Source organism: Oryza brachyantha, chromosome 10, assembly GCF_000231095.2.
Source record: "Oryza brachyantha chromosome 10, ObraRS2, whole genome shotgun sequence".
Taxonomy (NCBI): Eukaryota; Viridiplantae; Streptophyta; class Magnoliopsida; order Poales; family Poaceae; genus Oryza; species Oryza brachyantha.
In genome coordinates, this window is record NC_023172.2 from 2,569,519 (window position 1) to 2,641,607 (window position 72,089).

Sequence of the window (72,089 nt, forward strand, 5' to 3'; positions counted from 1 at the left end):
CCAATAGGCTGAACAATCGGCCGTTGAATGCTTGGATCGGCTACAAATCCGATGCAAATAAACTTGAATAATAATTAAAATAATCAATGAATCATGTGTTACGATCAGCAAAACCAACTAACATATAAATCTCATAAGCCGATTGGTTTAGAAATAATGCAATCGACTACGCTATTGATATAAACACAATGAACATGCATACCAGCAAGGAATCATCGGCTATAACCAACTGACAACCGACTAAGATCTATTAAATATCTAGCCTAGCTTACTAGGAATAATCATAGATGATCGGACCAAACAGAGACAGTTCAAGATTATGTGTAGCAATGTCAAGGTGAATACTAAATAGATCTAGATCGTTGTCAAATCGATGAGCCGATGATACATAACTGTTCAGCTAGGAACTCCGGTAAAACGTTGAGCTACATACATAAAAATGAATCGAGACAGTATCAAATTGAATATGTCAAATAACAAATATGAAATCGGCATATATCATACAAAGTGGTTGACTAGATCAACCTTAGGCTAAAACCGATACAACAACTTGCACGCATACAACCAAACCAGAAGATCGGACCAAACCTTGACATTCTAATCTAGCCGATACGATTACCATAGCTGGCGAAACGTAAGACATACCCCTCCGCCAGAGATCCAGACGATGCAGCTCCGCGTCAGGTGCCAAGTTCCACCGATGTTGAAACCTTGGTGAAGAGGGTGACGATGCGTCGAGAATAATTAATCTATATTATGTGGACGTAGATGTAGATGATTTACAATGACCCTGAGTGTACATATTTATACCCATGGTTGAATAGGAGTCCATGTCGAACACGACACACACTTTCTAATAGACAAAAGAAATAGCAAACTCTATCTCTAATTCCTATTGAATACGGCACATGTTTTCTAATAGATAATAAGTCCCGATCAGACTATAACTCTCTTAGGGATAATGGAAAAATCTTAAGCTAACTCTAATTAATAGATAAAATTATGCCACCATGCCTTGGTTTTCATGACTCCTTCTTGAATTCGAACTCTTCCGGATAAAATTTTTATCTGCTAACTGCGTCTTTCCTTAACCAAATTCACTAAGAAATTTTACCAAATTTTGGTGTTAACAATTAGGCACCCAAAGGCTGCGAATGCATGTTTAGCATGTTTGTCGTGTCAAAATCATCTAACTGAACATGCAGTTCAAATTTCAAAGTTTAATATAAAGTCAAGAACCTGTTCTTTCATTTACTTTTTTTTTCTTTTTTAGCCATAGGACTTGACTTCGTGGGCCTCGGGCTTGGCCTGGGCCAGCCTAGCCACCCCAGCTTCACCCATGCACTGTTCCCACTGTCCCACATCCCTTTTCTAGGCGGCCGCCCCTCCACCCCCTGATCTCCATGTGAATCCCAAATTCCGATGGAATCTATCTCTAATTTATACTTTTATCTTTATTTCTTTCTTTGTTTAGGGATTTGGATTTCTAGATCGGTTAGGATTTACCTCTAATTTTTCTCCTACAAATGGAGAGGCCATCCCCTATATTTTTCCCTCCTGACAAATCTGCAGCCTCCTCACCTTCCTCGCGTGCATGCCTTGCTGCCGAGCCCTAGCCTAGTGACGTCCCTGAACGATCCGCCCAGCCCAGCCCCCAAATCCCTGCGCCACCGTCACCGCTTGCCACTTGCTGCCGCTGCACGTTCCTCCACGCTGTTGCTGCTGGGTCGTTGCTTTGCTGCTGCTATCGGCTAGCTACTGTTAGCTGCGTAGATTGCTGCTGCCGTAGTCGTTGTTTCCCGTAGCTACGTGTCGGAATTATCGCGAAAACGACATGGGATTGTTCATGTGTGAACTCGCTCTCATGGCATACACTACACCATGTTTTACTTTCAGCAACAATCAATCTGTCGTTGAAGGGTATCTTCAACAACACATAGTCTGTCGTAAAAGACCTTTCCCCACAGACAGTGTGTGTCGGTGAAGATCCTGTAGGTAAAGAGCATTGCCGACAGACATTACAAGTCCCGACAAACAGTGTGAGGATGATATTTTTGGTTTACCGACAGACACGTTTTCCCCCACAGACATACTTCTACCGATATAGACACATGCAGTGTCTGGTTAAAAGCACTTTTGCCTAAAAGCCAGTAAACCACACAAGATTCAGATTTTGGGAAATTAAGTAGTAGACCACACCAGATTGCAGGCATTCATTTAGCACATACATATGGAGAGAACATTGTGGTTAACATTAAAGGTCACAACAGAAATGTGCATATTTTAGTCATCCCAAATTCGCATAGTTCTCCAAAACATCACAAGTTGACAAGTGACCAGACTCAAGCAATTTTCAGTACCAAAATACAAGTTTAAGGGTTTCTCAAACTAGACTGCCCTAGATTTTTCTAGTTACTGTGAACACAAACATCAATTTGCATAAGGCATCACCCGACCAAAGGTTGCTTTCGCAGCCTGCGCTTGGATAATCAGACTAAACACCTGTGAAGAAAAAAAATCCTCATAAGGAATTGCTTGAGATTTCACAATTATAACATAAAGAATGGCTCATCAGCAATGTGTTTTTAGTTGTTGAAATAACAGAAAATTTGCTTGACTGAAAGTATGGTCATATCAAGTTTCAGTTGAGGGCAAAATTTGAATTTTGGGACCGAGTGAAGAACTAAAGAGGTAATTTATTATAGAAATTTCTAACAAGAAATATAGTTACTACTGAACTAATACTAGACAGTAGTCATTAGAAGCCAATACCTGCACTTTTGGAGATATTACTACTACTCTTGGTAACCTTCAGCTGACAAAATTTAAATGACATTATCAGATGGTTAGAAATGAAGAGTAAGTCATGACAAATGAAATAGAAGTACCGGTTCCAGTTTATTACTCTATTGCTTGGCCATGCAATGGATGTATACTGAGCATCGGCCATAATTTCCATGCTATCATATGGACGAGGAAGCAAGGCATCCCTTTTCAACACAACATTCACCACGACTTCATAGAATTGTACACCAAGGGGTTGTCCTCCCACTAAGTGGTTTGGATCAATTGATACGATTGTCGCTTTAGCCACAGGTATTTCGGTTCTCAAGGCAGCATATAAGATAACATCTCTACCGACCTAAAGCACGCATACAATGCAATTCAGTATGGCAGCAAGCAAAATTAAAATGATTTAACTAAAAACTGGATTAATAAAGATGAGCAAAATTACTAGATTTTCTTCTGCAACATTGGGGGGCTCTTGTCTTCTTGTCACTATGGTCTTTGAAAACACCATTAGATTAATAACTTTCTACGGATAATAGAGTCATTTTCGCCCGATAGTGTATCTAAGTGCCTTATGGTGGGTCAACAAGTCCTTCTTGACTTCTTGGACTCTACAACCAAATGACTTAGAATAGTATATGGTATTGTTCTCAATAAATATAACACATATTTCTGAATGATTTGTAATTGAGGAAAGAAAGCAAAGTTGGCAACACACTTTACCTCGGCAAGTCGAGAATTCAATGCATGCTGGAAACTTGTTTCTATATTCTGCACACCTTGAGACATAACCATCTGCTCCATTGCATTAAAACGCTGCTGCATGTCATCCATACGTTGATTTAAACGTACAAGTTCTTGCTTAGTTTGACGGTGAGCTTCCATTTCGAGCTGAAGTCTTGTTGGAATTCTAGTGCATGGTCCTGGTGTGCCTAGATCCTGAGGAGTCGGTCCCTTTCCTAACACACGGACACGACCTCTTGGTTCCTTCATTCCACACACGCGTGCATACAAGTCTCCCTCTTGGATAGTTTTCTCCTTCAACTCTGGATAAGTCTCTGCAATATCTTTGAGCAATTCCTATAATATTACAAAACATATTAGCAAATATTAGAGAACATGTGAATTCTATTTTAGAAAATGAAAAAAAAAAACAATTTCTATCTAAGAAAATGGAAACATACAAATGTCTCCACAGCTTCTGGAATAACTTCTCCATTTTTACGTTTGTGCGTCTCAACCCAGACTTCATCGCTTCTAGCAGGATGCCCTAGCTTTAGACCCTAGCAAAAGATAAGTTATAATTAAAATGGCATATAAATCTGACACTTTAATGGACTTAACATGATATACTTGTGTTACCAAGTCATGGCCAACACGAGCATGGCTTTTGCTGTCAGCTGTATGTAAGATACGTAGTTTTCCTCGGTTTTCCTTGCCTCTTATGGAGCGAGCCTATTTAGTTATCATGAAAAAAATTATTTTCCATGTATAGGTAGCTACTTTAATGTAAACAAAGTAAATATCATAAATATATATCATACCATAGCTTCAGGAGATTTCCAATGGTCAATAAGCCACTCCCATTGAATCTCATTAACTCTAGAGTCACGTCTATCCATAAGTTCTTCATCAGTTAGAGTTGCATCAAAATATTTCTTCTTCAAATCAGCCTTATAATCCTTCCAAATCATATGTGCTTTCTCCAGAACATAATGCATACCAGCCTCATCGATATCATAATGTGTCTATTTAAATATGAAAACCAACAGATCAGTGTCATATATAACAAGGAACAACAAAAGGATAAGAATAAATCTACCTGTATGTCATTCCATACTTGTAGCTTCTCCTTGATGTTAACATCTCTCCAATCACCATACAACAGATATTTTCTTCCTCACATATGTCCCAAGTGTACTAGCAAATTCAGCAGAATCTAGTCCAACAGGCTGACCAAATTCATTGAGAGTTATTCTAATTTTATCTTGACCCTTCCTTGAAATTATATTCAGATTTTGAGTGATACCCCTCCCATCTTTCTTTTTTTTTATTTGTGAAAGCTCGTGTGCTTGTTCTACATGTGTGAAGAAATAGGATATATAAAACAATTGCAAATACTTAGGACATGTCATAAACACATAGTTGAGCACATTTAGTCATCTTCATTGGCATTCATGGCATCTTGTTTTGATTGGTATTCATCTTCATTGCCAACTTCTTCATCATTTTCCTCTCTGTTCTTTCTTGTCTTGGACCGCAAGTTATGATTTCCACATGGAACAGTGTTTGTGCCATCAGTTACCTAAGAAAAGTATTTTTGTCAAATAAAAGGTATGCGCTGCATGCCGGAAAAAATACAACCTAAAGTTGAAGACAAACATAACCTTGACAAGTTTCTTGGTTTGCTGCTGAACATGCTTACTGCTGCGCATGGGCGGGAGATTTAGAGCTTCCAATTTCTTATTGTTTTCTTGTATTAAACCATTTCGAAGTATCTCATACTCAGTAAGGATGCTTTTCTTGCTCTGTCCTTCTATCCTTTCATTGATCCTCCTTTCTTTACTCCTTTCTCTTGCGTTTTCCATTTTTTTTCCTACAACATGACAAAAAGTAGTTTATCAATTGTTTTTTCAGGATACTACACTACAGCATGTATAACAACAAAATACAAAAATGATCGAAATCCTTCCAAAGAGGAGAATCTGCTGGATGCCTAAGCAAACCATCTTTTGTGCGGCCTTCATCATGCCATCTTGTTAGAGCTGCGGTTCTAGAGCACACAAACAACCTTTGGAGCCTTCTCTTGATTGGAAAATAGCGAAGAACTTTATTAGGAACCTTGTGTATGCGTTTGCCACTTAGGCTTTTGTTTTCTGACCTCCATCTTGAAGTTTTACACTTTGGACAATAATTAGCATTAGCATTGTCCTTCCAATAAAGGATGCAATCATTTTTACAAGCATGAATATTGACATATCCAAGTCCTAGGCATTTGACAGTTTTCTTGGCTTCATTGTAGTTTTTTGGTAGTGCCGACCCTTCAGGAAAAGCTTCATTAAGAAGATTTAGTAATAGGTCAAAACTCTTGTCAGACCATCCCCCCAGCAATTTGACGTGCAGTAGTTTAACTATGAAACGTAGCTTTGAGAACTTATCACATCCTGGGTATAGGTCTTGCCCATAATCATTCGATAGCATTTTAACAACATCCAAATCTTCTTTTGTTTGCCCTAAATTACCCTCATCCTCAAATTCCCCGCCATCATCTAACCCACAAGCCAAGTCTTGAAGCAAATCAGAGATGTCATCATCTTCACTTGATTGCACATCCCTGTCCTCATCATACTCAGCATAATTCACAAAAGAACTATCTTCTCCATGAAACATCCTTGTCCTATACCCTTCTAGAAATCCTTGACATATCAAATGCTCACGAACTTCGCTTTTATCTCTCCAAAATGAACATGCACATTTCCTACAAGGGCATTGTATTCTGTTTCCTACTGATAAGTTACTAAATGCATGTTGTAGGAATTTGTTCAGCCCTTCAAAATATTCTTTGCCATGCCTACGTGCAATACATCCATAAGGGCAGGTTAGATAAATGGGTATGGACTATATAGACCTAAAATTGTTCAAAGTGTTCGATGTACCTAGGCATATCCATCCATTGTTTATCCATGTTTCACTTTTAGCTCGGATATTTTTCACTGACTAGAGAAACCCAAATATGCATGCTGTAAGTGTTTACTCAATTGCAAATATTAGAAATTCACATCCAAGCATTACAGCAAACATAAGTCCTAGTGACAACAATGAAAGCCATGATAATATAATGAGAACCACACAAACTGCGCAACCTTTTAACATCGATGATTCCTTTCAATCACAACATGCAGCTTATGTAAAGAATTGCGACTTCTGTTGCAAAAATTCTGAACCAGAAATGCAGATAATATTTGAAAATAAAACATTATATATATCAAACAGCTTAGGTAAAGAACTGTAACTTCTCGTATATATTTGAAGGCATCACATTACGAACCTGGAGTCTAGCTGATGTCAGCTATCAGGTTATTATGTCAAAGATGACATCAACCTTCTGCAAAGGTGATCCATCTTGCCTGAATCTTGTTTATCCATTTGATAATTGATGACACACACATGCATAACCTCTGTAAATAAGAAAAAGATATACAGAAGAGTGAATAATTTTTTCTTGATATATGCGCATGCGTGTATGTAACATGTGCGTGATGTGGGTACAGTGACAGGGCTACTAACGATTTGTTGCTCCAGTTATAGTAGCTGAGGGAATAGAAATGACATGACCAAAATTGCTAAAGTAGCCAACAGGGTGAGCAAACACACAAGGTGAGCAGAGTACTACATATGCTAGCTCCATGGATCAGCTAGCTACCAGCAATGGCAGTTATCCATTATTGTGGACAGTAATCTTATTGGCCCTAGCAAATAAAACCATCGGCCATCCAGTTCTATTGGATTGGAGACTGTACAATTTTTTTAGGCAATATGTCATGCATGCATACAAACAAACTCTTTTTTCTTGCAATCATGCTAAGTAATAAAATCTACTGGGCAAAGGGAGACTGCAGATTTGTACCATCACTATACAGACATAAACATTGCAGACCAACTGAGCCAAATCGATCTCTCCAACATAAAAATTCTTGGTACTGCATTGATTTTATTGCTAGCTATAGCTAAACATAAATCAAACAAAGTCATTTGATTACTTTCTTAATTCCTTTGTTGTTATATTGAGATCAGACACTTGTATTGACTTTTTCTATACAAACTATGAGCCTTTAATTTTATTTTCCCAACACCCTGCAGCAATCTCAACCAATCACTCACAGTCCAGACACCACCAAACCACCACCGAAGTAGACAAAAACAAATCCAAAAATGAAACAGAAACACACAAGAAGAGTATACCAAAAAGGATTGATACCAATAGGCTGCAGCGGAGGTTCCCTGGAGCTTCCTGATAGTTCCAATAGATGGCTGCAGGGGAGGTGCAAAGCGCAGGCAGTGGGAGCAACTACGCTTGAGGAGGGGCGAGCTCACCGCGTAGTGTGGAGCAGCGTACGATGGGAGCGATGGCAGCGATAGCACGGGGGGGAGTGGATGGAGACCGGCAGCGCGGTGGAGAGCAACGGCGCGGTGGGGAGCGGGTGGAGACCGGCGGCGCGGTGGGGAGAGGAATGCACGGTGGAGAGCAGTGGTCGTCTAGTGGGGACTAGAGGCACGTCGGAGAGAGGATGGAGTCCGGCAGCGCAGTGCTAGAGAGAAACGGTGGAAGAGGAGGTGTGGGGGCAGTGGAGAGTGTAAGGTGGAAGGGGAAATTTCTACCCTAGGGTTAATCCGCCCAGCACACGCGCGGTAAATTTTTGCTCAGACCAGCACACGCGCGGCAATTTTTCGGTGGTGTGTGTGCCTCGCGCGCGGGGCTAGCTAACAACTGCCCACAGACACCAAACTGACGACACACAATCTGATGCTAGTTATAGAACTACCGACAGAGAGTATGTCTGTTGTATGTAATTAGCATTACCGACAGTTAGTTTGTGTGCTTTACTAGAACTACCGACAAACAATCAGAGGCTAAACTACTTACGACAGACTGTCTGATGCTAATGTAAATTCTTTTCCGACAGTCATCTGACGGAAATTTGAGGTCATGGTGTAGTGATATTTTTGTGGTTTTGAGTATACGTCAAAGTACATATCAGTTTCTCTATTTGCGAGAGAACTGCCTCATAGGGTGTGTGTGAAGTCCCAGGTATACTTGGTTATCGGACCAACAAGTGGATAGAAGCTTATAGTGGCACGCACGAACATGATTGCTAGGCGGCTGACTACCATATGTTGGTTGAGCTCCAAAGTCCATTATCATGGGTTCTTGTGGGACTTTGCCTGTCGCTACCATCTATGCAATGGCTCGACCATGCTATGGACAGTATTTCTAGACATGACTGATGAGAACGATACCATTATCATTCACGTCAAGAGACTATGGAAAGCCTACGATGAGTTGCATGAGGATGCCTGAAAAGCTCAAGAAGCCTTGAATGATAGTAAGTTGGTGAAGATAATCGCCCTTGAGCACACTATCCGTAAGCTGCAGAAGGAGAATGTGGAGTACAAAGGAGTGCCTTCTCCCTTCGGTGCCATGACCAAAGTGACCGCTCGAAGAGGTTCTCGTCTGCAGTCCACTCATGCCCAGTTGGAGCGCCAAGATGAAGAGTTTTTGTCACGAGCTTCATAGATCATTGTGTTAGCAGTGCCTAGTTCAGCTAAAGGAGCAAGACCATCGCAACTAGCCCGTGAAGACCTAGGATCCGATGAAGAGACGGAAGATATGATGGGTGTGGTTTGGTAGCCACTACATAGAGCAAGTTGTACGAGCCTGAAGATGAGCAAGCGCTGGATATCGACTCAGAAGACCAAATAAGTTTTTTGCTACGCTAGAGCCTGTGGAGTTTAGCCCTAGTTTTTATCGTCTTCTTTGTTTTTTTGCTTGATAGTTTGTGTGTTTAGGTTGCTTGTGTTTGTTTGGGGTTTAATGGTGGATCATGCCAAGTGGGTTTCTGCCATGGCTACTTATTTTAGGAGCCGTGTGGTTTTTGGTTTGTTAACTTAAAACAATAGTTCAGTTGAATAATTAAATATAATAATCCAGCCCTGTCGGTGGAGTTCCCTTTCTCTCCTTTTCGTTTCGTTTTTTTTTAGACGAGCCAAGTACGTCTGAAAAAAATTTACTTTGCTTGCTCGATGTCAATTGCAGGGTCAAATCAACTGGTATGCCTCAAAGACGGATATTTAGGATCTGCACTATAGATAAGTAGACCTCCTGGTACTAAAGCGTGTGAACGGTAGATTTTGCATCAACATTTGGTAAAAGGTTCAATTAAAACTAGGCTCAAGGTTTAAAATGGTAAGTGATGCCAGGTGATCATGTTGGCTACAAGGTAGCATACGGTGGATGAATATCGTGTTGGGATGTCATTGTAATGGGTTAACAAGTTAGATGTGAGAGTACTTAGAAAAAAGGAAGAAATTTAGAAAATGGTTGATGAAGAAATGAAGACAAAACGGTAGATGGAGTACAGTGGAGATTATTGCATCGTGCAGTAGACATACATGGCCTTGTGGGCTTTGTGAAGCTAAGGGCACGTACAAAGGCGAAAAGGCGATTAGTAGCTGAGTCTCCATTACCATATGAGTAAATAGGATGACATGGACGAAAAAGAAGAGTGCAAAGAGGAAAGTGGTGTTCTTTTTTACACATATCACTATAAAATATGTTCTGTTGCTAACGTGGATGAGTAAAAAATCCAAAATAGGCTCCTCCTTTGAACATCCTCTGAAATACAGGCCCAAGTAAGCAAGCGGCTCGGTTGGAGGTTGGTCTGGGGCGGTCCATGCGGTCCATGGAAAACAAGCACGCGTCTCTGTAACAGCCAGGGTGACTTGTCTGGCTTGCACTAAGGGGAATTTTTTTTATTTTTTCAACTTTTTAATAAATAACTTTGTTAATAAACCTCGGGTGAAAAAAATTTCACCGTCTGAACCTTTTGGCCACGCAAATATTAGTGACGTGGTAAGACAATGCTGTCACGTAGCCTGGTTGGCGTGGTAGTCTTGCCACGCCAGTGTCAGTGAAGTGGCAAGATAATGCTGTCACGCCATACGCCACAAAATCTACATAATAGCGTTGTTTTGTCACGTCAATATTGGTGGTATGGCCAAGAGGTTTATAGGAGGAAATATTTTCCCTGTGGTTTAGTAATAAGATTATTTATTAAAATGTTTAAAAAATAAAAAAATCCACTAAGGGAGTCTGTGGTGCACAGGTTTATTGTGACGCTGACTTCTGTTATCGACAAACACAGAAAATTTAATCGGCTAAATGTAATTTATTTTGTAAATTGATGGTACGATTCCTATTACCACTGGAAGTCTAGTTCGAGGAGTTAATGCTCTGGGGGTATAACTTTTGTAAAAGCCAAAATTATGGTTTTAGATAATATTATATATATATATGCACTTTATAACACTCACTTAATATAATATGCTTGATACGCTTTTAGTGCATCTTTAGTATTTTTCCATGTGCTAGAACGAAATCAGTTATCTCTAACGGGTTTAAAATATTATCTCTATCGGGTATGGCCCCCGTTGCTGAGCAAAAGTCAGTGATATGAGAAAATATCTCAATCGGTGGGTGAGGAGGTACAGATGGTAGCTGGACCAGCTAATCTCGTACCCGATGAGTATAGCCATGGGTAAAAAATCTCATCGGTGGATACATACGGGTCGGGTACCCGCAAATATTTACTTAAAATTAGTTGGTATATGTGTGTTGGTATTGTGGAAATATGTGCTAGATTTAAATATTTCTTGCAGCTGGGATCATTTGTCTCTGCCCGACTTGTACCGAGGACCTGGTGGGCACAGATGTGGATAAAAAATATACCCGCAGGTATCCTCGCAGGCGGGTAAATGTTAGACTCGCGGGAACGCATGCGGCAGGGAAACCCTTACCTGCCCGGGTGCAATCTCTACGAGGAGGTGCATCTTCTGTATTCACACACATGTCGCATGCATGCGCCACTCAAGCCCAGTCATTGAGCGAGCATGCATGTGTGTTATCTAGTTTTATCCCATGTCATTGCTCAAATAGTTTTTTTTTAGAGACATTGCTCAAATAGTTAGGACACTACTATTAAGAAGATCTGCATTTTGTGGAACAAACATGTTGGTAGTAAAGTTCATATGCATAAGTTCTATGAAGAGAACTTTTAACATTTTCTTATTAATTATTTCTCCTATTGGCTAAGGCTCAAAATACCATTCCAACATTGGTTGCTGGACTACAATTAATTTATCCTCTAGTCAGCCGAGCCAACAGGAGATACGGAGCTGTAATATATGATAAGTTATTTTTAATAATATAAAGGCAACGTCTAAAAAAATATGATAAAAAATTCAAAATCAACTTTAAATTTTACTTTTTAAATTTAAACTTTAGCTTTTAAACATAAATTTAAGTCAAAAGAAGGTGACAGCGTCCTACTATTACACCATTGATCACTTTTGAACATGGGCCTGTGCTAGACTCCAGGCCAGAAAAAAGAGAGCACAATTAAATCGGCCCATCAAACTGATAGCCTCCATGCCTCGAATCGGAAACGGAGTCGAACCAGAGATGGGATTCTGATCGGAGTCGGACTCCTGTCTCCTCTCGCCTCACATCGTCACTATAAATCTATAGCCCTGAACGCCGGACCAATTAACGAAACCAACAAGCTAAGCAAGCAAAAGGCAAAGCATCATCAGCATTCAGGATCAGAACAAAAATGCGCGCCATGGCGTCGTCGTCCAATCTCCGGAAGCAGCTGGAGACCGCCGAGAAATGCTTCGCCGACGGCAACATCAAGGGCGGCAAGATGCACGCCGACATGGCCGCCTTCCTTTTTGCCTCCGCGCCGGAGGCCCAGTGCGTGCAGGCTGCCTTGATGGTCCACACCGCCGCCGCATCCAAGGACAAGCTCGGAAACACCGACCACTTTGCCGTCCTCGGCTTCACCGGTAAGCCCGAGGCCACCACCACCGACGCCGTCAGGAACCAGCACAAGGAGCTCTGCGCCAAGCTTGCCCACTCGAAGGACACCAGCGCCGTTGTGGCGGCCGCATACAAACTCGTCGACGAGGCCCTGTCGGCGCTCACGGACATCAAGAAGACCGGGGTGATGGCGCCCCCTCCTGCATCGGTGTCGTACCAGCAGCACGTGGCGCGGCGGAAAGCGGCGCAGAAGCAGCAGGACGAAGAGTTCCGAGCACGAGCAGCAAGATATCAGGAGGAAGAGGACGACGTCTACTACGGCAACGGTGACCGTGAGAAAGCCGGACGTGGCGGCAGGCACCGTCGACGCTAAGCAAGCAGCTACCTAGAGGCTAGAGCAATCAATTTTTTCAGTCCAGTAATCAATTAGTCTTAACTCTGTTTTAGTATTGTAGTAATTAATTTTCACTTGTGGAATTTTTGTAGAAAACAATGTATTATTATATTGGAGCAACGTAAAAAAGCAAGCTACTATACAGTAGTATCTTTCGAGACAGGACAAACCTACCTGTATTGTTCAGAACAATATTTAGTATTTATTTCTATCAAGAATTTCTAAAATATAACTATTTTAGTATTTTTAGTATTTAAATCTTATACCAAATTATAAGTATTTTCGACACTATTTTATATAGTACTTGTCGTATCCATCACCTATTATTCTAGATTATTCTTATCTTACCCTCACCTATCATTCCATTCTCATCTACTACGGGCATTATAGTCTTTACTACTCAATCTTACTTATGTTAAAAAACATATAAACTCTTACATTCTAGGACAAATATATTCCTAATGATCTCCTTATCTCTTATGTTAGAGTAAATGTTTAATGTGATTTCGGCTCCGATTTTATACTTTCTACGACAAATAAACCAATTTAATTGCATATGTTTGTTTTTTCAAAAAAAATACAAAAACAGAATCGTAGCACTACCACGATTCTATTTTTCTGTTAATTGTATTTCTACTTGCAATTTTGGAAAATTAAAGATAAATTACGTCCACTTTAAGCATTCCATTTTTGTTCTGCGCTAGGTTGCTGCGTCACTAGATACAATATTTCTAGTCATAAACTTTATGCATATGTATTAATATACTTTAAACACAAGTAAAATATTTCTCTTCATAAATTTTTGATATAAATAAAGTATGTATATAGAGAAAATTTTTCTCATCAACTTTGTACAACAATCAAAATAATCTACCCTAAAATCACAATAATAATGATTTATTTGAAGAATTTATTTACTTGACAAAATTTTGATGTTAAAATTTACAATCCATTGTTTGTATACCGTGAGTCATGTCCAAGTATGGTGACGCAATTTGGTCACTGACGGATCCCGTACACATGGACGGACGACCGCAGCGTTATACGCTTTTATATATAACTAGCGAAATACTTCGTAACGGGTCAAGGGAAAGAGAGATAAATTTTACCCTTTTTTGTAGACTCTACCATGCATTGTGTTTTAATTGGCATCACTAATTATTAGTGCAATTGGAACCTTTTATATATTCTACATCAATTCATCAAATTTGCCCCTTTTGCGATATTAAAGTAATCAGGAATTTCTACTCCAGCAACATCATCAATGTAGGTGCAAAGATAAAGGCAGATATAATCTTTATAATCAATATATCAAAAGAATTTTTTATTACCCCTTTACTTTTTATCAGCTCATGCAACAAAATTTCTAATAAAGAATGTCCGTGCGGCGTGCATTCCCCGAAGGGGTCGGGTGGCTAAATATCCTGTGCTGCAAACCACTTAGAAATCCCCACATCTTAGGAGATCCGACCAAAGTAAATATAACAAAGGTTGTCACGACATCACAAATTTTGCGTCAGCATAATTGAGAGCAACCATGAACTATACTAATAAGCAAACCTCAACCACTCCGATCGATTCGTCATGAACAACCAAATCCTCCAATCGATCAATTACCACCGGACAATCAAGCTCAATCCAGCCAAGAACATTAATAACTCTCCTCCCAAATTGAGTCGAATCAAATAGCTAGCCTGCATGAGTGCAAGCTCCTGGCTCCACCTGACCACCACCACAACGGCGCCAGATCTCCCGAATGGAAACTGATAAATGAAGATTAATGGCTACTGAATTTAATCACTTCCAGCCATGGCACCTCTTTTTTGTTGCTCCCTGCTAGCTGCCAGGAACACCATTATCACTGATGTCCTTTTGTCGTCCGCATTATAGAAAGTAAACCCATTGATCGATCACGTATGATTTCCACAAGTTAATAAGGTATTAGATGTTATGCGGGCCAGGTTTCTTAGCTATTCATTTTACGCATCATTACTAACGATACGCAAATTCAACCAATCAATAAATTAGAGCCTATGTTCATGGTTAGGGATAATTCCTTGCATACCCCTGAAACTTTAGCTAATCCCTTCAATGGCCCTGAATTTTGCTTACTCCTTTATATACCCCAAAATTTGATTTTGATACATTCCATACCCTCTCCCACCAGTTGACCGTTAGTTGACCATCTAGTTTTTATAAAATTGACCATTTTATCCTGTTAATAAATATAGAAATTTATGAATCACATTATTAAAAATGTAAACATTTATCGCATGAGACTATTAATAGTTGTAAGTTTTGTTGTGCGATACAATATTTATGACAATTTATTTTTAGATAATACAATAAAATATGTATTTATTTTATTTTATAAAAGTGATGAATATGAACCGGTTTCATACAAAGATAGGACTACCAATATGCTCACGATACTTTTTAAGAGTGCTCCCAATAAACAAAATCAATTGTCCTATTAAATTTCAAATAAAAATTAATTCATTATATTTTTTACTTTTAAAATTTATGTCAAAATTTTCCACACTAATTATTTAGTCTCATTAGTTGCATAAAATACACATACTATGTACTCAAACAAAATTTTCAACCATTCTATCAAGCTTATATTCAAACCCAAATCATCAAGGGCATTAAGGACATTTATCGTAAACTTAACGTTGAAATGACAGAAAATATAACGGCAGTGACATGTGTGAGACCAAATTGAAATTTTAGAAGTATACAAAGGATCGGATAAATGTCAAGGTTATAGAAGGGATTAGGTGAGTTTTTGGGTGCAGACAGGGAATTTACCCATTGCTTTAAGATCAATGTTTCGGACCCTCCATGATATTGTGTTCATAGGATGTTCAAGTGAGTAAGGGGCTTGCCTCATAGACACTAGGTCGGTAGTGTACAGCTAATTTTTCCATGGTTATTCTTTTGGCCCTAGAGCCTTCCCTTGTGTTGAGATTCTGGGACATCGATTGGCTTGAGATCCATATAATTAATACAAAACTCAACAGTCTCCTCGATTGCCATCCCCTCAGCAATGTTGCCTTCTTGACCGGAGCTGTTAGGAACGTAACCCAGTAGAACCCCCACAAGCCTCTCAAATGGATACATTTGGTGCATATACACAGGGTCTAGGATCGTCATATGTGTGATAAGTACAACAATTAGCGCCGCGTTCGTTTGAGGTGAGAGGAATGGTTAGTTATCCGTCATGAAGAACATTGTAATAGATTAATACATGATTAATTAGTTACTAATTATTAAAAATATAAAATAAATTAATATAATTTTTTAAAACAAATTTTCTATAGAAATATTTTGCAAAAGATATACCGTTTACCGGTTTGAAAAACGTGCACACAAAAAACGAGGGGCTAAGATAACTTAGCTCCCCCAGCCGAACACGGCCTAGATCCACTACAATGTCAAAAAATGAATGAGGAAAACACATCTCTAAGGTGTGCATAGAGTAACGACAACATTAGGGTTAGTGATCCGGTGCGGAGAACGTAGTAATAGATTAATACATGATTAATTAGTTATTAATTATTAAAAATATAAAATAGGTTAATATGATTTTTTAATACAAATTTTATATAGAATTTTTTTTGCAAAAGATATACCGTTTAGCAGTCTGGGAAGCGTGCGTGTGGAAAATGAGGGGTTAAGATAACTTAGCTCCCCCGGCCAAACGCGGCCTAGACCCACTATGATGTCAAAAAATGAACGAGGAAAACACATCTCTAAGCTAGCATAGAGTAATGACAACATTATCAGAAAGTTTGTCCAACTTCATAGTATTGTTAACTTTCTAGGATATAGCGTTGAGCAAGGCACGTAATCTTGTTATCGGTCTGTGGAATTTTTTTTGAAAGAATGTATCTTATCACAATGGAATTAGTTGTATTATCATCACGATATAGTCATAGGACCTACATCCATGTTCTTTTTTTTCTCTTTTATGTTGACCTTACCTCTAAAATAGGAGTAACCAATGAGGATTTTGACTATGTGCAGGCATCACAAAAACTTGTTTTCTCGGTCTTGGTTGTATTGGAGCATTCACAAAATCTAAGTTGAATGTATTTTTTTCATGTTAGGCACGTTGAATAACATGCCAACAAGGCTTTCAAAAACATTTTTTTTGACGTGCATGACATCGATCGCGTGACGAATATCAACGTACTCCAAGCATGGCACGTCCCAAAATATGGCTTTCTTCTGTAAAATTGGCCCATCAAGGATTGCTGTCATGTGAGATGTGTATTGCTTAAGATAAATTTTAAAAGCGTACGTAAATTCATATCTTAAGAAAGGAATATGAAAATATGAAAAATACGAGATTTTTCTCATAAAAGTAATACAAAATGTTGACAATATATCGGTCCATGTACATGGTATCCATTGTCGAGTAATAGTAAAGCTAAGTTATAAGGTATCGAATATGGTCGTCAACAAGAACAACGATGAGTCCTCTGCCGATTTGTGAGGACATGACAGTTAAAACCTTTGAACATTTGAATGACATGGTCCATATTGCTCAAATCGAATGTACTATTGAACATGGAGGTGGAAGCGGATCAAAGTTTTAACAAGAAATATATGCATGTCAAGATATGTGGATTCAACTATTAGCTGCATGCGAAGATATGTGAGTCAAGAAGATGTTAGATGTGGATGCACAGTTGCAATGCATGCATGCAAACCTGCCAACAAAAGCCATAATATTACCTATAAATATCTTCTATTTCTCTCCACTAGGGTTCACCAACTATTCACTAGTTTTTACTCCTCTCAAATTAGAAATTTATTAGTAGCATGTCTATCAACGCCAATGTTATGGCATCTCCTTCAACTGCATTGACCATTACTGTGACGGTGACAACGGGGTGCCACCTACTTAAAATTAATGGGTACTCAAACACAAGGCTGCTCAGCAATGGTTATTGCCTCATGTCCTCTAATTTCTTGGTGGCTGGCCATACCTGGCGCATTCTCTTCTACCCAAGAAAGAAGTTTAGGATGGATGGTGACACCATCTCAGTTGTTCTCCAGCTCATCGGTATTTAAAAAAAGTCAATGTTGAGCTACAGTTCAGCCTGATACACCAGGGCAACACCGGTGAGACTCTACCCCCGTTCAACTACCCCAAGATAAGGTACACATTCAAAAGAAAAAGAAATACAGATAAGTGTGGCTTTAGTTGGTTCATTAGTAAAGATGAGTCAAAGAAGTCGCATTACAAGTACATCAACCAAGACGATGACTTTATTCTTATTCGGTGTGACATCAAGGTGTTAAAAAAGATCGAAGTCCAAAGCCATACCCTAGATAAGCTAGGGCCTGTCACTGCAAGAACAACATATGCAAGCATCTTGATGACCTTTTGCTTGTGATGTCCACTGAGCCATGTGTCACTAGAAAAGCGGCATTTACTAGGCTTATCTCTTGTTTCCTAGGCTAAGACAAGTTTCTTTTCGTCAATTTCCTTTAGCACTTAATTAGTCCTTACCCTTTTTAAATAAATTCATTCCTAGCAGATAGTATTTTATTTTTTGGATACATAAGAAATATATTTAATGTGTTTTCATTTTGTTAATGAAATAAACTTGTCCACAAAAAGAGAGAAACTCAGAGAAAACATGAGTTCTTTACCGTTTATATATGAACTGACTATTTCTCATCAATCCATTCAGTGTGTTTCAATATGTCAAGCCAATCCATTCAACATGGGAACATTGAGGAGAATGCATGTCTGCCTATGACATCCTATTTATGGATCAAGACAAGAAGATTAATTGCTATGCAAAATGTCTACACATACCTTTCGCCATTATTCTTTTTATTTGCTCTATGACTAATCCTCTCTTTCTATATAGTTCGTCCACAAAGCTTGATTTCTAGGAGGCCACATCATCATTAAATCACAGGCGTCTGATCAAACCCGGTGAGCTCTAGATTTTTGTCACGTGTCCATAGATTTCATCTATTTAGTGCAAAAGCCCCCAACCCCTAGCCCAAAAACAGCCCACCATGCTATCTTGAACAACTCATATCCAGTGAGATTTCTGATGTACTACACGAACCAATAGCAATGTTCCATGTGAATTTTAATTGAGGATATCTAGATGCATATTAAAAGCTTATTGGAAAGATGTTTTCTGTGCATGGGTCCTTGCAGTCAAGTGTGAGCCTTGGGGGGTTTTCAGAAAATAATTGCATCATTTACACATGTATACATGGATGGCTGCTCCTTATGAATATAGTCATGTTTTAGACTTCAAGATAATTAGTACTACCTCCGTTTCATAATATAAGATGTTTGATTTTTTTGGTTGCAATGTTTGATCATTCGTATTATTCAAAAATTTAGTACAAATATAAAATGATAAGTCATGCTTAAAGTTCTTTTGATAATAAAGTAAGCGTGCTTAAATTCCTTTTGATAATAAAGTAAGTCACAAGCAAAATAAATGATATTTCCATAATTTTTTGAATAAGACAAATGGTCAAACATTGCAATAAAAAAGTCAAACATCTTACATTATAAAACGGAGGGAGTAGAATTTTTTGAATCAGAACATATGGCATTTATATGAAAACCAGTGCAGCGCATAATAGTTCGTACTGCTCCATAAAGTAAGGCTTAGGAAAATAATATTGAATAGAGATAAACAGAACTTGAAAATAAGAGTACTTCCGTGAAGTATGCACAGTTATCTACTAGATTTGAAGAAAAAATATATGAAAAACTACAATAAAAAATTGAGAAGTGTTCTACAAACCATTTTGAGAATAGATGTCTACCTGTTAAATCATAATAGAAAATATGCCAATATAAACAACTGTAGAAGGAAATGTCTAGCTTTTTTAAGAGGGAAACCAGATGAATAGAAGGCAATAAGGCAATCGCATTTTGGCCAACCGAAAATAAAATGCAGATAAGTGAGACAATACTCCTAAACTTACAACCAAGCATGCAATATATTTATGCCATAAAAATACTACAAAAGTAATATGGATAAACCTATACTTGAAAAGAATAATTATTCAAGTTATCAATAACCTGAGTTGTCATTTCATACATCTCAATAGGATCCTCGAGAATAACTTTATCCCCAAATATTACAATCTGCAAGACAGTTAAAATAATGGTGAATAACAATTGAACTGATCGGAAACATTTGCAGATGAAAAAAATTAATTAATAAAATGACATTCAAATAATTACGAATTAGATTAAGTATGCCTGAGATAAAAATAGCGAAATTTGCCTGGAATAAATATTAGTACTATTTTTCGTTTTATTTGCCACTTCTGTATGTCTAAATTGGTTCACTTTGCAAGTTTGTATGTTTATGTGTTTAGCTATAAATATCATGCTGAAATTAGCAGAATGGAAGTTTTGATTTAGATATTACCTAGCAATTTTAATTTAGATATGGAATCATATGGAAGTTTTGATTTAGATATTGCCTAACAGTATGGAAGTTTTGATCTTAAAAAGAAAAAAAGAGTGTACGATAGAATTTTGAGGGAAAAAACTTCACATAGGGACTCCTATCTGTTTCCTCTGTTTTAGTGATAACAGTAGTGGTAGTCTTATACTCTCTTCTCTGCCTAGCAATTTAATGTACTAGGACCTGGGGCGCGCTTCGCGCCACCCTCCCTCCGTTCATTTAGAGCTATGCAGTTAACACAGATTAATTTATTGTTGCATGGTAGAGTGCCTCAAGCAAAGTAAATAGGATCATACGAACTTAGTAATAGATGAAAGGAAGGAATTGCATGTTGCAGCGAACGTACCGCGTAAAGGTTAATACAACAGGGGCAATTATGTGGTTCTACATGTTCATGGAGAAAATACCGTAAACAAACGAAGCATAGCACGGGTGAGAGCACAACACCACCTTGTGTAGGCGGTGACAGGAGCGTGCACAACTGAGAACCTGAGGACATCGATATAGCAGGACCCGCAAGAAGGCAGAGAACGAAACGAAACAAAACCAAAACCTCTGAATGGCAGAAAGAAGTACGCACAAGATCCATCGACCACATACATTCATTGACCATAGGAACCCATCGGTCACAAGCAGAAAGGATATGTGGGGCTGACCTTGGCTGAGAAATGAGCGGCGAAATTTGACGTGCGGGCGTGGCCGAGGGCAGAAACATCGCACATGTCACTGCAAGATGAAGGAAAGAAGTAAGAGCAGGAGAGCGCGATGAAGGCTGTTGAGCAGCAAAGCAAGAACACACCAGCAAAAGGAGGAAATGGGATTAGCCTAGAGAAGAGGCAGAAAAAACGGAGGGGAAAAACCATTGGTCGCAATTATGGCTTCCTGGCAACGCACGCCGTCTCGAGCAGGTGTGCAGGGCGTTGTCTATCTTCGATTTTCTAACTGGTACAGTCATGGGACCTACACATACAGCAGGGGAGAAGGAGAAATACATGTACATGGTCCCGGTGCACCGCAAAAATATATGCAACAAGAGATGAATGCAACACGTGTATAGGAATGAGCCCTTAGTCCACCACCTAGCAAGCTAATAGGGCCCACACAGCTCAAAGCCAAAAAATCAGGAGGCAAAAGGGTTGCCTCTCTCCTGATCTCGCGTGCCCGCCCACACAACAGGCCGCCCATCCAGCTGAAAGCCAAAAAATCAGGAGGCAAAAGGGCTGCCTCTCTCCTGATCTCGCGTGCCCGCCCACACAACAGGCCGCCTATCCAGCTGAAAGCCAAAAAATCAGGAGGCAAAAGGGCTGCCTCTCTCCTGATCTCGCGTGCCCGCCCACACAACAGGCCGCCCATCTAGCTGAAAACCAAAAAATCAGGAGGCAAAAGGGCTGCTTCTCTCCTGATCTCGCGTGCCCGCTCACACAACAGGCCGCCCATCGAGCTGAAAGCCAAAAAATCAGGAGGCAAAAGGGCTTCCTCTCTCCTGATCTCGCGTGCCCGCCCACACAACAGGCCGCCTATCCAGCTGAAAGCCAAAAAATCAGGAGGCAAAAGGGCTGCCTCTCTCCTGATCTCGCGTGCCCGCCCACACAACAGGCCGCCCATCCAGCTGAAAGCCAAAAAATCAGGAGGCAAAAGGGCTACCTCTCTCCTGATCTCGCGTGCCCACCTGCAGCAAGAATGTCAAGGACCATAGGGCGAGGCCCACAGGGCAGAAGCAGGTGCAAAAAAAAGAAGACGTGGATGGCGGCAGAAACGAACACACCAGTATAAAATCGCATGGATCGCTCCGGAGGAGCAGATCGCCCCTCCCTTAAATCTCTCCTGATCCCTGTTTTGACAAATGATAATAATTAGTCTCTACTATTTCATGATTTAACCTAACATTTGTTAAGGTTGTATATGATTCCTTACCAAATATTGTTTGATGTGATCACTGCTTTCTACTATTTGATGTGATCAATAAAATAATACAGCTTATATGTTTGCATGTTACTCTGAAATTATGTCTTTGGATTGTCTTTTATACGTCCTTCATTTGGTATGATATGTATTTGTTCATTGTGCTTGCAATCCATTACAAATTTAAATTCTTAGTTGATGTTATGGTTCTCATTAAAAATGTAAAACTGCACACATACCAACCGTTCAAACTAATGTTTAGTTTTTGGACGTTTCTAATATGCCCACAACAACGTGCAGGGTATGATCTAGTATTCACTGATCATTCATGGCCTTCGTTGACTATTAAAAACGAATTACAAGGAAAAACAAAAAGGTAAACGCTGAATTATTTACTAGAGCGTCCTGTTAAATCCTAGAAATTCTTTTAGGTGTGCTTGACCGTTGCAGCTGGATTTATGAGTGATGAATAGAGAGAAAGGGCACGTTCTCAAGTGACCAATTGGACAAACTTTTCCCTCTTTTTCTCCGCGCACGTTTTCCGAACTACTAAACAGTGTATTTTTTGCCAAAAATATATGAAAGTTGTTTTAAAAATCAGATTAATCCATTTTTCAAATTTACAAAAATTAATAGAAGATTAATTATGTGCTAATGGTTTTCTTCGTTTTATGTGCACCGATATGACCCGTTGTTACAAGCGGTCACATACGACCCCAAGGTCAACCTTGCTCTTGACTTTAGCTTGTGAGGATATGACACACAAGCAATTATATTGAACCATTTGAGATTCATGTTACATTTCTCATAAAATGGATGCCCAAAATCATAGTGCATGATGGATCCTTAGGTTGAACATGTGTGAACAAGTGCATGTTATCAGTAGTGTGCTTAGGGCTTGGAGGTCTCAAGAATTGTGTTGATCTGATTCTGAACATGCATAATGATAATTTTCATGCTTTTTAGTATGTTTTGTTACAAGGCTAGTATAATGTTTATCTATAGTGAGATAAACATTGTTGGTAGGTTTTTCCATCTAATTTGACCATCCCTATTGAACAAATATGACTCGTGGAGATGGAAGAGAAGTGTAGGGTGGTCTTCCCGTCCCATTGTAGCTCGTTGCTATCACGTTTGATCATGGTGCGCCACCTTCTTTCTACTGTAATTGATTAGTGCAAAGTAGAGTGTGATGAACTTTTGGGCTGAGAAAATCTACAAAAGAATATATTTTATTGTGCTATGGACTCTCATCTAATAAATATTACTTCATCCATCCCAAATTGATCATCATATAAGAGAAAAAGAGAAATCTTAAATTAATCATCATATAAGAGAAGAGAGTCTAGTATGGATTAATTGTATTGTGAAAACCCTTTGGTTCACATGCACATTAAATGCTTACATACAACTATCTAATCAGCTTTGATGTGATTTACTGTCACGCCCAGAAATTTCTCACATGAATTTCTGAACTTAATTGTGTATTAAACTCCCTGTCCAGGACCAGCCAGTGTACACAAAAAGACAATGTTGATTACATAACCATCGTTCTTAGAAACAACTGAAAATAACACTTATTCTAACGAAAATGCAGCGGAAAAAAAGGTAGACTAGCTCTAGCGGGTACGGCTCCAGTCCACAGGCAAAGCTTCGACGGTAGACCAGCTCACTCCTGAGAGTCTTCTCCACCAGACCCAACTTCTAACTCTGAAGGGGGAAATTGAGCAAGGCTGAGTATAAACCACCGTACTCAACAAGTAACACGGAAAAGAGGGTAATAAATGATGCATAGGGATTATCAAGGGCAGCTTAGGGTTAGTTGCAATAAAGTAGCGGTTAAACAAATAACAGAGATTAAAAAATAAAGATAATTGAATACATTAAAGGATAAGTAAATAACAGTTGTAAACACTACACTGTCCAACGCTACACCACGTTGCGACAGGCCCAACCACTACTCAACGTTACACCATGTTGCAGTAGTCCCAAGTGAAAACCAGTTTACTCAAGTTATTAAAGGTTCACTAATCACAGTGAAGCTGGGAGTTCGCCGATAACCGTGGGCACGGCTATTCGAATAAATTATACTCTGATCAGAGGTGTACTACTGTACCCACAAGACACGACTCCACTACACTTGAACGTGCACCGACATACCACCATGGTACACCGGAAAGGAGACCGTGATAGGACCCGTCATATAACCCTCCCTATTTAATCGCACCGCACTTCAGGTTTCACCCCCTCCTTTACGCCAAGTCGGGCAGTCCCCTCTTGTGCCTTGGTAGATCCAGAAGCAGCAGAGGCTTCCGTTACACCACGATTGCCCGTCCATACTCCATCACGCCTACCCTTGCCTCGGTACGTCAAATAGTTCGAAGCCATGCTTCAAATCCCACCTTACCCATTTCGGCATGTGGTTAGCACTTAATTACTTCTAGGGTTTCCCGTGAACCGGTCCTTAATTGCCATAGGTGCGACTCAAAACCATGCACCCACAGCTGTCACGCCCAGAAATTCCTCACACGAATTTCTGAACTTAATTGTGTATTAAATCCCTGTCCAGGACCAGCCAGGGTACACAAAAAGACAATGTTGATTACATAACCATCGTTCTTAGAAACAACTGAAAATTACACTTATTCTAGCGGAAATGCAGCGGAAAGAAAAAGGGTAGACTAGCTCCAGCGGGTACGGCTCCAGTCCACAGGCGAAGCTTCGACGGCAGATCAGCTCACTCCTGAGAGGCACCTCCATCCGACTCAACTTCCAGCTCTAGGGTGGGAAAGTTAAGCAAGGCTGAGTACAAACCACCGTACTCAACAAGTAACACGGAAAAGGGGAGATAAATGATGCATAGGGATTATCAAGGACATGCTTAAGGTTAGTTGCAATAAAGCAGCAGTTAAACAAATGACCGAGATTAAAAAGAATACAGGTAATTGAATACAGTAAGGAATAAGTAAATAACAGTTGTAAAGTACCACAACACTGCCCAACGTTACACCACGTTGCAACAGGCCCAACCGCTACTCAACGTTACACCACGTTGCAGTAGTCTCGAGTGAGAACCAATTTACTCAAGTTATTAGAGGTTCACTAATCACAGTGAAGCTGGGAGCTCGCCCGTAACCGTGGGCACAGCTATTCGAATAGTTTATACTCTGATCAGAGGTGTACTACTGTACCCACAAGACACGACTCCACTACACTTGAACGTGCGCCGACATACCACCATGGTATACCGGAAAGGAGACCGTGATAGGACCCGTCACATAACCCTCCCTATTTAATCGCACCACACTTCAGGTTTCACCCTCTCCTTTACACCAAGTCGGGTAGTCCCCTCTTGTGCCTTGGTAGATCCGGAAGCAGCAGAGGCTTTCGTTACACCACGATTGCACGTCCATACTCCATCACACCTACCCTTGCCTCGGTACGTCAAATAGTTCGCAGTCATGCTTCAAATCCCACCTTACCCATTTCAGCATGTGGTTAGCACTTAATTACTTCCAGGGTTTCCCGTGAACCGGTCCTTAACTGCCATGGGTGCGACTCTCAAAACCATGCACCCACAGCCCACCATTACCAATATTTTAGTTGACATTAACCCGAACCGGGTGATGAATCAATATCTTAGCTATTCAGAACTAAGCATGATTAAATGTGATCCCATGAGCTACTTGTCCTAAGCACGGCTAAGCATTATCCTAGGCCTAACTCTAATCAAGTTACCCCTGGTCCAGCAATGCATAAAGTTGGATAATCAATGGCATAATAATAAGGTTTACCCGAAGAAAATAAATACAGTAAATACTTTAATTAAAACAATGCATATTTGAATAAACAAAGCGGGGAATTTGCAATAATGGGTTCAATATGATCAAAGATGAGTGCCACTTGCCTTGCTCTGGTCCCTGGGGAACTTCGGCGACGATCTCGAAGTAAACCGGCTCTTCGGCGGGGTCCGAATCTAAGCGACAAAGCACAAAAATAAATAAAACAAGCACAAACTCTACTGAAACAGCAAAAGAAACTATTTTTAATGGATTCTAGACAATTTTATGAATTTAATGAAATTTGAATGGACCTAAACGGATACTAGATAAATTACTTATGAATTTTAGAAGTTTTCTGGGTTTTTTAGCTAAACAGAAAAGTCCTAAATCAATTATTGCGCAATTAATGGGGCTGCTGACGTCAGCGAGGAGAGAGGAGGTGCTGACGGGTGGGGTCCACTTGTCGGTGGGAGAGAGGGGAGAGGAGAGGCTGACGAGTGGGTCCCACGGGAGGAGAGAGGGAGGAGGGCGCGGGTGACGGCTGACGGGTGGGCCCCGTCAGTCGGTGAGAGGGGAACAGAGAGGGGAGCGACGGCGGCGGTGCACGGCGACGGCGACAACCGGCGTCCGGCGACGGCGCGTGGCGCGCGACCGAGGCGGCGGCGCACGCGGCGCAACCGGGCAAGGCGACGGCTGGCGCGGCGACGACGAGCGAGCAACGAGCGCAGGCACGCACGGGCGCGGGCGGCGGCTTGACGACGGCGTCGCGAAGGCGACGACGATAGCAGCGGGCGGCGGCGACGACGGGCTCCGCACACGTCTGGCGACGGCGTGTGGCTCGGCGGCGGTCGGCCGGGAAGGGTGGGAGAGAGGGGAGGAGGACGGAGACTCTCACCGGTGGCAACGACTGTGCGGGCGAGTCGGCGAGGATGAGACGGAGCTGGTGACGCAGACGCGCGGTGGCTGGCGACGCGCGGCGACGAGATCGGCGAACGACGGCGAGGTGACGAGGCGCGGTGGTGGAGAGGATGGAGGAGCGGCGAAGGGCGCGGGGCGTCCACCGGCGGCGACGGGAGCCGGCGGAGGGTTGGCGACGCCGAGGCGGAGGCGGTGACGCGGCTGGACGGCGACGACGGGCGGCCGGCAGCGGGATTGAACGGCGGCGGCGAACAGCGACGGTGCGACGGCGACTTAGCTGAGAGGAAAAGTGGGCGACGGCGTGCGGCGGCTCGGGATTTATAGCGTGGCGGCGCCGGCTAGGGCGGGACGGAGGTTGGAGACCGAGTCGGGCACGACGCGGTCTCGACGGCGGCCGTTGCGGTGGCGGCAGTTGCGGCGGCGGCGCGGACTTGGACTCGGCGCGGCGCGGGCGCGAGAGCTGGCGGGGCTCAGTCGCTGACAGGTGGGCCCCACCTGTCAGTGGCGCGAGGGAGGAGGGAGGCGGCGCGAACTCGCGGGCGAGCGCCACGCGCGAGCTGGGCCGGGCGGCGGCCCAAGCGGGGGAAGGCGCGCGCGCGGGAGGAAGGAGCCGGTCGGCTGGGCCGGCCGAGCGGGAAGATGGGCCGGCTCGGCTGGGCCGGTGTCACGCCCAAAAATTTACACCAAATTTCTGAACAATAGCATGTATTAAATCTCGGTCCAGGCATCAGCCCGAGTACACACTATGACAAATTAATACACAGTTCCACGTCTTAAAAACAAATAAAAACAATTATCTATCGAAATGCAGCGGAAAAAGAAAACAAACTAAACCATCTAATCTTCAGCTTCAGCTGGCGAAGACGGCTCCACACCACAGGCACTCTCGACGGCGGACTGAACCTTAGTTCAACCTTCGGAACAACCTTCTTCTGACACAGGCTCTGGCACTTGCTCTGGTGGGGGAAAAAATAAGCAAGGCTGAGTACAAACCACCGTACTCAACAAGTAACACCCAAGAGAGGGAGAATAATGAATGCAATAGGGTAACAAGGATAGGCTAAGGTTAAATTGCACAAAGCTGCAGTAATTTAGCAAAACAGTAGATAAAATAGACTGAAATAAAAGTAAAGTAAACATTTAAAATAATCATCCACTGTCCAACGTTACACCACGTTGCAACAGGCCCAAACCACTGTCGAATGTTACACCACGTAGCGACAGGGTCAACCCTCTGTCCAACGTTAAACCACGTTGCGACAGACCCAAACCACTGCTAACGTTACACCACGTTGCGCAGGGTCAAACCAGTTCCAAGATTAATCAGGTTATTAATGGTTCAACTAATCCCAGTGAGTCTGTCAGTTCGCCCAATAACCGCGGGCACGGCTATTCGAATAGTTTTACTCTGCAGAGGTGTACAACTTTACCCACAAGACATGGCTGCCAAGCATGTTACCATGCCCCAACGTATCACCACGATACCTCAGTACGGAAACCATGATAAGACCTTTCACCTAGCCCTCCCTAGACAATCGCACCACACTTCAGGTTTCACCCCCTCCTTTACACCAAGTCGGGCAGTCCCCTCTTGTGCCTTGGTAGATCCGGAAGCAGGAGAAGCTTTCGTTACACCACGATTGCCCGTCCATACTCCATCACGCCTACCCTTGCCTGGGTACGTCGAATAGGGACAAGCTAGATTACGAGTCTCACCGTTGCCCATTCTGACTTGTGGTTAGTACGTGTAAGACCTTCAGGGTTTCCTGAGAACCGGTCCTTAATTGCCATGGGGACGACTCTCAAAACCATGCACCCACAGCCCACCATAAGCAATATTTTAGTTGTATTAATCCACATCGGGAGATTAATAATGATCAAAACCATTAAAGGACTATCAAAGTGTAACAGTAATTAAACAAGAATTGGTGAGCTAGTTGAACTAAGCATGGCTAAGCATTGACTAACCCTAATTCTAGTCAAATTAACCCTGGGGTGACAATAATAATAAATGGGGATCAACGGGTATATTGGTAAATGCCCAATAGATAAATAAAGTAAATAGATTTGCATAAAACAATGCATGTTTGAATGTAAAAGCGGGAGATTTTATAAACATAGGTTCAATATGATCAAAGAAGGGTGCCACTTGCCTTGCTTAGACCCACGAGGAACTTCGGCGACGACTTCGAGAACGAACGGCGCTGCGACGGGGTCAAAACCTACGACAAACAAGGCAAAACAAGAAAAACAAGCTAAAAAACTACTGAAACAGAGAAAGAAACTATTTTTAATGGATTCTTGGCATTTTTCTGGATTTAATGAAACTTGACTGGACCTAAACGGAGACTAGATGAATTACTTATGAATTTTAGAAGTTTTCTGGGTTTTTTAGCTAAACAGAAAAGTCCTAAATCAATTATTGCGCAATTAATGGGGCTGCTGACGTCAGCGAGGAGAGAGGAAACTGACGGCTGACAGGTGGGGACCACCTGTCGGTGAGAGAAGGGGAGAGGGAGAGACTGACACGCGGGCCCGGGGAGGAGAGAGAGGAAGGGGCTGGCGGGGTGGCGACTGACGAGTGGGTCCCGCTCGTCAGCGAGAGAGGAACAGAGAGGAAGGGAGCAGAGCGCGCGGCTCGCGGCGCGACGGCGCGGCGGGCGGCGACCGGCGGACGGCGGCGCGGACCGGCGGGTATGCAGCGGACGGCGGCGACCCAGTGGGTGGCCACGCGAGAGCTAGCGACGGCGCTAGGAGCGGCGACGCCGAAGGGAGAACCGCGGCGGCTCGGGGAGGACGACGACGACGGCGCGACGGGAGGGCGACGACGGCGTCGGCGAGCGCTGGCGCGAGGCGACGGGGAAGGCGGCGATGGCGAAGGTGGTGACGAGAACGGCGACGACGAGTCGACGCGGAGGAGGTGGAGACAGCGATGGGGTGGCGTGGCTCGGAGCGGCGACGAGCGGCGGGAGGGAAAGACGGTGACGGACGCCGGCAGCGGGACTTGGCGACCGTGCGACAACGGTGACGAAGGGCGGAGATGAAGGTGGTGGCGGGCGGAGGGCGACGGCGGCGCAAAGATGACGATTGCGACGAAGTGGGGAACGGCGGCGTGGAGACACGGTCGAGAGGGAGAGGGATCGGGGCGGCGCGGCGGTGAGTCAGCCAGCAGCGCGGCGGGCGGAGGAGCTCAGCGACGGCGTCGCGAGGGAGAGGGGGATGGGATGCGGTGTTCAACCGGGGAGGCGGCGACGGCGCAGCAACGACGGCGTCGGCGACGACGTCGGGCGGCGACAAGCGGGCGGCGACGCGACGACGGCGCGACGACGACGACCGGCGTCCGACGACAGCGCGTGGCGCACGACCGAGCGCGGCGCACGGCGACGACGGCACGGCGGCACGGCGACGGCGGGCGGGCGCGGGAAGCGGCCATGCGGGAAGGCGCGGGTGGCGCGAGGACAGCGTGACAACGGCGGAGCTGGGTGACGGTCTGGCAGGGGCCGCCGGCGACCGGCGGAGTCCGACGACGACGGCGCGGGGGTGAGCTCGGAGGCGATGATAGAGGAAACGGGAGAGGGAGAGGGGAAACGCTCACCGGCGGCGACAAAGAAGGCGGCGCGTCGGCGAGGGCGAGGCGGTGGTGATGACGCAGACGCGCGGCGGCTGGCGACGCGCGGTGATGAGATCGACCGACGGCGTCGAGACGACGGGCACGGCGGCGGGAGGGACGAAGGGGCGGCGACGACGCTCGGGTGCACACCGGTAGCGACGGAGGCCGGCGGGAGATCAGCGAGGTAGGGGCGGCGGTGGTGGCGCGGGTGGGCAGCGACGTCCGACGGCCGACGAGGAGATCGGCGGCTGGCGGCGACGGAGGGAAGCTTTGGGCGAAGAGGGGAAAAGTGGCGGCGGGGCGGCAGCGCGGGGATTTTATAGGGTGGTGGCGCCGGCTAGGGCGGAGCGGCCGATGGAGACCGAGTCGACGACGCGGCGAACTCGGCGGCGACGGTTGCGGCGGTGGTTGCGGCGGCGGCGCGGCGGGCGGAGGTGTCGGGGCGGAGGCGGACTCGGCCGGTGCGGCGCGGCGCGGGCGCGGGCGAAGCCTGGTCGCTGACAAGTGGGCCATACCTGTCAGCGGCACGGGGAAGGAGGGAGGCGAGGCAGACTTCGCAGCGAGCGCGGGCGCGGACGCGCGAGCGAGCTGGGCCGACGGCCCAGGCGGAGGGGAGGCGTGCGCGGGATGTCACGCCCAGAAATTCCTCACACGAATTTCTGAACTTAATTGTGTATAAAATCCCTGTCCAGGACCAGCCAGGGTACACAAAAAGACAATGTTGATTACATAACCATCGTTCTTAGAAACAACTGAAAATTACACTTATTCTAGCGGAAATGCAGCGGAAAGAAAAACAAAGGGTAGACTAGCTCCAGCGGGTACGGCTCCAGTCCACAGGCAACACTTCGACGGCGGAACAGCTCACTCCTGAGAGGCACCTCCATCGGACTCTACTTCTAGCTCTGGGTTGGGAAAGTTAAGCAAGGCTGAGTACAAACCACCGTACTCAACAAGTAACACGGACAAAGGGGAAAACTAAATGATGCAACGGGATTTACAAGGACAGGCTAGGGTCAGTTGCGCTAAAGCAGCAGTTTAAATAAATAACAGAGATTGAAAGAATAAAGATAATTGAGAACAGTAAAGCATAAATAAAATAAGCAGTTGTAAAGTACCACAACACTGTTCAACGTTACACCACGTTGCAACAGGCCCAACCACTACTCAACGTTACACCACGTTGCAGTAGTCCCGAGTGAAAACCAATTACTCAAGTTATTAAAGGTTCACTAATCACAGTGAAGCTGGGAGTTCGCCCGTAACCGTGGGCATGGCTATTCGAATAGTTTATACTCTGATCAGAGGTGTACTACTGTACCCACAAGACACGACTCCACTACACCTGAACGTGCGCCGACATACCACCACGGCATACCGGAAAGGAGACCGTGATAGGACCCGTTACACAACCCTCCCTATTTAATCGTACCACACTTCAGGTTTCACCCCCTCCTTTACACCAAGTCGGGCAGTCCCCTCTTGTGCCTTGGTAGATCCGGAAGCAGGAGAAGCTTTCGTTACACCACGATTGCCCGTCCATACTCCATCACGCCTACCCTTGCCTGGGTACGTCAAATAGTTCGAAGTCATGCTCCAAATCCCACCTTACCCATTTCGGCATGTGGTTAGCACTTAATTACTTCCAGGGTTTCCCGTGAACCGGTCCTTAATTACCATGGTGTGACTCTCAAAACCATGCACCCACAGCCCACCATTATCAATATTTTAGTTGACATTAACCCGAACCGGGTAGTGAATCAATATCTGAGCTATTCAGAACTAAGCATGATTAAATGTGATCCCATGAGCTATTTGTTCTAAGCATGGCTAAGCATTAACCTAGGCCTAACTCTAGTCAATTTACCCCTGGTCCAGCAATGAATAAAGTTGAATAAACAACGGCATAATAATAAGGTTTACCCGAAAATAGCATAAAGTAAGTACTTTAATTAAGACAATGCATATTTGAAATAAATAAGCGGGGAATTTGCAATAATGGGTTCAATATGTTCAAGGATGAGTGTCACTTGCCTTGCTCTGGCCCTTGGGGAACTTCGGCGACGATCTCGAAGTAAACCGGCTCTTCGGCGGGGTCCGAATCTAAGCGACAGAGCACAAAAATAAATAAAACAGGCACAAACTCTACTGAAACAGCAAAAGAAACTATTTTTAATAGATTCTTGATAATTTTATGAATTTAATGAAATTTGAATGGACCTAAACGGAGACTAGATGAATTACTTATGAATTTTAGAAGTTTTCTGGGTTTTTAGCTAAACAGAAAAGTCCTAAATCAATTATTGCGCAATTAATGGGGCTGCTGACGTCAGCGAGGAGAGAGGAAGCTGACGGCTGACAGGTGGGGACCACCTGTCGGTGAGAGAGAGAGGGAGAGAGAGACTGACACGCGGGACCCACGGGAGGAGAGAGGAAGGAGGGCGCGGGGGGGACTGACGGGTGGGGCCCACTCGTCAGCGAGAGGGAACAGAGAGGAGGGGAGCAGAGCGCGGCTCGGGCGGACGGCGGCGGCCGGCGGGAGCGGCGGGCGACGCGGCGGCGGCGGCGCACGGCGACGGCGGCGCGACGGCGACGGCGCGACGGCGATGACCGGCGAGCGGCGACGGCGCGACGGCGACGACGGCCGGGGCGGCGACGCACGGGCGCAACCCGGCAGACCAGCGGCGACGGCGGCTGGCGAGCAGCGACGGCGCGGCACGCGCGGGTGCAAGCGACGGCGGCCAGACGTCGGCGACACGGAGGCGACGACGACCACGGCGGCCGGCGGGAGCGGCGGGCGACGCGGCGGCGGCGCACGGCGACGGCGGCGCGACGGCGAAAAGTGAGCGACGGCGCGCGGCGGCTCGGGATTTATAGGGTGGCGGCACCGGCTAGGGCGGGCGGAGGTTGGAGACCGAGTCGGCGACGATGCGGTCTCCGCGGCGGCGGTTGCGGCGGCGGCGCGAATTCCGGCTCGGACGCGGCGCGGCGCGGGCGCGGCGGGCGAAGCAGTCACTGACAGGTGGGCCCCACCTGTCAGTGGCGCGAGAGAGAGGAGGGAGGCGGCGCGGACTCGCGGCGCGGGCGTCGCGGCGAGCTGGGCTGAAGCCGCGGCCCAGGCGGGGGCGCGCGCTGGCGGGCGGAGGGAGGCCGGCTCGGCTGGGTCGGCCGAGGAGGAGTGGGCCGGCGCGGCTGGGCCGGCCCGGGAAGGAAAAGAAAAGAGAGAGGGAGGAAAATTGGACTTCGGCCCAATTTGAGAAGGAAGGGAAAAAGAAAGGAAAAAGGAGGGAAAAAGGAAAACCCCACTTTTGCCGAGTTTTAAATTAATTTGTTGGGCCAAATTTTATACTTCTGCAGTTTAAATTTAAATCCTGTTAGTCGATTTGCGAGCCTCGATTTAATTGAATTAATTCCTTTTAGAGGGATTTTTCCTGAGTTAATTAAGCCAATTGTTATTTACGGATTTCTTTTTACGATTTAGGCTTAGGACGAAACTCCGGGTGTGACAAACCTACCCCCCTTAAACGGAATCTCGACCCCGAGATTCGGAGGCTCTGGCGAAGAGGTGCGGATGGGTGGCCTTGAGCTCATCTTCTCTTTCCCATGTTGCTTCTTCTTCTGAGTGGTGACTCCACTGAACTCTGCAGAATCTGATCACACGGTTCCGAGTCTTCCTTTCACTGGTTTCTAGAATCCGTGCTGGCTTCTCCACATAAGTTAGATCTTCCTGCAGGTCGATGTGCTCGGAGTTGGTCTGTTCCTCAGGCACACGGAGACACTTCTTGAGCTGCGACACATGCAACACGTCATGGATTCCGGCCATGTTAGCGGGGAGTTCCAGCTGATACGCAACTTCTCCCCTGCGTTCCACTATCCGGTATGGTCCCACGAAACGTGGTGCCAATTTTCCTTTGGTCTGAAACCGGTGTACTCCTCGCAAAGGTGTGACGCGGAGGTACACATAGTCTCCTGCTTCGAAGGCTAAGTCCCTTCGACGATTATCTGCATAACTCTTCTGTCGGGTTTGAGCTGTTTTCAACCTTTCACGGATTATTCTGACTTTTTCTTCCGCCTGGCTTAAAACTTCGGTCCCAAAAACTTGACGTTCTCCTGTTTGGTCCCAGAAGAGGGATGTACGACACTTTCGCCCATACAATGCTTCAAAAGGTGCCATCTGCAGACTGGCTTGATAACCGTTGTTGTATGAGAACTCTGCATACGGTAGGTTCTTATCCCAAGTTCCACCAAAGTCGAGAGCGCAAGCTCTGAGCATATCTTCAAGAATCTGATTTACCCTCTCTGTCTGACCATCTGTCTGTGGATGATAAGCCGTACTGAAGTTCAGTCGGGTTCCCAATTCTTCCTGTAGCTTCTGCCAAAACTTTGAAGTAAACTGACTCCCTCGGTCGGAAACGATCTTCTTCGGTACTCCATGTAGACACATGATCCTAGCCAAGTAAATCTCGGCCAATCTTTTCCCCGAGTAGGTAGTGTGAACCGGTATGAAATGAGCGACCTTTGTCAATCGATCAACAATTACCCAAATCGAGTCATGACCGGCAGCGGTCCTTGGTAAACCGGTGAAGAAATCCATCCCGATTTCTTCCCACTTCCATTCTGGAATCTGGAGAGGTTGCAACAGTCCTGCTGGCCTTTGGTGTTCTGCTTTGACTTGTTGACAAATATCGCACAAGGCGACGTATTCTGCAATTTCTCTCTTCATACTAACCCACCAAAACTTTTCTTTGAGGTCCTGATACATCTTAGTACTCCCAGGGTGAATAGAGTACTGGGTTTGATGAGCTTCTTGGAGTATCAACTCCTTCAACTCCTTGTTATCTGGTACGCACAACCTGTTTCCCATCCAGATTGTTCCATGTTCGTCTTCTGAAAAATCTCGAGCTTTACCAACTCGCATATTTTTCTTTAGTTCGGCTATCTCCGGATCATTTGCTTGGGATTGGCGAACTTGATCCACCAAAGTAGGCTGTGCTTCTAGAGCTGCCACAAAGCCTTCTTCGACTAAACCCAAATTTAGTCGTTCAAACTCCTGTTGCAACTGCTCACAAACTTCTGTTGACATCGCCGTTGCAGTAATTCTTTCGGCTCAAGGCATCTGCCACCACATTTGCTTTGCCTGGATGGTAATGGATACTTAGATCATAATCCTTGATCAATTCCAACCATCTTCGCTGGTGGAGATTCAAATCCGGTTGTGTAAAGATATACTTTAAACTCTTATGATCCGTATACACTTCACACATGTTACCGATCAAGTAGTGTCGCCAAATCTTTAGGGCATGCACGACAGCTGCTAATTCCAAATCGTGAGTCGGGTAGTTACCCCCATGTGGTCTCAACTGACGAGAGGCGTAAGCAACCACCTTTCCTTCTTGCATTAGCACACATCCCAGTCCTGATCTGGATGCGTCACAGTAAACCTGGAAGTCTTTCATCTGATCTGGCAAAACCAACACGGGTGCCGAAACCAACCTTTGCTTGAGCTCTTCAAAACTCCTATCGCACTCACTTGACCACTTGAACTTCTCTTCCTTTTTCAACAACCGTGTCATTGGCTTGGCTATCTTTGAGAAATTCTCAATGAACCGGCGGAAATAGCCCGCAAGTCCTAAGAAACTCCTGATTTGGGAAACCGTATTAGGCGGGGTCCACTTGATCACTGACTCCACATTACTGGGGTCTACTGCTACACCTTGGGCATTGATCACATGGCCAAGGAACTTCACTTCATGCAGCCAAAAATCACACTTGCTGAACTTGGCATACAACTGGTGTTCTCTTAGCTTCTCTAGCACAATCCGCAAATGTTGCTCGTGCTCTTCTTCTGACTTGGAGTAGATAAGAATGTCATCGATGAAGACAACCACAAACTTATCCAGGTATTCCATGAACACCTTATTCATGAGATTCATGAAGAATGCCGGGGCATTAGTAAGTCCAAACGACATTACCGTACACTCATACAAGCCATAGCGAGTAGTGAATGCCGTCTTAGGGATATCTTCTTCCCGAATTCTGAACTGGTGATACCCTGATCTCAAATCGATCTTGGAGAAAACTTTGGCTCCCTTCAACTGATCAAATAGGTCATCAATCCTTGGCAGAGGATACTTATTCTTGATGGTGACATCGTTCAAAGCACGATAGTCCACACACATTCTCTTAGTTTTGTCCTTCTTCTCAACAAAAATAACCGGGGCACCCCAAGGCGAGGTACTCGGTCGGATATAACCTTTCTGGAGCTGTTCATCTACTTGCTTCTTCACTTCTGCCATCTCATTGGCGGCCATCCTGTAGGGTCTCTTATAGATCGGTGCGGTTCCGGGTACCAAGTCGATACGGAACTCGATCTCTCTTTCTGGCGGCATCGTTGTGAGATCATCTGGAAACACCTCCGGATACTCACAAACCACTGGTATGTCTTCCAACTTCTTTTGGTCTTTGGCTTTTTCCGAGGGCTGCTCTTCGGCTTCCATCTGATTCAAACAAGTCCTGGTCGCCACTGACTCTGGCGACTGATAAGTCACCACTTTACCTTCTTCACTGGTCAAGGTGATTGTACGCTTGGCACAATCAATCACTCCTTGATGCCTGGTAAGCCAGTCCATTCCCAAAATGACATCTAGGTCTTTAGATTCGAGAAGGATGAGATTGGCTAGGAAGGGTATCCCTTGGATTTCTATGGGCACATCAGGGCTATAAAGGTCCGAAAACATACTATGCCCTGGAGTATTAACCCGCATCGGGTCTCTTAACTTTTCCATTTTTAACCCAAGCAAACCCACAAACTTCCTTGAAATAAAAGAGTGTGTAGCACCAGAATCAAAAAGTACTGTAGCAGGTACGGAGTTGACAGGAAACGTACCCAGTATTACTTCTGGCGCAGCCTGTGCTTCTTCGGCGGTGACATGATTCACGCGAGCCTGCACGAACCTCTGCCCACTGCGCTTCGGCTTCGGGCACTTGTCAGCAAAGTGACCAGGGTCGCCACAGTTGTAGCACACCCCAGGCTTTGCACCTGCATCCTTCCTGGCTGGAGGAGGTTGAGCTGTCAGTGGAGGAGCATTCTGTTGCCGGGGAGCTGGTGCAGGAAGAGCACGCTGAGTAGGAGCGCGCTAGGATGAACCACTGGAGAAGTTGCTGGGATTGTAAGGACGATGTTGGCGGACAATGAAGGTTGATTGCCCGTGCTGCTGATTCGAAGGATAGGGGCCGGTGTGGAATCGGGGCTTCTGAGGAGGCGGCTGGTTAGACCTGAACTGCGAAGCCTTCCTCTTCTTGTCCATCTGGAGGTGCTGGTCCTCTTGGCGGATGGCCTTGTCTACTAGTCTCTCAAAATCAGCATAGTCGCCCGAGAGCAACTGCTTCTTCAGTTCATCATCCAAACCTCCAAGGAATTTTTCTTGTCTTTCGGCGTCGGTGCGGACGTCCTCGGGAGCGTATCGCGCTAGGCGATTGAACTCATGAAGGTACTCAGTCACCGTCTTGGTACCTTGCTGCAAAGCGCGGAACTCATGCTTCTTCTGTGTGACTATCCCGTCGGGGATATGGGCCTTGCGGAAATTAAGACAGAATTCCGCCCAAGTCACTTCCGTGGTAGCGGTGCGGGTAGCCAGGAAATTATCCCACCAAGCAGAGGCGGGACCCATCAGTTGATGTGCGGCGAAGGAAACCTTTTCTTGGTCAGTGCACTGCAGTAGGTTGAGCTTCTTCTCAATGGCATGGAGCCAATCACTTGCCTCCATGGGGTTGGTGGTGCTTGAGAAAGTTGGGGGACGAACACGGAGAAACTCCGGCAACTTGGACTGCACTGGGGGTGGTCCATGCTGTTGCTGGTTATTCTGACTTTGATTTAGAAGCTGCTGTAGCATTTGCTGGTGCTGCTGCTGTTGCTGTTGCATCTGCTGCATCATCCAAGATAGCATCTGCGTCTGGTTAGCAAGAATCTGGGCGAGCGACGGGTTCTCTGGTGGAGGCGGCGGGGGCGGTCCTCCGGTGCTGGACTGGTCGGTGTCGCGGTTGCCGTGGCGGGTGTTCACCATCTGCAGGGGTGGGAGGACAGCAAGAGAAAGAAGAAAAAGAAACGACTAAGCAAACAGGGGCTTTATTTAATTAGTGAACTGAAATTGTCTTGCTTAAGAAATACACTTAAAACCACACAACTCCTGGCGGTACAACCATAACCCCACTACTGCTATGGTTCACCACTAGCCCCAAGCGAAGCAAACCTAACACACCAAAACTAGCACACAACGACTAAAACGAAGCTAAGGGCGGCGTCTAGGGCACGGAAGGAGAGCGACGATCGACGACAGGGGACGGATCTTCTTCCTCGTCTTCAGAGCGGCTTCTTGAGTTGCTGGGGAGACCATCTTCATCCTCACCAGAAGCGGACTCGCTGCTGCTAGAGACCGTGACGACCCTGTTGCGGTTCCTTGCTGCGTTGAACGGGGAGACACCTTCCTCGGGCACTGGGGTCGGAGAGGTTGGCACCATCTGCATCAAGGGTCTTGGTTCATCCGGGGCACCAGGGTAAGACTGAACTCTTGGCGGCCCACGGGTTCGCTTCCTTGCCGTAGTGCGACACCTTGCACCTCCGGGCTCTGGGAGTCCTTTAAGCCTGGCATTCTCCTTCTTCAAGCGGTTGACCTCATCTTGCAGACGAACGATCTGGGTGAGCTTGGCGTCGTTCAGAGCCTTGGACGCTTCGTGGAGGTCGTGATGCATCTGGTCGAGACCCTGCAGCACCGTGCACATCCTACCGAAGGTAGGGTCTTGCTCACTTCGGGCAGACCGAAACCTACTGACCATGGAATTGGGTCCACGACCAGGGTGATACCGGTAAGCCGAATGTCGAAACGTCAGGTCATGCCTGGCCCTGAGAGTTGTCATCAGACTGTAAGCAGCTTCCTGGCAGGCATGCTCATGCGAACCTCCAGCTCCTTCTGCTTCCAAGTTAGGGAGGAAACCGGGGATTCCATGCAGCTCCAATCTAACTCGGTGGGGAAACTCGCCTTCAAGGGGGTGAATCGTAGTGTACTCTGGCTCATAGGGGTATCCTGCCGTGAATGAGACTCTTGCCAACTCTGCCACGAACCCAGCCATTACGTTTCCACGATGATACAAAGGGTGGTCAGCCATCTAAAGAGCACAAGGATTTGGAATCAATAGATGCAAAATTTTATTTCAAGATAAATAAACCATAAAAGAAAGAAAGTAAATAAAGTTTTACCCGTAAATCGATTTACTCACACTTTTCAATCAAAGGGGTTTTATCTTTTTAAAACACTCACGCTTTTGAAAAAACACCAACCCATTTTCAAAACACTCTAACTTTCGCAAACTATGCACAAACATGGAAAGCAGAGGGCTCTTAGGGTTTCCATTGGGCTGATCCTACGGTCAAACCTGGCTCTGATACCAACTTGTCACGCCCAGAAATTCCTCACACGAATTTCTGAACTTAATTGTGTATTAAATCCCTGTCCAGGACCAGCCAGGGTACACAAAAAGACAATGTTGATTACATAACCATCGTTCTTAGAAACAACTGAAAATTACACTTATTCTAGCGGAAATGCAGCGGAAAGAAAAACAAAGGGTAGACTAGCTCCAGCGGGTACGGCTCCAGTCCACAGGCAACACTTCGACGGCGGAACAGCTCACTCCTGAGAGGCACCTCCATCGGACTCTGCTTCTAGCTCTGGGTTGGGAAAGTTAAGCAAGGCTGAGTACAAACCACCGTACTCAACAAGTAACACGGACAAAGGGGAAAACTAAATGATGCAACGGGATTTACAAGGACAGGCTAGGGTCAGTTGCGATAAAGCAGCAGTTTAAATAAATAACAGAGATCGAAAGAATAAAGATAATTGAGAACAGTAAAGCATAAATAAAATAAGCAGTTGTAAAGTACCACAACACTGTTCAACGTTACACCACGTTGCAACAGACCCAACCACTACTCAACGTTACACCACGTTGCAGTAGTCCCGAGTGAAAACCAATTACTCAAGTTATTAAAGGTTCACTAATCACAGTGAACCTGGGAGTTCGCCCGTAACCGTGGCCACAGCTATTCGAATAGTTTATACTCTGATCAGAGGTGTACTACTGTACCCACAAGACACGACTCCACTACACCTGAACGTGCGCCGACATACCACCACGGCATACCGGAAAGGAGACCGTGATAGGACCCGTTACACAACCCTCCCTATTTAATCGTACCACACTTCAGGTTTCACCCCCTCCTTTACACCAAGTCGGGCAGTCCCCTCTTGTGCCTTGGTAGATCCGGAAGCAGGAGAAGCTTTCGTTACACCACGATTGCCCGTCCATACTCCATCATGCCTACCCTTGCCTGGGTACGTCAAATAGTTCGAAGTCATGCTCCAAATCCCACCTTACCCATTTCGGCATGTGGTTAGCACTTAATTACTTCCAGGGTTTCCCGTGAACCGGTCCTTAATTACCATGGGTGCGACTCTCAAAACCATGCACCCACAGCCCACCATTATCAATATTTTAGTTGACATTAACCCGAACCGGGTAGTGAATCAATATCTGAGCTATTCAGAACTAAGCATGATTAAATGTGATCCCATGAGCTATTTGTTCTAAGCATGGCTAAGCATTAACCTAGGCCTAACTCTAGTCAATTTACCCATGGTCCAGCAATGAATAAAGTTGAATAAACAACGGCATAATAATAAGGTTTACCCGAAAATAGCATAAAGTAAGTACTTTAATTAAGACAATGCATATTTGAAATAAATAAGCGGGGAATTTGCAATAATGGGTTCAATATATTCAAGGATGAGTGTCACTTGCCTTGCTCTGGCCCTTGGGGAACTTCGGCGACGATCTCGAAGTAAACCGGCTCTTCAGCGGGGTCCGAATCTAAGCGACAGAGCACAAAAATAAATAAAACAGGCACAAACTCTACTGAAACAGCAAAAGAAACTATTTTTAATAGATTCTTGATAATTTTATGAACTTAATGAAATTTGAATGGACCTAAACGGAGACTAGATGAATTACTTATGAATTTTAGAAGTTTTCTAGGTTTTTAGCTAAACAGAAAAGTCCTAAATCAATTATTGCGCAATTAATGGGGCTGCTGACGTCAGCGAGGAGAGAGGAAGCTGACGGCCGACAGGTGGGGACCACCTGTCGGTGAGAGAGAGAGGGAGAGAGAGACTGACACGCGGGACCCACGGGAGGAGAGAGGAAGGAGGGCGCGGGTGGGGGGGGGACTGACGGGTGGGGCCCACTCGTCAGCGAGATGGAACAGAGAGGAGGGGAGCAGAGCGCGGCTCGGGCGGACGGCGGCGGCCGGCGGGAGCGGCGGGCGACGCGGCGGCGGCGGCGCACGGCGACGGCGGCGCGACGGCGACGGCGCGACGGCGACGACCGGCGAGCGGCGACGGTGCGACGGCGACGACGGCCGGGGCGGCGACGCACGGGCGCAACCCGGCAGACCAGCGGCGACGGCGGCTGGCGAGCAGCGACGGCGCGGCACGCGCGGGTGCAAGCGACGGCGGCCAGACGTCGGCGACACGGAGGCGACGACGACCACGGCGGCCGGCGGGAGCGGCGGGCGACGCGGCGGCGGCGGCGCACGGCGACGGCGGCGCGACGGCGAAAAGTGAGCGACGGCGCGCGGCGGCTCGGGATTTATAGGGTGGCGGCACCGGCTAGGGCGGGCGGAGGTTGGAGACCGAGTCGGCGACGACGCGGTCTCGGCGGCGTCGGTTGCGGCGGCGGCGGTTGCGGCGACGGCGTGGAGTCCGGCTCGGACGCGGCGCGGTGCGGGCGCGGCGGGCGAAGCAGTCACTGACAGGTGGGCCCCACCTGTCAGTGTCGCGAGAGAGAGGAGGGAGGCAGCGCGGACTCGCGGCGCGGGCGTCGCGGCGAGCTGGGCTGAAGCCGCGGCCCAGGCGGGGGCACGCGCTGGCGGGCGGAGGGAGGCCGGCTCGGCTGGGCTGGCCGAGGAGGAGTGGGCCGGCTTGGCTGGGCCGGCCCGGGAAGGAAAAGAAAAGAAAAAGAAAAGGAAAAAGAGAGAGGGAGGAAAATTGGACTTCGGCCCAATTTGAGAAGGAAGGGAAAAAGAAAGGAAAAAGGAGGGAAAAAGGAAAACCCCACTTTTGCCGAGTTTTAAATTAATTTGTTGGGCCAAATTTTATACTTCTGCAGTTTAAATTTAAATCCTGTTAGTCGATTTGCGAGCCTCGATTTAATTGAATTAATTCCTTTTAGAGGGATTTTTCCTGAGTTAATTAAGCCAATTGTTATTTACGGATTTCTTTTTACGATTTAGGCTTAGGACGAAACTCCGGGTGTGACACGGGAGGGGCGGGAGGCCGGAGCCGGTCGGCTGGGCCGGCCGAGGGGAAGTGGGCCGGCTCGGCTGGGCCGGCCCGGGAAGGAGAAAAAGAAAAAGAAAAAGGAAAAAGAAAGAGGGAGGAAAATTGGACTTCGGCCCAATTTGAGAAGGAAGGGAAAAAGAAAGGAAAAAGGAGGGAAAAAGGAAAACCCCACTTTTGCCGAATTTTAAATTAATTTGTTTGATCAAATTTTATTGTTCTGCAATTTGAATTTAAATCCAGTTAATCGATTTGCGAGCCTCGATTTAATTGAATTAATTCCTTTTAGAGGGATTTTTCCTGAGTTAATTAAGCCAATTGTTGTTTACGAATTTCTTTTTACGATTTTAGGCTTGGGATGAAACTCCGAGCGTGACAGCCGGCCCGAGAAGAAGGAGAGGAAAAAGAAAAAGGAAAAAGAAAGGAAGGGAGGAAGATTGGACTTCGGCCCAATTTGAGAAGAAAGGGAAAAAGAAAGGAAAAAGGAGGGAAAAAGGAAAACCCCACTTTTGCCGAGTTTTAAATTAATTTGTTTGGTCAAATTTTATACTTCTGCAATTTGAATTTAAATCCAGTTAGTCGATTTGCGAGCCTCGATTTAATTGAATTAATTTCTTTCAGAGGGATTCTTCTTGAGTTAATTAAGCCGATTGTTGTTTACGGATTTCTTTTACGATTTAAGGCTTAGGACAACAGCCCACCATTATCAATATTTTAGTTGACGTTAACCCGAACCGGGTGATGAATCATTATTACAGCTATTCAGAACTTAGCATGATTAAATGTGATCCCATGTGCTACTTGTTCTAAGCACGGCTAAGCATTAACCTAGGCCTAACTCTAATCAAGTTACCCTGGCCTAGCAATTAATAAAGTTGGATAATCAACGACATAATAATAAGGTTTACCTGCAAAATAAATACAGTAAATACTTTAATTAAAACAATGCATATTTGAATAAAGAAAGCGGGGAATTTGCAATAATGGGTTCAATATGATCAAAGATGAGTGCCACTTGCCTTGCTCTGGCCCCTGGGGAACTTCGGCGACGATCTCGAAGTAAACCGGCTCTTCGGCGGGGTCTGAATCTAAGCGACAAAGCACAAAAATAAATAAAACAGGCACAAACTCTACTGAAACAGCAAAAGAAAGTATTTTTAATGGATTCTTGGCAATTCTATGAATTTAATAAAATTTGAATGGACCTAAACGGAGACTAGATGCATTACTTATAAATTTTAGAAGTTTTCTGGGTTTTTAGACTAAACAGAAAAGTCCTAAATCAATTATTGCGCAATTAATGGGGCTGCTGACGTCAGTGAAGAGAGAGGAGACGCTGACGGGTGGGGGCCACCTATCGGTGCGAGAGAGGGGAGAGGAGAGGCTGATAGCTGGGCCCCACGGGAGGAGAGAGGGAGGAGGGCCGGCGGGCGGCTGACAACTCGGGCCCGCTCGGCAGTGAGAGGGGGAGAGGGGAAAGGAGGAGGAGGGGTGGCCGACGGGTGGGGCCCGTCGGTCAGAGAGAGAACAGGGGAGTGGGGAAATCAGCTCGGCCGACGGCGGCAGTTGGCGGGCGGCGACAGCGGCGGCGCGCAGCACGGCGGCGACGGCGCGACGGCGACGACCGACGTCTGGCGACGGAGCGCGGCGCACGACCGAGACGGCGGCGCACGTGGTGCAGCCGGGCAAAGCGGCGGCGACGGACTGGCGCGGCGACGATGACCGGGCGTTGAGCGTGGGCGCGTACGGGTGCGGGTGGCGGCGGCTTGACGACATCGTCGCAAAGGCGACGACGACGGCGACGGGCGGCGACGACGACGAGCACCGCACACGTCCGGCAACGGTGTGCGGCTCGGTGGCGGTCGGCCGGGGAGGGAAAGAGAGAGGGGATGAGGAAGGAGGCGCTCACCGGCGGCGGCGATCGTGCGGGTGAGACGGCGAGGTCGAGGGGGAGGTGGTGACGCGGGTAGGCGCGGTCGATCGGCGATGGCGGCGGAGATCGATCGGCGGCGGTGAGGAGGTCAGGCGCAGTGGCGGAGGCGAGGAAGAGGCGTGAGGGCGCTGGGGTGCCCACAGGCGGTGACGGAAGCTGGCGGAAGGTCGGCGAGGTCGAGACGACGGTGGCGACACGGGTACGCGGCGACGTCTGACGGCCGACGACGAGATCGGTGGCGGACGGCGGCACGGCGGCGGCGGGAGCTTCTGGCGGAGAGGGAAAAGTGGGCGACGGCGCGGCGGCGGTTGGGGGGATTTTTAGCGCGGGGAGGCCGGCTAGGGCGGGGCGGCAAGTGGAGACCGAGTCGGGTGCGGCGAGGACTCGGCGGCGGCGGTTGTGGCGCGACGGTTGCGATGCGGCGGCGGCGCGGTGCGGGCTCGGACTCGGCCGGCGCGGCCACGGTCGCAGGCGCGGTCACTGACAGGCGGGCCCTGCCTGTCAGTGACATGAGGGAGGAGGGAGGTGGCGGCAGACTTCGCGGGCGCGGGCGAGCGAGCTGGGTCTGCTGCTAGCGGCCCAGGCGGAGGGGAGGCACGCGCGGGCGAGCGAGCTGGCTCGGCTGGGCCGGCCTGGAGGGAGAGGTGGGCCGGCTCGGCTAGGCCGGCCCGGAAAGGAGGAGAGGAAAAAGGAAAAAGGAAAAAGAAAAGGAAGGGGAGGAAAATTGGACTTCGGGCCAATTTGAGAAGGAAGGGAAAAAGAAAGGAAAAAAGAGGGAAAAAGGAAAGCCCCACTTTTGCCGAGTTTTAAATTAATTTGTTTGGCCAAATTTTATACTTCTGCAATTTGAGTTTAAATCCAGTTAATTGATTTGCGAACCTCGATTTAATTAAATTAAGTTCTTTTAGAGGGATTTTTCCTAAGTTAATTAAGGCAATTGTTATTTACGGATTTCTTTTTACGGTTTTAGGCTTAGGAAAAAGCTCCGGGTGTGACAAACCTACCCCCTTAAACGGAATCTCGACCCCGAGATTCGGAGGTACAGGCGAAGAGGTGCGGATGGGCGGCCTTGAGCTCATCTTCTCTTTCCCATGTCGCTTCTTCTTCTGAGTGGTGACTCCACTGAACTCTGCAGAATCTGATCACACGGTTCCAGGTCTTCCTTTCACTCGTTTCCGGAACCCGTGCTGGTTTCTCCACATACGTCAGATCTTCCTGTAGATCGATGTGCTCGGAGTTGGTCTGTTCTTTAGGCACACGGAGACACTTTTTGAGCTGTGACACATGGAACACGTCATGGATTACGGCCATGTTAGCAGGGAGTTCTAACTGATACGCAACTTCTCCCCTACGTTCGACTATTCGGTATGGTCCCACGAAACGTGGTGCCAACTTTTCTTTGGTCTGAAACCGGTGTACTCCTCGCAAAGGTGTAACGCGGAGGTACACATAGTCTCCTGCTTCGAAGGCTAAGTCCCTTCGACAATTATCTGCATAACTTTTCTGTCTTGTTTGGGCTGTTTTCAACCTTTCATGGATTATTCTGACTTTTTCTTCCGCCTGACTTAAAACTTCAGTCCCAAAAACTTGACGTTCTCCTGTTTGATCCTAGAAGAGGGGTGTACACACTTTCGCCCATACAACGCTTCAAAAGGTGTCATCTGCAAACTGGCTTGATAACTGTTGTTGTATGAGAACTCTGCATACGGTAAATTCTTATCCCAAGTTCCACCAAAGTCAAGAGCGCAAGCTCGGAGCATGTCTTCAAGAATCTGGTTTACCCTTTACGTCTGACCATCGGTCTGCGGATGATAAGCTGTACTGAAATTCAGTCGGGTCCCCAATTCTTCCTGTAGCTTCTGCCAAAACTTTGAAGTAAACTGACTTACTCGGTCAGAAACGATCTTTTTAGGTACACCATGTAGACACATGATCCTAGCCAAGTAAATCTCAGCTAGTCTTTTCCTCGAGTAGGTAGTGTGAACTGGTATGAAGTGGGCAACCTTTATCAATCGATCAACGATTACCCAAATCGAGTCATGACCGGCAGTGGTCCTTGGTAAACCAGAGATGAAATCCATCCTGATTTCTTCCCATTTCCATTCTGGAATCTGGAGAGGTTGTAATGGTCCTGCTGGCCTTTGGTGTTCTGCTTTGACTCGTTGACAAACATCGCACAAGGCGACATACTCTGCAATTTCCCTCTTCATACTAACCCACCAAAACTTTTCTTTGAGGTCCTGATACATCTTGGTACTCCCGGGGTGAATAGATTACTAGGTTTGATGAGGTTCTTGGAGTATCAACTCCTTTAACTCCTTGTTATCTTGTAAACAACCTGTTTCCCATCCGGATTGTCCCATGTTCATCTTCTGAAAAATCTCGAGCTTTACCAACTCGCATATTTTTCTTTAGCTCGGCTATCTCCGGATCATTTGCTTGGGATTGGCGAACTTGATCCACCAATGTTGGCTGCGCTTCTAGGGCTGCCACAAAACCTTCTTCGACTAAACCCAAATTTAGTCGTTCAAACTCCTGCTGTAACTGCTCACAAACTTCCGTTGATAACGCAGCATTGCAATAATTCTTCCGGCTCAAAGCATCTGCAACTACATTTGCTTTGCCTGGATGGTAATGGATACTTAAATCATAATCCTTGATCAATTCCAACCATCTTCCCTGGCGGAGGTTCAAATCCGTTGTGTAAAGATATACTTTAAGCTCTTATGATCCGTATACACTGCACACTTGTTACCAATTAAGTAGTGTCGCCAGATTTTTAGGGCATGCACTACAGCTGCTAGTTCCAAATCATGAGTCGGGTAGTTACCCTCATGTGGTCTCAACTAACGAGAGGCATAAGCAACCACCTTCCCTTCTTGCATTAGCACACATCCAAGTCCTGATCTAGATGCATCACAGTAAACCTGGAAGTCTTTCGTTTGATCTGGCAAAATCAACACGGGTGCTGACACCAACCTTTGCTTGAGTTCTTCAAAACTCTTATCGCACTCATTTGACCATCTGAACTTCTGTTCCTTTTTCAACAACTGTGTCATTGGCTTGGCTATCTTTGAGAAATTCTCAATGAACCGGCGGTAATAGCCTGGAAGTCCTAAGAAACTTCTGACCTGGGAAGCCGTCTTAGGTGGGGTCCACTTGATTACTGACTCCACATTACTGGGGTCTACTGCTACACCTTGCACATTGATCACATGGCCAAGGAACTTCACCTCACGCAGCCAGAAATCACACTTGCTGAACTTGGCATACAACTGATGCTCTCTCAGCGTTTTTAGTACTACCCGCAGATGTTGCTCATGTTCTTCTTCTGACTTGGAGTAGATAAGAATGTCATCAATGAAGACAACCACAAACTTATCCAGGTATTCCATGAACACCTTATTCATGAGATTCATGAAGAATGCCGGGGCTTTAGTAAGTCCAAACGACATTACAAGCCGTAGCGAGTAGTGAATGCCGTCTTGGGAATATCCTCTTCCCGAATTCTCAACTGGTGATACCCTGATCTCAAATCGATCTTGGAGAAAACTTTGGCTCCCTTCAACTGATCAAACAGATCATCAATCGTTGGCAGAGGATACTTATTCTTGATGGTGACATCGTTCAAAGCACGATAGTCCACACACATTCTCTTAGTTTTGTCCTTCTTCTCAACAAAGATAACCGGGGCACCCCAAGGAGAGGTACTCGGTCGGATGTAACCTTTCTAAAGCTGTTCATCCACTTGCTTCTTCATTTCTGCCATCTCATTAGCTGCCATCCTGTAGGGTCTCTTATAGATTGGTGCAGTTCCTGGTACCAAATCGATACGGAACTCGATCTCTCTTTCTGGCGGCATCGTTGTGAGATCATCTGGAAACACCTCCGGATACTCACAAACCACGGGTATGTCTTCCAACTTCTTCGGATCTTTGACTGTTTCCGAGGGTTGCTCTTCAGCTTCCATCTGATTCAAACAAGCCCTAATTGTTACCGACTCCGGTGACTGATATGTCACCACTTCATTACCTTCACTGATCAAGGTGGCTGTACGCTTGGCACAATCAATCACTCCTTGATGCTTGGTAAGCCAGTCCATTCCCAAAATAACATCTAGGTCTTTAGATTCGAGAAGGATGAGATTGGCTAGAAAGGATGTCCCTTGGATTTCTATGGCCACAATAGGGCTATAGAGGTCCGAAAACATACTATGCCCTAGAGTACTAACCCGCATCGGGTTTCTTAACTTTTCCCTTCTTAACCCAAGCAATCCCATAAACTTCCTTGAAATAAAAGAGTGTGTAGCACCAGAATCAAAACGTACTGTAGCAGGTACGGAGTTGACAGGAAACATACCCATATTACTTCTGGCGCAGCCTGTGCTTCTTCTACGGTGACATGGTTCACGCGAGCTTGCACGAATCTCTGCCCGCTACGCTTCGGCTCCAGGCACTTGTCGGCAAAGTGGCCTGGGTCGCCACAGTTGTAGCACACTCCAGGCTTTGCACCTGTACCCCTCCTGGCTGGAGGAGGTTGAGCTGTTGGTGGAGGAGCGTTCTGTTGTCGGGCAGCTGGTGCTGGAAGAGCGCGTTGAGGTGGAGCACGCTGGGACGAGCCACCACTGTAGAACTTGTTGGGGTTGTAGGGACGATGTTGGCGGACAATAAAGGTCGATTACCCGTGCTGGTGATTCTGAGGATGGGGGCCGGTGTGGAACCGGGGCTTCTGCGGGTGCGGCTGGTTGGACCTGAACTGGGAGGCCTTCCTCTTCTTATCCATCTGGAGGTGCTGGTCCTCTTGACGGATGGCCTTGTCCACCAGTCTCTCAAAATCAGCATAGTCGCCCGAAAGCAACTGCTGTTTCAACTCATCATCCAAACCTTCGAGGAATTTTTCTTGCCTTTCGGCATCAATGCGAACATCCTCGGGGGCATATCACGCTAGGCGATTAAACTCATGAAGTTACTCTGTCACTGTCTTGGTACCTTGCTGCAAAGCGCGGAACTCACGCTTCTTCTGTGTGACTATCCCATCAATGATATGGGCCTTACGAAAGTTAAGGCAGAATTCCGCCCAAGTTATTTCTGTGGTAGCAGTGCGGGTAACCAGGAAATTATCCCACCAAGCAGAGGCGGGACCCATCAGTTGATGTGCGGCGAAGGAAACCTTTTCTTGGTCAGTGCACTGCAGTAGGTTGAGCTTCTTCTCAATGGCATGGAGCCAATCACTTGCCTCCATGGGGTTGGTGGTGCTTGAGAAAGTTGGGGGACGAACACGGAGAAACTCCGGCAACTTGGACTGCACTGGGGGTGGTCCATGCTGTTGGTTGTTCTGGTTCTGGTTTAAGAGCTGTTGTAGCACTTGCTGGTGTTGCTGCTGCTGTTGTTGCATTTGCTGCATCATCCAAGAGAGCATTTGGGTCTGGCTAGCAAGAATCTGAGCGAGTGACGGGTTCTCTGGTGGAGGCGGTGGGGACGGTCCTCCGGTGCTGGACTGGTCGGTGTCACGGTTGCCGTGGCGAGTGTTCACCATCTGCAGGAGCGGGAGGGAACAGAAAGAGAAAGAAGAAAAAGAAACGGCTAAGCAAACAGGGGCTTTATTTAATTAATGAACTGTAATTGTCTTGCTTAAGAAAAACACTTAAAAACCACACAACTCCTGGCGGTACAACCATAACCCCACTACTGCTATGGTTCACCACTAGCCCCAAGCGAAGCAAACCTAACACACCAAAACTAGCACACAACGACTAGGAACGAAGCTAAAGGTGACGTCTAGGGCGCGGAAGGAGAGCGACGATCGACGATAGGGGACGGATCTTCTTCCTCGTCTTCGGATCGGCTCCTAGAGTTGTTGGAGAGACCATCTTCATCTTCACCAGAAGCGGACTCACTGCTGCTGGAGACTGTGACGGTGCCGTTGCGGTTCCTTGCAGCGTTGAAAGGGAAGACACCTTCCTCGGGCACAGGGGTCGGAGGGTTGGTACCATCTGCATCAGTGATCTTGGTTCATCGGGGCACCGGGGTAAGACTGAACTCTTGGCGGCCCGCGGGTTCGCTTCCTTGTCGTGGTGCAAAGCCTTGCACCACCGAGCTCTGAGAGTCCTTTGAGCCTGGTGTTCTCCTTCTTCAAACGGTCGATCTCATCCTGCAAACGGACGATCTGAGTGAGCTTGGCGTCGTTCAAGGCCTTGGACGCTTCATGCAGGTCGTGATGCATCTGGTCGAGGCCCTGCAGCACAGTGCACATCCTACTGAAGGTAGGGTCTTGCTCACTCCGGGCAGACCGAAACCTACTGACTATGGAATTGGGTCCACGACTGTCACGCCCAGAAATTCCTCACACGAATTTCTGAACTTAATTGTGTATTAAATCCCTGTCCAGGACCAGCCAGGGTACACAAAAAGACAATGTTGATTACATAACCATCGTTCTTAGAAACAACTGAAAATTACACTTATTCTAGCGGAAATGCAGCGGAAAGAAAAAAACAAAGGGGTAGACTAGCTCCAGCGGGTACGGCTCCAGTCCACAGGCAACACTTCGACGGCGGAACAGCTCACTCCTGAGAGGCACCTCCATCGGACTCTGCTTCTAGCTCTGGGTTGGGAAAGTTAAGCAAGGCTGAGTACAAACCACCGTACTCAACAAGTAACACGGACAAGGGGAGAATAAATGATGCAATGGGATTAACAAGGACAGGCTAGGGTTAGTTGCGATAAAGCAGCAGTTTAAATAAATAACAGAGATTGAAAGAACAAAGGTAATTAAGAACAGTAAAGCATAAATAAATAAACAGTTGTAAAATACCACAACACTGTCCAACGTTACACCACGTTGCAACAGGCCCAACCACTACTCAACGTTACACCACGTTGCAGTAGTCCCGAGTGAACAGATTTTACTCAAGTTATTAGGGTTCACTAATCACAGTGAAGCTGGGAGTTCGCCCGTAACCGTGGGCACGGCTATTCGAATAGTTTATACTCTGATCAGAGGTGTACTACTGTACCCACAAGACACGACTCCACTACACTTGAACGTGCGCCGACATACCACCATGGTATACCGGAAAGGAGACCGTGATAGGACCCGTTACACAACCCTCCCTATTTAATCGTACCACACTTTAGGTTTCACCCCCTCCTTTACACCAAGTCGGGCAGTCCCCTCTTGTGCCTCGGTAGATCCGGAAGCAGGAGAAGCTTTCGTTACACCACGATTGCCCGTCCATACTCCATCACGCCTACCCTTGCCTGGGTACGTCAAATAGTTCGAAGTCATGCTCCAAATCCCACCTTACCCATTTCGGCATGTGGTTAGCACTTAATTACTTCCAGGGTTTCCCGTGAACCGATCCTTAATCGCCATGGGTGCGACTCTCAAAACCATGCACCCACAGCCCACCATTATCAATATTTTAGTTGACATTAACCCGAACCGGGTAGTGAATCATTATCTCAGCTATTCAGAACTAAGCATAATTATATGTGATCCCATGAGCTATTTGTTCTAAGCATGGCTAAGCATTAACCTAGGCCTATCTCTAGTTAAGTTACCCCTGGTCCAGCAATGAAAAAGTTAGATAAACAACGGCATAACAATAAGGTTTACCCGAAAATAGCATAAAGTAAGTACTTTAATTAAAACAATGCATATTTGAAATAAACAAGCGGGGAATTTGCAGTAATGGGTTCAATATGTTCAAGGATGAGTGTCACTTGCCTTGCTCTGGCCCTTGGGGAACTTCGGCGACGATCTCGAAGTAAACCGGCTCTTCGGCGGGGTCCGAATCTAAGAGACAAAGCACAAAAATAAATAAAACAGGCACAAACTCTACTAAAACAGCAAAAGAAACTATTTTTAATGAATTCTTGATAATTTTATGAATTTAATGAAATTTGAATGGACCTAAACGGAGACTAGATGAATTACTTATGAATTTTAGAAGTTTTCTGGGTTTTTTAGCTAAACAGAAAAGTCCTAAATCAATTATTGCGCAATTAATGGGGCTGCTGACGTCAGCGAGGAGAGAGGGAGCTGACGGCTGACAGGTGGGGACCACCTGTCGGTGAGAGAAGGGGAGGATGAGAGACTGACACGCGGGCCCGGGGAGGAGAGAGAGGAGGCGGGCGCGGGAGAAGGACTGACGAGTGGGGCCCACTCGTCAGCGAGAGGGGAACAGAGCAGAGCGCGGCTCGGCGGACGGCGGCGACCGGCGGGAGCGGCGGGCGACGCGGCGGCGGCGCGCGGCGACGGCGGCGCGACGGCGACGGCGCGACGGCGACGGCGCGACGGCGACGGCCGGCGAGCGGCGACGGCGCGACGGCGACGACGGCGGGGCGGCGAAAGCACGGGCGCAACCGGCAAAACAGCGGCGACGGCTGACACGGCGACGACCGACGACGCGGCACGTGCGGCGCAAACGACGGCGGCCAAACGTCGGCGACGCAGAGGCGACGGCGACCACGGCGGCCGGCGGGAGGGGCGAGCTACGGTCTCGTCTAGCGACGGCGCGCGGCTCAGCGGCGGTCGGCCGGAAAGGGGGAGAAAGAGGGGAGGAGGATGCGGAGGCTCACCGGCGGCAGCGAGGGCGCGGGCGGGTCGGCGAGGCCGAGGCGAAGGTGGCGACGCGGGTGGGAGCGGGAGATCGGCAACGGCGGCGGAGATCGACGGGTGGCGGCGACGGCCGAGACACGGCGGCGACCGGGCGGCGAGGGAACGCGCAGCACCGAGGAGGCTTCCCGGCGACGGCGAGGGCGGCAGCAGGTCGGCGACAGCTGGACGGAGGTGATGTCGCGGCTAGGCGGCGACGACCGGTGACTGGTGGCGAGATTGCGCGGCGGCGGCGAACGGCGGCAGCGCGGCGGCGACTCGGGCGACGAGGGAAAACGAGCGACGGCGCGCGGCGACTCGGGATTTATAGGGTGGTGGCGACCGGCTAGGGCGGGCGGAGGTTGGAGACCGAGTCGGCGACGACGCGGTCCCGGCGGCGGCGGTTGCGGCAGCGGCGGTTGCGGCGCGGCGGCGGACGGAGTCGGACTCGGCGCGGGCGCGGGCGCGGCGCGGCGAATGGTCACTGACAGGTGGGCCCCACCTGTCAGCGGCGCGGGAGAGAGGAGGAGGCGGCGCGGACTTCGCGGTGCGGCGAGCGGGCGACGGGCCGAGGCCGCGGCCCAGGCGGGGCGCGCGCTGGCGGGCGGAGGGAGGCCGGTCGGCTGGGCCAGCCGAGGAGGATGGACCGGCTCGGCTGGGCCGGCCCGGGAAGGAAAAGAAAAAGAAAAAGAAAAAGGAAAAAGAGAGAGGGAGGAAAATTGGACTTCGTCCCAATTTGAGAAGGAAGGGAAAAAGAAAGGAAAAAGGAGGGAAAAAGGAAAACCCCACTTTTGCCGAGTTTTAAATTAATTTGTTTGGCCAAATTTTATACTTCTGCAATTTGAATTTAAATCCTGTTAGTCGATTTGCGAGCCTCGATTTAATTGAATTAATTCCTTTTAGAGGGATTTTTCCTGAGTTAATTAAGCCAATTGTTATTTACGGATTTCTTTTTACAATTTAGGCTTAGGACGAAACTCCGGGTGTGACAACGACCAGGGTGATACCGGTATGCCGAATGCCGAAACGTCAGGTCGTGCCTGGCCCTGAGCGTTGTCATCAGACTGTAAGCGGCCTCCTGGCGATTCCGTGTAGCTCCAACCTGACACGGTGGGGAAACTCGCCTTCGAGAGGGTGGATTGTGGCGTACTCTGGCTCATAGGGGTATCCTGCCGTGAATGAGACTCTTGCCAACTCTGCCACAAATCCAGCAATTCCAAGTCCACGATGATACAAGGGGTGGTTGGCCATCTAAAGAACACAAGGATTTGGAATCAATGGATGCAAAACTTTGTTTCAAGATAAATAAATCATAAAAGAAACAAAGTAAATAAAGTTTTACCCGTAAATCGATTTACTCATGCTTTTCAACCAAAGGGGTTTTGGTCTTTTTAAATGACTCACGCTTTTGAAAAGCACTAACCCATTTTCAAAGCACTCTAACTTTCGCAAACGATGCACAAACATGAAAAGAATAAAGGTAATTGAAAACATTAAAGGATAAGTAAATAACAGTTGTAAAATACCACTACACTGTCCAACGCTACACCACGTTGCGACAGGCCCAACCACTACTCTAACAGTTCACGGTTTCCATTTGTCTAATTCTTGATCGTAGGATGAGCCAAATGGAAACCCTAGGAGCCTTCTGTCATATGCATTAGGTTTTGCAAAATTTCAGTCGTTTCAAAAAAAAAGGTGTCGAGTCTTTTGGTTTTTAAAATTTAGCGAGCATACTTGCTTCTCAAACCTTGGTCTCTCTTGATGTTTGGTATCCCATCGACGAACCAGTGCCTTCGTCGCAGCAGTCGTCAGCAACTTCAGTTGATCAAGTGTCAAGACCGAAGAGTCAAGTTTTTCTAACAGTGAAGAGTCAGGTCTACGCTACTCCAAGCGTCGCTCTCAAGATGAAGACAAGTCGTTCAAGAGTCAAGCTTTGCTTCTTCAGTCGTCGCAGCCGTTTCGAGCCGTAGACGTTACCCTAGCATCGTCATTTAGTCGTTGCTTGGTAGTTTTTGTGTGTGTAGTTTTGTTTTGGGGTTAGCGGTTCACCATAACAAGTAGTGGCGTTATGGTTGTACCACCAGGAGTTGAGTGCTCTTTTAAGTGTTTTAATCAAGATCAGAAAATTTCAGTCGAATAATTCAGAAAAGCCCCTGTGATTTTCTCCTCTTCCTTTGTTCTGTCCTCCTGCTCTGAAGATGGTCAACGCAAGGAACGATAACAACCGCAACGACACCAGTGCAACTGGAAGTGAAGAAAACCGAGCCGTTTCTGCCAACTCTAGGCTGCTCATCTGCACCTCTTTAACAGCTCCTCTGAATCTCGGGGACGAGATTCTGTTTAAGGGGGTAGATTTGTCACGCCCTGAGTTTTACCCAAGCCAAGAATTAATTAAATAATGTATTAAAAATAATTTATTTAATTAAAGTTCAGGAGAAAAGCAGTGTAAATTAATTTAATATAATTGGAAGCTTTTCGGACATTCTAAAATGTCCCAAAAGCATTTTAAATTATTAACAGGATTTATATTTGAATTTCAGAGAATAAAATTTGCTCTAATAAACATAATAAAAATCGGCAAAATTGGAGGCAATTTCTTTTTTTTTCCTCCTTCCTTTTTCTTTTCTTCTTTCTTTCTCCCTTTTCCCTTTTCTTTTTTTTCCCTGGCCGAACCCTTTTTCTCCCGTCCCGCTTGCCCCTGGTCGCACGTCTCCCCCTACGCCATGCAGTGCCGCACTCCTCTCCCTCCTCCCCAAGCCATGCAGCCTCATCCCTGTTCGTAGCAGCGAAAGCCGATCTAATCTGTCGCTGATCCTCAGGTTCGCATATATTTTATTCTTGCAAATCAATCTATATTTAACTACCGTTTAATTGTTCAGGTTTTCTAGCCAAACAACGAGGAACAACCGCAATCCGTCGCTGATCTCTCCACCAAATCTTAGGTTCGCATACGTTTCACTCATGCGAATCAATCAATTATTGATCTATCTTGTAATTGATTAGGTTTTCCAATCTATTAGCTAACGGGAGATTGATCTACAGTATGAAATTCAATTTCATACACGTAGATTGGTTTAACGTTAAAGTCGTCTAATTCTAGTTTAGCGAGTCGTTAAATCTCAATTTAACGGGTCGTTAACTCTTGCCGTTGTTCTGCTAACAGTTCACGGTTTCACGTATCGAATCTAATTTGTCGTACGAATCTCTAATTCGTGCATGATTTGGTTCTGTCTGTGAATGCATGTACTGTCTGCAATTTCCCGAGTCGTGTCCCAACCGGCGCTCAAAATCCGCATCACCTCCCTCAGCCCACCTCCCTCCCTCACTCTCCCTTCAGCCTCCTCCTCCTCTACCGCTGGGCCGGCCCAGTCCTTCTCCCGACCCAGCTCGCCCCTACCTCTCTCCCTCCCGCACCGGGCCGAGCCAGGCCACGGCCAAAACCGCCGAGCCCCAAGTCCTCCTCGCCTCCCTCTTCCACTCCCAGGACACCAACAGGTGGGCCCGACCTGTCGGGCCCGTCTAGCTCCTCTGGCCGCACCCGCTTGCGCCGCTCGCCGCGCTAGCCGTGCCTCGGCTGTGACGTCGTGCCGTCGTCCGTCGCGTCGAGCCGCCTAGCCGCCCCGCCGTCCGCGTTGAGCCGCTCCCCTGTCGTGCGCCACCGCTCTCCGCCGCCTCGCCGTGGCTGCCGTCGGCCGCCGCCTCGCCGTGGCTGCCGTTGGCCGCAGCCTCGCCGCCTCGCCCATGCCGCGTCGCGCTCGCACCGTGCGCCACCGCCCTCCTCTGCCTTCACCCCTCACCGCCGCGGAACGAGCCGAGTGCCCACGATGCGTCGCCCGTCGCCCTCGCGCTCGGCCGCAATCGCGCCATTGACCTCGCCGCCGTCGTGGCCATGCGCCGCTCGGCTGCCCCCCCTCACGTCCTCCCTGCCTTCGTCTTGCTGTGCCGCCTCACTGTGGCCATCGCCACCGCGTCGCTGCGCCGCCTCGTCGCCACGCCGGGCCAGCGCTCGCGGCGCCCTCGTGCTTGGCCACGTGCACGCCGTGCCCAGGCCGCGCCGCTGCCAACCACCGCCCGCAATCCGCGCACCGCGCCAATCAACTCCCCGCCCTTCACGCACCTCGCCGTCGCGCTGAGCTGCATTGCCCCTCGCCGCGTCGGTTGTGCCTCGCCCGTGCCGCCGCGTCATTGGTCGAGCCGCCTCTCCACCCACGCCAGCCCAACGGCTGCGCCGCAACCGCCAGCCGCAATCCTTGCCCGCCGCCAACAACCTCCCCCGCCTCCTCCGTGTGGGACGCGCCGTCGCCAACCACTGGCCGCAATCCGCGCCGCCGCGCTAACGACCTCCCCGCCCTACGCACGATAGCCGCCACCTATAAATCCCCCTCTCCTTGAGCCGCCGCCGCCTTTATTCGCACGTCCCCGAGCCGTCGCTGCGCCCATTGCCTCGCCGCCGCCAGTCGAGCTCGCGCCTCACCTCCGGTCGCCGTCGCGAAGCCATGTCATCACCCATTCCCCTTCGGCCGCCGCCGCCGGCCAATGTGCCGCCGCCATGCGCGTGCGCTGCTGTTCGCGGCCGATGCGCCGTCCTGGCACCGTCTCCCTTGCCTTACAATTGCAGCAGCGGGCCCCCTCAGTCGTTGCCACCGCGCCGCGCGACGCAAAGCCGTCGTCGCGCCGACGCCGCCGGCAGTCCCCGGCCGTCGTCGCCACAGTTTCCCCCTCCCTCCATCCTCCTCTGCCTCCCCGTGCACGCGCCACAACGCCAAGCCGTCGTCGCGCACTGCTCCTCCGTCCACTCCCCGTCGGATTCCTTTTCTCTTCTCGGCTGTCGCCGTGCGCCGTCGCCGTTGCCATCAAGCAATGCCCTCTCGTCGGCTCTCCCCTTCCTCGCCTCATGCGGCCACAGGCCGGTACTTGACACCGCCACCCGATCTCGCCGCGCCGCCTCGATTCCTCCGCCCGCCACCACCTTCGCCTCCGCCTCCTCCACGCGTGTGTGTGCCCCAGACGTCACCGTCGCCCCTCCGCCCGTCGTTACCTTCGCCTCGCCGTCACCGACGCGACCTCGCCGACGCTGGAGAGTCGTTGCCCTCCCGTCGCGCTGTCATCGTCGTCGTCCTCGAGCCGCCGCCGTTCTCCCTTCGGCGCCGCTGCTCTTACCGTTGTCACCAGCTCTCGCGCCGTCGCCCACTGGGTCGTCGCCATCCGCCGTCGCTCGCCACCGGGACGCCGCCCTCCTCCGTCCTCCGCGCCGGATGCCGCCGCCCTTCTCCGCCCGATCGAAGCCGTCCTCCCCCTCCTCTCTGTTCTATGTGGCCGGCTAGAGGCGCCCACATGCCAGCCGAACACCCTGCCCTCTCTCTCTCCCTTCCCAACGGGGTCCACCCGTCAGCCACCCCCTCCTTTCTCTCTCTCCTCTCCTTCCCGGGCCCACTTGTCATACTCCCTTCCCCTCTATCGTGCCACTGACCAGTGGGCCCCAGCCGTCAGCCTCCTCTCACTCCTGTGCTGACGTCAGCACCTCCAATTAATTGCGCAATAAATCATTAAGGTTTCCTGTTTAGTTTAAAAACACAGTTAATGTTCTAAAATTCACTGTTAATTCATCTAGTCTCCGTTTAGGTCCATTCAAGTTTCATTAAATCCAGAAAAATGCCAAGAATCCATTAAAAATAGTTTCTTTCTCTGTTTTAGTAGTTTTATAGTATGTTTTTGCTTGTTTTCCCTTGTTTGTCGTAGATTTTGACCCCGTCGCAGTGCCGTTCGTTCCCGAAGTCATCGCCAAAGTTCCTCGTGGGTCTAAACAAGGCAAGTGGCACCCTTCTTTGATCATATTGACCCGATGTTTATAAAATTCCTCGTTTTACGTTCAAACATGCATTGTTTTATGCAAATCTATTTACTTTACTTATCTATTGGGCAATTACCTTTATACCAGTTGATCCCCATTCATTATTATTGTCATCCCAGGGTTAATTTGACTAGAAATAGGGTTAGGAAATGCTTAGCCATGCTTAGTTCAACTAGCTCACCAATTATTATTTAATTACTGTTACACTTTGATAGACCTTTAATGGTTGTAATCATTATTAATATCCAACTTGTCACGCCCAGAAATTCCACACACGAATTTTTGAACTTAATTGTGTATTAAATCCCTGTCCAGGACCAGCCAGGGTACACAAAAAGACAATGTTGATTACATAACCATCGTTCTTAGAAACAACTGAAAATAACACTTAATCTAACGAAAATGCAGCGGAAAGAAAGGTAGACTAGCTCCAGCGGGTACGGCTCCAGTCCACAGTCAAAGCTTCGACGGTAGACCAGCTCACTCCTGAGAGTCTTCTCCACCAGACTCAACTTCTAACTCTGAAGGGGGAAGTTAAGCAAGGCTGAGTACAAACAACCGTACTCAACAAGTAACACAGAAAAGAGGGTAATAAATGATGCATAGGGATTATCAAGGGCAGGCTAGGGTTAGTTGCAATAAAGCAGCGGTTAAACAAATAACAGAGATTAAAATGAATAAAGGTGATTGAATACAGTAAAGGATAAGTAAATAACAATTGCAAAATACCACAACACTGTCCAACGTTACACCACGTTGCAACAGGCCCAACCCCTACTCAACGTTACACCACGTTGCAGTAGTCCCGAGTGAAAACCAGTTTACCAAAGTTATTAAAGGTTCACTAATCACAGTGAAGCTGGGAGTTTGCCCGTAACCGTGGGCACGGCTATTCGAATAGATTATACTCTGATCAGAGGTGTACTACTGTACCCACAAGACACGACTCCACTACACTTGAACGTGCGCCGACATACCACCATGGTATACCAGAAAGGAGACCGTGATAGGACCCGTCACATAACCCTCCCTATTTAATCGCACTGCACTTCAGGTTTTACCCCCTCCTTTACACCAAGTCGGGCAGTCCCCTCTTGTGCCTTGGTAGATCCGGAAGCAGCAGATGCTTTCGTTACACCACGATTGCCCGTCCATACTCCATCACACCTACCCTTGCCTTGGTACGTCAAATAGTTCGAAGACATGCTTCAAATCCCACCTTACCCATTTCGGCATGTGGTTAGCACTTAATTACTTCCAGGGTTTCCCGTGAACCGGTCCTTAATTGCCATGGGTGCGTCTCTCAAAACCATGCACCCACAGCCCACCATTATCAATATTTTAGTTGACGTTAACCCGAACTGGGTGATGAAGTTATTAAAGGTTCACTAATCACAGTGAAGCTGGGAGTTCGCCCGTAACCGTGGGCACGGCTATTCGAATAGATTATACTCTGATCAGAGGTGTATTACTGTACCCACAAGACACGACTCCACTACACTTGAACGTGCGCCGACATACCACCATGGTATACCGGAAAGGAGACCGTGATAGGACCCGTCACATAACCCTCCCTATTTAATCGCACTGCACTTCAGGTTTTACCCCCTCCTTTACACCAAGTCGGGCAGTCCCCTCTTGTGCCTTGGTAGATCTGGAAGCAGCAGATGCTTTCGTTACACCACGATTGCCCGTCCATACTCCATCACACCTACCCTTGCCTTGGTACGTCAAATAGTTCGAAGCCATGCTTCAAATCCCACCTTACCCATTTCGGCATGTGGTTAGCACTTAATTACTTCCAGGGTTTCCCGTGAACCGGTCCTTAATTGCCATGGGTGCGACTCTCAAAACCATGCACCCACAGCCCACCATTATCAATATTTTAGTTGACGTTAACCCGAACCGGGTGATGAATCATTATTACAGCTATTCAGAACTAAGCATGATTAAATGTGATCCCATGTGCTACTTGTTCTAAGCATGGCTAAGCATTAACCTAGGCCTAACTCTAATCAAGTTACCCCTGGCCTAGCAATTAATAAAGTTGGATAATCAACGGCCTAATAATAAGGTTTACCCGAAAAATAAATATAGTAAATACTTTAACTAAAACAATGCATATTTGAATAAAGAAAGCGGGGAATTTGAAATAATGGGTTCAATATGATCAAAGATGAGTGCCACTTGCCTTGCTCTGGCCCCTGGGGAACTTCGGCGATGATCTCGAAGTAAACCGGCTCTTCGGCGGCGTCCGAATCCATTAAATACTTTTAATGGATTCTTGGCAATTTTATGAATTTAATGAAATTTGAATAGACCTAAACGGAGACTAGATGAATTACTTATGAATTTTAGAAGTTTTCTGGGTTTTTAGACTAAACAGAAAAATCCTAAATCAATTATTTCGCAATTAATGGGGCTGCTGTCACGCCCAGAAATTTACACCAAATTTCTGAACAATAGCATGTATTAAATCTCGGTCCAGGCATCAGCCCGAGTACACACTGTGACAAATTAATATACAGTTCCACGACTTGAAAACAAATAAAAACAATTATCTATCGAAATGCAGCGGAAAAGGAAAACAAACTAAACCATCTAATCTTCAGCTTCAGCTGGTGAAGACGGCTCCACACCACAGGCACTCTCGACGGCGGACTGAACCTTACTTCAACCTTCGGAACAACCTTCTTCTGACACAGGCTCTGGCACTTGCTCTGGTGGGGGAAAAAGTAAGCAAGGCTGAGTACAAACCACCGTACTCAACAAGTAACACCCAAGAGGGGGAGAATAATGAATGCAACAGGGTATCAAGGATAGGCTAAGGTTAACTTGCACAAAAGCTGCAGTAATTTAGCAAAACAGTAAATAAAATAGACTGAAATAAAAGTAAAGTAAACATTTAAAATAATCATCCACTGTCCAACGTTACACCATGTTGCAACAGGCCCAGACCGCTGTCGAACGTTACACCACGTAGCGACAGGGTCAACCCTCTGTCCAACGTTAAACCACGTTGCGACAGACCCAAACCACTGCCAACGTTACACCACATTGCGCAGGGTCAAACCAGTTCCAAGATTAATAAAATTATTAAAGAGGTTCAACTAATCCCAGTGAATCTGTCAGTTCGCCCAATAACCGCGGGCACGGCTATTCGAATAGTTTTACTCTGCAGAGGTGTACAACTTTACCCACAAGACATGGCTGCCAAGCATGTTACCATGCCCCAACGTACCACCACGATACCTCAATACGGAAACCATGATAAGACCTTTCACCCAGCCCTCCCTAGACAATCGCACCACACTTCAGGTTTCACCCCCTCCTTTACACCAAGTCGGGCAGTCCCCTCTTGTGCCTTGGTAGATCCGGAAGCAGGAGAAGCTTTCGTTACACCACGATTGCCCGTCCATACTCCATCACGCCTACCCTTGCCTGGGTACGTCGAATAGGGACAAGCTAGATTACGAGTCTCACCGTTGCCCATTCTGGCTTGTGGTTAGTACGTGTAAGACCTTCAGGGTTTCCTGAGAACCGGTCCTTAATTGCCATGGGTGCGACTCTCAAAACCATGCACCCACAGCCCACCATAAGCAATATTTTAGTTGTATTAATCCTCAACGGGAAATGAATAATGGTAGCAACCATTAAAGGTCTATTAAAGTTTAATCAATAAATAAGAATTGTTGAGCTAGTTGAACTAAGCATGGCTAAGCATCGACTAACCCTAATTCTAGTCAAATTAACCCTGGGATGACAATAATAATGAATGAGGATCAACGGATATATAGGTAATTGCCCAATAGATAAATACAATAAATAGATTTGCATAAAACAATGCATGTTTGAATGTAAAAGCGGGGGATTTTATAATCATAGGTTCAATATGATCAAAGAAGGGTGCCACTTGCCTTGCTTAGACCCACGAGGAACTTCGGCGACGACTTCGAGAACGAACGGCGCTGCGACGGGGTCAAAACCTACGACAAACAAGGCAAAACAAACAAAACAGGCTATAAAACTACTGAAACAGAGAAAGAAACTATTTTTAATGGATTCTTGGCATTTTTCTAGATTTAATGAAACTTGACTGGACCTAAACGGAGACTAGATGAATTACTTATGAATTTCAGAAGTTTTCTGGGTTTTTTAGCTAAACAGAAAAGTCCTAAATCAATTATTGCGCAATTAATGGGGCTGCTGACGTCAGCGAGGAGAGAGGAGGCTGACGGCTGACAGGTGGGGACCACCTGTCAGTGGGAGAGAGGGGAAGTGGGCGGCTGACACACGGGCCCGGGGAGGAGAGAGAGGAAGGGAGGGCGCGGCGGCGGCTGACGGGTGGGACCCGCTCGTCAGCGAGGCTAGAACAGAGAGGAGGGGAGCGGGGTCCGGCCGGGAGAGGGAAAGGGGCGGCAATGTCCGGGCGGCGGTGGACGGCGACCGGCGGAGGACGGCGAGGGCCGAGGAGAAAGGGGAGGTGGCGGTGGCGATGACCGGCGGCGCGAGGGCGTCGACGTCGGCGACATCGACCGGTGACCGAAGGGCGACGACGGCGTCGGCGAGTACTGGCGCGAGGCGACGGGCGGCGGCGCACGGCGAGGCAGGGGTCACGGCGAGCGGAGGGGTGGCGGCGACTGAGGAGGTGGCGATGGCGAAGGTGGTGACGAGAACAGCGACGATGAGTCGGCGCGGAGGAGGCTAAGATAGCGACGGGGTGGCGCGGCTCGGAGCGGCGACGAGCGGTGGGAGGGAAAGACGGTGACGGACGCCGGCAGCGGGGCTTGGCGACCGTGCGACGATAGTGACGAAGGGCGAAGGTGCGATGACGAGCGCCGGCAGCGCACGACACCCAGCGACAGCGCGTGGGATCGGGTGGCGGCGGAGCAGAGCGGAGGAGGGAGAGGGCGGCTGAGCGGCGGCGGAGTCGAGCGGAGCGGCCAAGTGGCAGCGACAGAGGAGAGGAGAGACGGCCTCGACGGCGGCGCGGGGGCAGCAACGGCCGGCGACGGCTCGGCAGCAGGGCGGTGGCGGCTCGGGGAGGACGACGGCAGTGCCGCGACGAGCGCGGCGGTGCTTCGACGGTGGCGGGGTCGCGTCGGCGACAGCAAGGCGAGGGTGGCGGCCGGCGGACGGGCAACGGAGATGGCCGAAGCGCGCAAGAATGCGGCGGCGGCGGCTCTGGCGGCCACGGGCGGAGAGGAAAAGAGAGGGATACAGAGGACAGTGACGGCTTACCGGCGACGAGGACGACGGCGGCAAGTCGGCGAGGAGAGAGGACCGGACGGTGGCGACGGAGCGAGGCGGCGACGTCGCGAGCGCGGACGGCGACGCAGGACGACGAAGTCGGCACGACGGCGAAGAGGACGAGGAGGCGGTGAGGAAGCTCGGCGACCACCGGTGGCGACGAAGGCCGGCGGAATGTCGGCGAAGCCGAGGCGGAGGTGGTGACGCGGGTGGGCGGCGACGTCCGACGACCGACGAGGAAATCGGCGGCTGACGGCGACGGAGGGGAGCTTCGGGCGGAGAGGGGAAAGTGGCGGCGGGGCGGCGACGCGGGGATTTTATAGGGTGGCGGCGGCGGCTAGGGCGGAGCGGCCGGTGGAGACCGAGTCGACGACGCGGCGAACTCGGCGGCGACGGTTGCGGCGGTGGTTGCAGCGGCGGCGCGGCGAGGGGCGGAGGCGGAGTCGGCTGGCGCGGCGCGGCGCGGGCGTGGACGCGGACGAAGCTTGGTCGCTGACAGGCGGGGCCCGCCTGTCAGTGGCGCAAGGGAGGCGAGGTGGACTTCGCGGCGGCGCGGGCGCGGACGCGCGAGCGGGCGAGCTGGGCCGAGGCGGCCCGGCCGGGAGGAGGCGCGCGCGTGCGCGGGGACGGAGCGGAAGGCCGGCTCGGCTGGGCCGGCCCGGGAAGGGGAAAAAGAGAAAGAAAAAGGAAAAAGAAAAGGGAGGGAGGAAAATTGGACTTCGGCCCAATTTGGGAAGGAAGGGAAAAAGAAAGGAAAATGGAGGGAAAAAGGAAAACCCCACTTTTGCCGTGTTTTAAATTAATTTGTTTGGCCAAATTTTATACTTCTGCAATTTAAATTTAAATCCTGTTAGTCGATTTGCGAGCCTCGATTTAATTGAATTAATTCCTTTTAGAGGGATTTTTCCTGGGTTAATTAAGCCAATTGTTATTTACGAATTTCTTTTTACGATTTAGGCTTGGGATAAAACTCCGGGCGTGACAAATCCACCCCCCTTAACAGAATCTCGTCCCCGAGATTCGGAGGAGCTGTTAAAGAGGTGAAGATAAGCAGCCTAGAGTTGGCAGAACTTACCTGGAACAAACTCGGGTGCGGCTTGAGCTTCCTTGGCTGAGACTTGGTCGACTTGGGCTTGCACGAATCCTGGTTTGTTGCGTCTTGGCTGTGGACACTCCTTGGCGAAGTGACCCGGTTTGTTGCAGTTGAAACAAACCCCTGGCTTCTGAGCTGGTGTTGCCTGGCTTGGCGGTGGTAGTGCTGATAAGGGCTGCGGTGGTCCTCCATTGTTGTCGTTGTCATGAGGGTTGTAGTTGCTTGGGTTGGAAGGTCGGTGTTGACGAACAATCAGTCTCGAAGACCCCTGCTTTTGTCCAAAGTGCAAACGTGGCTTCTGGTTCTTTCCTGTGTTGACTTGTTCCGCTTTTCTCTTGCGATCCATCTGGTTGCACTGGTCCTCCTGGCAGATTGCTTTGTCTACTAACTTCTCAAAGTCTGTAAAATCCCTTGAGATCAGCTGCTTGGTCAGGTCACCATCCAATCCTTCAAGAAACTTTTCTTGTCTTTCAGCATCGGTGCGCACATCTTCCGGGGCATAACGTGCAAGGTGGTTGAACTCATGGAGATACTCTGTAACTGTCATGCCCCCTTGTTGTAGATCACGAAACTCACGCTTCTTCTGTGCCACTATTCCATCCGGCACATGGGCTTTCCGAAAGCTGTTGCAGAACTCGTCCCAAGTGATGTCTGTAGTGGCAGTCCGAGTAGCCAAAAGGTTATCCCACCAAGCGGAGGCGGGTCCCATCAGTTGGTGAGTCGCGAAAGCGACCTTCTCTTGATCACTGCATTCCAAAAGATTCAGCTTCTTTTCGATTGCATGTAGCCAGTCATTTGCTTCCATCGGGTTGGTTGTGCTTGCAAACGTCGGCGGTCGAACTCGAAGAAACTCTGATAACTTTGACTGTGCTGGCGGTGCTCCTTGGTGTTGATTCTGCTGCTGATTCATCAAAAGCTGCATCATCTGTTGGTGTTGTTGTTGCATCTGTTGCATCATCATGGTCATCATCTGAGCCTGGTTGGCTAGAACTTGGGCAATCGTCGGGTCCTCTTGTTGCGGCGGTGGTGATCCATTGCGCGAACCTTCATGGTTTTCTTGACTTCCAGTTGCTCCATTGTTGTTGCAGTTACTGTTCCTTGTGTTCACCATCTTCAGAGCAGAAGGAGAAAACAAGGGCAGAGGAGAAAACTAAGCAAAGGGCTTTTCTTGAATTATTCGAGTGAAATTTTCTGATCTTGATTAAAACACTTAAAAGAGCACTCAACTCCTGGTGGTACGACCATAACGCCACTACTTGTCATGGTGAACCGCTAACCCCAAAACAAACCTACACACACAAAAACTACCAAGCAACGACTAAAAGACGATGCTAGGGTAACGTCTACGGCTCGAAGCGGCTGCGACGACTGAAGAAGCAACGCTTGACTCTTGAACGACTCCATCTTCAACTTGAGAGCGACGCTTGGAGTAGCGTAGACCTGACTCTTCACCGCTGGAAGAACTTGACTCTTCGGCCTTGACACTTGATCGGCTGAAGTTGCTGACGACTGCTGCGATGAAGGCACGGGCTCGTCGATGGGATGACACACATCTATAGAGAGATCAAGGTTTGAGAAGCAAGTATGCTCACTAAATTTTCAAAACCAAAAGACTCAACTCTTTTTTTTCCAACAACTCAAATTTTGCAAATCCTAATGCATATGACAGAAGGCTCCTAGGGTTTCCATTTGGCTCATCCTACGGTCAAGATTGGCTCTGATACCAACTTGTCACGCCCAGAAATTTACACCAAATTTCTGAACAATAGCATGTATTAAATCTCGGTCCAGGCATCAGCCCGGGTACACACTATGACAAATTAATATACAGTTCCACGACTTAAAAACAAATAAAAACAATTATCTATCGAAATGCAGCGGAAAAGGAAAACAAACTAAACCATCTAATCTTCAGCTTCAGCTGGTGAAGACGGCTCCACACCACAGGCACTCTCGACGGCGGACTGAACCTTACTTCAACCTTCGGAACAACCTTCTTCTGACACAGGCTCTGGCACTTGCTCTGGTGGGGGAAAAAGTAAGCAAGGCTGAGTACAAACCACCGTACTCAACAAGTAACACCCAAGAGGGGGAGAATAATGAATGCAACAGGGTATCAAGGATAGGCTAAGGTTAACTTGCACAAAAGCTGCAGTAATTTAGCAAAACAGTAAATAAAATAGACTGAAATAAAAGTAAAGTAAACATTTAAAATAATCATCCACTGTCCAACGTTACACCACGTTGCAACAGGCCCAGACCGCTGTCGAACGTTACACCACGTAGCGACAGGGTCAACCCTCTGTCCAACGTTAAACCACGTTGCGACAGACCCAAACCACTGCCAACGTTACACCACATTGCGCAGGGTCAAACCAGTTCCAAGATTAATAAAATTATTAAAGAGGTTCAACTAATCCCAGTGAATCTGTCAGTTCGCCCAATAACCACGGGCACGGCTATTCGAATAGTTTTACTCTGCAGAGGTGTACAACTTTACCCACAAGACATGGCTGCCAAGCGTGTTACCATGCCCCAACGTATCACCACGATACCTCAGTACGGAAACCATGATAAGACCTTTCACCCAGCCCTCCCTAGACAATCGCACCACACTTCAGGTTTCACCCCCTCCTTTACACCAAGTCGGGCAGTCCCCTCTTGTGCCTTGGTAGATCCGGAAGCAGGAGAAGCTTTCGTTACACCACGATTGCCCGTCCATACTCCATCACGCCTACCCTTGCCTGGGTACGTCGAATAGGGACAAGCTAGATTACGAGTCTCACCGTTGCCCATTCTGGCTTGTGGTTAGTACGTGTAAGACCTTCAGGGTTTCCTGAGAACCGGTCCTTAATTGCCATGGGTGCGACTCTCAAAACCATGCACCCACAGCCCACCATAAGCAATATTTTAGTTGTATTAATCCTCAACGGGAAATGAATAATGGTAGCAACCATTAAAGGTCTATTAAAGTTTAATCAATAAATAAGAATTGTTGAGCTAGTTGAACTAAGCATGGCTAAGCATCGACTAACCCTAATTCTAATCAAATTAACCCTGGGATGACAATAATAATGAATGAGGATCAACGGATATATAGGTAATTGCCCAATAGATAAATACAATAAATAGATTTGCATAAAACAATGCATGTTTGAATGTAAAAGCGGGGGATTTTATAATCATAGGTTCAATATGATCAAAGAAGGGTGCCACTTGCCTTGCTTAAACCCACGAGGAACTTCGGCGACGACTTCGAGAACGAACGGCGCTGCGACGGGGTCAAAACCTACGACAAACAAGGCAAAACAAACAAAACAGGCTATAAAACTACTGAAACAGAGAAAGAAACTATTTTTAATGGATTCTTGGCATTTTTCTGGATTTAATGAAACTTGACTGGACCTAAACGGAGACTAGATGAATTACTTATGAATTTCAGAAGTTTTCTGGGTTTTTTAGCTAAACAGAAAAGTCCTAAATCAATTATTGTGCAATTAATGGGGCTGCTGACGTCAGCGAGGAGAGAGGAGGCTGACGGCTGACAGGTGGGGAGCACCTGTCAGTGGGAGAGAGGGGAAGTGGGCGGCTGACACACGGGCCCGGGGAGGAGAGAGAGGAAGGGAGGGCGCGGCGGCGGCTGACGGGTGGGACCCGCTCGTCAGCGAGGCTGGAACAGAGAGGAGGGGAGCGGGGTCCGGTCGGGAGAGGGAAAGGGGCGGCAATGCCCGGGCGGCGGTGGACGGCGACCGGCGGAGGACGGCGAGGGCCGAGGAGAAAGGGGAGGTGGCGGTGGCGATGACCGGCGGCGCGAGGGCGTCGACGTCGGCGACATCGACCGGTGACCGAAGGGCGACGACGGCGTCGGCGAGTACTGGCGCGAGGCGACGGGCGGCGGCGCACGGCGAGGCAGGGGTCACGGCGAGCGGAGGGGTGGCGGCGACTGAGGAGGTGGCGATGGCGAAGGTGGTGACGAGAACAGCGTCGGCGACAGCAAGGCGAGGGTGGCGGCCGGCGGACGGGCGACGGAGATGGCCGAAGCGCGCAAGAATGCGGCGGCGGCGGCTCTGGCGGCCACGGGCGGAGAGGAAAAGAGAGGGATAGAGAGGACAGTGACGGCTTACCGGCGACGAGGACGACGGCGGCAAGTCGGCGAGGAGAGAGGACCGGACGGTGGCGACGGAGCGGGGCGGCGACGTCGCGAGCGCGGACGGCGACGCAGGATGACGAAGTCGGCACGACGGCGAAGAGGACGAGGAGGCGGTGAGGAAGCTCGGCGACCACCGGTGGCGACGAAGGCCGGCGGAATGTCGGCGAAGCCGAGGCGGAGGTGGTGACGCGGGTGGGCGGCGACGTCCGACGACCGACGAGGAAATCGGCGGCTGACGGCGACGGAGGGGAGCTTCGGGCGGAGAGGGGAAAGTGGCGGCGGGGCGGCGACGCGGGGATTTTATAGGGTGGCGGCGGCGGCTAGGGCGGAGCGGCCGGTGGAGACCGAGTCGACGACGCGGCGAACTCGGCGGCGACGGTTGCGGCGGTGGTTGCAGCGGCGGCGCGGCGAGGGGCGGAGGCGGAGTCGGCTGGCGCGGCGCGGCGCGGGCGTGGACGCGGACGAAGCTTGGTCGCTGACAGGCGGGGCCCGCCTGTCAGTGGCGCAAGGGAGGCGAGGTGGACTTCGCGGCGGCGCGGGCGCGGACGCGCGAGCGGGCGAGCTGGGCCGAGGCGGCCCGGCCGGGAGGAGGCGCGCGCGTGCGCGGGGACGGAGCGGAAGGCCGGCTCGGCTGGGCCGGCCCGGGAAGGGGAAAAAGAGAAAGAAAAAGGAAAAAGAAAAGGGAGGGAGGAAAATTGGACTTCGGCCCAATTTGGGAAGGAAGGGAAAAAGAAAGGAAAATGGAGGGAAAAAGGAAAACCCCACTTTTGCCGTGTTTTAAATTAATTTGTTTGGCCAAATTTTATACTTCTGCAATTTAAATTTAAATCCTGTTAGTCGATTTGCGAGCCTCGATTTAATTGAATTAATTCCTTTTAGAGGGATTTTTCCTGGGTTAATTAAGCCAATTGTTATTTACGAATTTCTTTTTACGATTTAGGCTTAGGATAAAACTCTGGGCGTGACAGCTGCTGACGTCAGCGAGGAGAGAGGAGGCGCTGACGGGTGGGGGCCACCTGTCGGTGGGAGAGAGAGGAGAGGAGAGGCTGACAGCTGGGCCCCACGGGAGGAGAGAGGGAGGAGGCCGGCGGCCGGCTGACAACCCGGGCTCGCCCGGCAGTTAGAGGGGGAGAGGGGAAAGGAGGAGGAGGGGTGGCAGACGGGTGGGGCCCGTCGGTCAGAGAGAGAGAACAGGGGAGCGGGGAAATCTGCTCGGCCGATGACGGCAGTCGGCGGGCGGCAACAGCGGCGGCGCACGGCGACGGCGCGCGGCACGGCGGCGACGGCGCGACGGCGACGACCGGATTCCGGCGACGGCGCGCGGCGCATGACCGAGACAGCGGCGCACGTGGCACAGCCGGGCAAAGCGGCGGCGGTGGACTGGCGCGGCGACGGGCGGCGACGACGACGAGCACCGCACACGTCCGGCGACGGCGTGCGGCTCTGTGGCGGTCGGCCGAGGAGCGAAAGAGAGAGGGGAGGAGGAAGGAGGCGCTCACCGGCGGCAGCGACCATGCGGGAGAGACGGCGAGGTCGAGGCGGAGGTGGTAACGCGGGTAGGCGCAGTCGATCGACGATGGTTGCGGAGATCGATCGGCGACGGTGAGGAGGTCGGGCGCAGTGGCGGAGGCGAGGAAGAGGCGTGAGGGCGCTCGGGTGCCCACACGCGGCGACGGAAGCCGGCGGAAGGTCGGCGAGGTCGAGACGACGGTGGCGACGTGGGTACGCGGCGACGTCTGACGGCCGACGACGAGATCGGCGGCGGACGGCGGCGCGGCGACGGTGGGAGCTTCTGGCAGGGAGGGAAAAGTGGCGACGGCGCGGCGGCGGTGGGGGGATTTATAGCGCGGGGAGGCCGGTGTCACGCCCGGAGTTTTATCCCAGGCCTAAAATTGTAAAAGAAAACCGTAAATAACAATTGGCTTAATTAACTCAGGAAAAATCCCTCTAAAAGGAAGTAATTTAACTAAATCAGGGTTCCAAATCAATTAACTGGATTTAAATTTAAATTGCAGAAGTATAAAATTTGGCCAAACAAATTAATTTAAAACTCGGCAAAAATGGGGTTTTCCTTTTTCCCTCCTTTTTTCCTTTCTTTTTCCCTTCCTTCTCAAATTGGGCCGAAGTCCAATTTTCCTCCCTCTTTCTTTTTCCTTTTTCTTTTTCTTTTTCTCCTTCCCGGGCCGGCCCAGCCGAGCCGGCCCACCACCACTTCCCCTCGGCCGGCCCAGCCGACCGGCTCTGGCCTCCCACTCCTCCCGCGCGCGCTCCGCCTGGGCCGCGGCTCCGGCCCAGCTCGCCCGCGCCTCAGCGAAGTCCGCCTCGCCTCCCTCCTCTCTCTCGCGCCACTGACAGGCGA

The 72,089-nt window shown here is 48.4% G+C and overlaps 1 long non-coding RNA gene across 1 annotated transcript; it reads right to left on the reverse strand.

The window, feature by feature from the left end:
* Positions 1–2,212: 2,212 nt before the first annotated feature.
* Positions 2,213–8,068, reverse strand: LOC102703522. The gene is made up of 12 exons (XR_005812566.1): positions 7,769–8,068; positions 6,839–6,968; positions 5,178–5,386; positions 4,613–5,095; positions 4,335–4,538; positions 4,153–4,245; positions 3,975–4,073; positions 3,514–3,870; positions 3,236–3,401; positions 2,906–3,142; positions 2,773–2,815; positions 2,213–2,502 (listed from the first exon to the last, which is right to left on the reverse strand). It is a non-coding gene; the product is annotated as an uncharacterized LOC102703522 (long non-coding RNA).
* Between the last annotated feature and the right edge of the window lie 64,021 nt (positions 8,069–72,089).